This window comes from Salvelinus namaycush, chromosome 4 (assembly GCF_016432855.1).
Source record: "Salvelinus namaycush isolate Seneca chromosome 4, SaNama_1.0, whole genome shotgun sequence".
In the NCBI taxonomy this organism is placed as follows: domain Eukaryota; kingdom Metazoa; phylum Chordata; class Actinopteri; order Salmoniformes; family Salmonidae; genus Salvelinus; species Salvelinus namaycush.
In genome coordinates, this window is record NC_052310.1 from 21,770,015 (window position 1) to 21,840,215 (window position 70,201).

General features: G+C 42.0%; 2 protein-coding genes and 2 long non-coding RNA genes across 6 annotated transcripts; 3 read left to right on the forward strand and 1 right to left on the reverse strand.

Moving 5' to 3' along the window:
• The first annotated feature begins 2,675 nt into the window (after nucleotides 1-2,675).
• On the forward strand, nucleotides 2,676-13,466 carry LOC120046310 (progranulin-like). Of its 3 annotated transcripts, none has more exons than XM_038991434.1 (15): nucleotides 2,676-2,806; nucleotides 3,037-3,062; nucleotides 3,915-4,055; nucleotides 4,204-4,341; nucleotides 4,540-4,653; nucleotides 6,498-6,633; nucleotides 6,857-6,969; nucleotides 7,489-7,618; nucleotides 8,981-9,072; nucleotides 9,301-9,460; nucleotides 9,655-9,752; nucleotides 10,022-10,273; nucleotides 10,585-10,821; nucleotides 11,263-11,520; nucleotides 11,897-13,466. In XM_038991434.1, exons 1-15 carry the CDS (start codon nucleotides 2,761-2,763, stop codon nucleotides 12,044-12,046), a joined length of 2,091 nt encoding a protein of 696 aa, XP_038847362.1. In that variant the 5' UTR covers nucleotides 2,676-2,760; the 3' UTR covers nucleotides 12,047-13,466. The 3 variants fall into 3 exon arrangements, with proteins under 3 accessions (XP_038847362.1, XP_038847363.1, XP_038847364.1); XM_038991435.1 differs by having other exon boundaries at nucleotides 6,860-6,969; XM_038991436.1 differs by having other exon boundaries at nucleotides 2,689-2,806; nucleotides 3,003-3,062.
• A 9,440-nt stretch (nucleotides 13,467-22,906) lies between these two features.
• arf2b (ADP-ribosylation factor 2b) lies at nucleotides 22,907-27,793 on the forward strand. The gene is made up of 5 exons (XM_038991437.1): nucleotides 22,907-22,984; nucleotides 25,255-25,412; nucleotides 25,514-25,624; nucleotides 25,751-25,875; nucleotides 26,089-27,793. Exons 2-5 carry the CDS (start codon nucleotides 25,265-25,267, stop codon nucleotides 26,248-26,250), a joined length of 546 nt encoding a protein of 181 aa, XP_038847365.1. The 5' UTR covers nucleotides 22,907-22,984; nucleotides 25,255-25,264; the 3' UTR covers nucleotides 26,251-27,793.
• A 3,426-nt stretch (nucleotides 27,794-31,219) lies between these two features.
• Nucleotides 31,220-49,031, reverse strand: LOC120045523. Its single transcript, XR_005476714.1, has 7 exons — nucleotides 48,950-49,031; nucleotides 48,778-48,846; nucleotides 48,379-48,461; nucleotides 48,187-48,276; nucleotides 33,562-33,648; nucleotides 33,313-33,375; nucleotides 31,220-32,007 (listed from the first exon to the last, which is right to left on the reverse strand). It is a non-coding gene; the product is annotated as an uncharacterized LOC120045523 (long non-coding RNA).
• A 9,361-nt stretch (nucleotides 49,032-58,392) lies between these two features.
• LOC120045524 lies at nucleotides 58,393-59,238 on the forward strand. The gene is made up of 4 exons (XR_005476715.1): nucleotides 58,393-58,474; nucleotides 58,578-58,646; nucleotides 58,963-59,045; nucleotides 59,148-59,238. It is a non-coding gene; the product is annotated as an uncharacterized LOC120045524 (long non-coding RNA).
• Nucleotides 59,239-70,201: the final 10,963 nt, after the last annotated feature.

Here is a 70,201-nt window from a genome sequence, read left to right on the forward strand (position 1 = left end):
TCATTGTAATCAGAGGTCTGATATAAATACTATGCATGCCAGTCTCTCTTGGCTAAGAGTTGAGGAGAGACTAACTGCATCACTTCTTCTTTTTATAAGAAACATTCATGTGTTGAAAATCCCAAATTGTTTGCATAGTCAACTTACACACAGCTCTGACACACACACTTACCCCACCAGACATGGCACCAGGGTTCTTTTCACGGTCCCCAAATTCAAGAAAGCCTACAGTATTATATAGAGCCATTGTTGCATGGAACTCCGTTCCATCTCATATTGCTCAAATAAACAGCAAACCTATTTTCAAAAAACAGATAAAGCAACACCTCACGGCACAACACCTCTCCCCTAATTGACCTAGATAGTTTGTGTGCAGTGGTATAAAGTACTACTTAAGTCGTTTTTTGGGGTATCTGTACTTTAACTATTTATATTTTTCACAACGTTTACTTTAACTTCACTACATTGCACCTCGCACTCCTTGTAAACAACGTCATTTTTAGAAACTTTGGCAAAGGGTCACGTCTCTGTGCCGGCAGTTAGCTACTGTACCTAGCCAGCTAGCTATTGGCTAGACAGGTGGCTACAGGTGCGTTCACTCACCACCTGAATTCGTAACAAATTCTTGCAAACTCCGCCTGCCTCAACACACACACGTTACGCTCAGTGGTTTATTTTATTGAAATGCGAGCTGTTAGAAGCTTTTTAAAACTATTTTGGGTGTTCTCGATTCTCTTTCTGCCGGTAAGGGGGGAGGGCTTCGATAGCGGAGCGGAAACGGAAGTAACGAACCATACACCTAACCAGTGATTGGTCAGAAATCAGCTGTAGGCAAAGACTGTGCGCGTTCCAGGTCATTTTTTAATATGCAGATGACACAGCTGTTGTGGATTTGCTCCACCCAGACCAAGTCTCTCTTCAAGGTTTTGACAGAGAAATTGCAAAATTCGTCCAGTGGCGCGTAGATAACTTTCTTGAAATAAACGCCCAAGTCTCTCTTCAAGGTTTTGACAGAGAAATTGCAAAATTCGTCCAGTGGCGCGTAGATAACTTTCTTGAAATAAACGCCCAAGTCTCTCTTCAAGGTTTTGACAGAGAAATTGCAAAATTCGTCCAGTGGCGCGTAGATAACTTTCTTGAAATAAACGCCCGTCTCTCTTCAAGGTTTTGACAGAGAAATTGCAAAATTCGTCCAGTGGCGCGTAGATAACTTTCTTGAAATAAACGCTGACAAAACAAAAGAGATGGAAATTGATTTCAGAAGGAACAACACCACTAACCCATACGAAGATCAATAGGGAATCAGTCATTAGAGTGACCACATATAAGTAGCTGGGAATCTAAATAGACAATAAACTGAAATTCAATGACTGTGCCTTTGCAAAGATAAAGAAATTGCAACAGAGAATGTTTTTTTAATGTCGACCACCACATCTTACAAATGTTCTATAAATCTGTCCTGTAGAGTGTGCTGTCCTTTGGTCTGATTTGCGTGTTTGGAAACATGCGAGTGCAAGACCTAGTCAAGCTTCAGCACTTGATTAAGACGACTGGAAGGATAATTGGCATAGATCAAGAATCAGCCACCAACATGTACACAAAACTCATCCTCCTAAAACTTAAAAGCATTTTACAGGACAGTACTCATCCCCTGCACTCAAAATTCAGTCACAGCAGCAGCCGGACAAGGGGAAAGAGACTTTTTCAAAAGAAAATAAAAAACAGATAGATATGGGGACTCTTTTATTTCAACAGCCATTAGGCTGTATAATACATCGGATGTTGGTCCCTCGAGTATACACCATAATGCACGTTCACTTTAAGTGTATAGCTGTGGCACTTTGATTGGATTCTGTTGTGTAGTTTCTGTGTTTTCATGTTTTATGTGCTGTCTTTTTGAGCACATAACCCAATGAATTTCCCCCTGGTGGAATAATAAAATTGATCTGAATCTGTGGTTGCTGGCACGTATAGGGTTGAATCACCATTATTCCTTGACACACAGGCTTTGTTTAATGGCAGGTCATTGGTAAATAGAAAAGAGTAGAGGGCCAAGAGAGCTGTCCTGCGATACACCACATTTTACATGTTTAACATTAGAGAAGCTTCCATAAAATAAAACCTTCTGTTTTCTATTAGATAGATAGCTCTGAATCCACGATATGACAGAGGTTAAAAAGTCATAACACATTAAATCTGTAGAATGTCGGCCCAGTTCCATCTCGCTCCAAACTCTCCCACTGCCAGTCACTGGGCTTCCTCTCCTCACTATATTTGGTGGGGAATGGACATCCCAAACTGATGCTTCAGATTTATACATGTTGTGAAACGTGTCTCTTTGTTCTATCTGTGTTATTCCTGTACCAATCTGGTACGGTTTAATCAACGCTTGGTTAGTTACAGTATTGACAAATATATTTAACAATAATGTATTATATTGATGTAGTTCCTTACTGAGAAGTCAGTTCTACAGGTTCCCCAACTTTGAGAGAAAAATATGACAGTTAATGGGCGGTTCCGATGCTTAGACGTTGCTGACACCTAACAGATCTTACAACGCCTGGATAGGTATTTTAACTATCAGCTAACCACATCATATGTTGTAGCCATTTGTCAGTTGGTTGTTGCGTCGCCTCGCTCCCCAGTAGGGTGACTGATAACGATTTGGAACCAGGCCCATGGTCACACGGTGCGCGTATCTTGTTTTCAGAAAAAAGCCGAAGTCACCCTAGACCGCATAATACTCCAACGTCGCTTCGAATGAATGATAATTTAACAAGTTTGAACTTGTACATCGCACACGAAGGTAGATGACACATTTCATACATTTTGTCGGGCGTCACGCCTGACCAATTTAATTTTCTTAACTTGCTAGCTAATATGCTACTAGCCACTGCCAGCTATCTAACGTTCGCTAGCGACAACTGTCAGCTCTGTCATTCATTGTTGTTGTGATCGTCTGATAATGGCGTACTGTTACTCTTGTTTTCTTTCATCTTTAGAAGGCTAACTTATATGACGATATTCCCTCATAAGCCCTCTTCTCAGACTCTCTGGCAATGGTAAGAGATTCCCCTCCAACACTGTTGAGACTAAATTAAAAGCATTGTAGTAGTAGTATTAAAATCAAATGTTTTATTAGTCACATGCGCCGAATACAACTGGTGTAGACCTTACAGTGAAATGCTTACTTACGAGCCCCTAACCAACAATTAAGTTTAAATGAAAAATAAATAAATAAGAAGAAATAAAATTAACAAGTAATTAAATAGCAGCAGTAAAATAACAATAGCGAAACTATATACAGGGTGGGGTACCGTGCGGGGGGCACCGGTTAGTCGAGGTAATATGTCATATGTGTGATTGCTTGATTAAATGAGGTTACTGCAGGACATATTGACGGTCCAGCAGACCCCGCTTTGAACACCATAGTATTAAATAAGCATTGTAGCTTAGTTAGTTAGCAAGCTACAGTACTTATTTGGAATGAGTTGGACGTGCTAAAAGTCCATTCTGATAACATTTTAGCAATCATGTTTATCGAAATGGCTGACTAGGCTACATTGAGTGAGTGAAGTAGTCCATTTCAAGTTCATAAGTCCCCAGATGACATACTAGCTATTGCGGTTTTGTGTAGATAAAGACTTAAAGATTGTAGTTCAAATGTTCTAGTGTGATCCAGCACACACACATATTTGCCTGGAAAGGACATGAACCTCAGAGCAAATGTATGGAGTTAAGCACAGACTTCTGCATTCCTAATGTGGGTGAACCCAGTAGGCTTACAGCTGAAACATTGATCACCCTGTGTACAACGTTATTCACCACCACCCACCTATTGACATAGCATCATCAAACAAATGAAGAAATATGTCTCAAGCACACAGTCTTAGGTTTTCTTAATCTCTCCTCAGACTGTGCAGATAGGGGTGGCGTGTCTGGCTCTGCTAGGCCTGACCTCAGCCCTGATTTGTCCCGATGGTGGGATGTGTGCAGAGGGGAACACGTGCTGCAAGACGCCCAGCGGGGGATATGGCTGCTGTCCACTACCGAATGTAAGTGACTAGTCTCTGGTCTAAAGTTTGTGTATGTGATTGCTTGATTAAATGAGGTTACTGCAGGACATATTGATGGTCCAGCAGACCCCGCTTTGAATCGTACCCATAGTGTGAAACATGACGCTGTTTTGAATCCCGTCTCTAGGCTGAGTGCTGCTCGGACCACCTGCATTGCTGTTATGAGGGGACAGTGTGTGATTTAGTGCACTCCAAGTGCCTTAATAAAACCGTCTCTCTGCCGTGGGTCAGAAGAGTTCCTGCCAAACGCCTAATCGGCCCTCTGGTAAAGGGAATACAACGATATCCATATATCTGTGTATTTCTGTCTATTATAATCTATTGTGTCTGTTTTGTTTAATATAGATTAGATGTCTTCATTTTATCACGCCTATTCATTCATGGTAATTAACTTTGTTGCCTGAATAAATGTAACGCATGTTTCAAACTCATTCATTGATATGCGTTGCCTGTCACTCCTTAGATGCTGGAGGGAGTGAAGGCAGTCATTTGTCCCGACGGCGAGGCCGAGTGTCCAGACGACACTACCTGCTGTGAACTCCCAGGCGGTTCCTGGGGCTGCTGTCCCCTGGCCAAGGTACGTTACATACTTTTTCATAAGGCCTATTCCATATTTGGAAGTCCTCATTGGGTGACATTCCGAGAGTATAAAATTGCATTGATCAAAAATCTGTAGGTTAATAATACCATAGTGTTTTGCATATTTTAATGATGTGAAAATGAGGCCCCTTGCATTTAACTGCTGCCTCAGGACCATTCTTTCTTCCTGTGGTCGTACAATATTCACCTGGAACAACCACTGTAATGTGTTGAAACAATGTTTCAGTTGATTCTGCAACCGTCAACACTGCGCACTAAAATACCCGAGGGACCTTTATTGAAATAATTGATTCATCTGCACATTCTAAGTTCCTCTGGTCTTCTTGAGCATGATAATAAAATGGTAAGCTTGGCTTCAGCTATTAACAGAGTAAGCCTTTGTTTAGAAAGTGACTTGACCTGACTACTAGGCAGCAGATTAGACATAGTTAATGAAGCTAGTCCCAGTGACGGCTGGAGGGGTTTTTCACTAAGCAGAATGAAGGACCTGGCTAGAATACGTGAAAATTGAATATGTTTTTTAAAACTTTTTCTATAGTATTTGCAAAAGCGGGCACACTGACCCTTGCCTTGTGAAATAATCCCTTGGTCTCTGAATTTTGATGGTAAATATTTGATTGTAATGGTTAACACTCCAGAACGGGGGAAAAATGCTACTTCGGCCTAGAATATTAATACTTTGAAAACGTGCTTGTGCCAGTTGGCAAGTGTATTTGAGTTGACTTGGGTGTGCATATACACAGAGATGGGCAGTCGGCCTATTTCTTTTAGCTACATGTATTTGAAATATTTATTTTAATTAATTTTTAGTATTTAGTCATATGTATTTGAAAGTCTTGAAAAACAAATCACCATGGTATCTGGAACAAGATGCTTCAGAGAATGGTATTTTGTATTTCAAAATACTTTTCTACCATTTTATTTAGAATTTTTATATAGCGGTTCACAGTTTTGTGACCCTATGTCAACTCGCCCCCACGTTTCTGAGGCAGGGCGCCCTGGAATGGGTTCGCTCAGAGAGGGGCCCAAGCCCTGGATCACTTTTTGAGGATGTTCCAGTGTTTCAATACAATGGGTTTGATGTGACCGGCACATAGTCTGTACTCCATACCCAAATGTGGGGCTATTTTGTTCTTGTTTCAATTAGTGCCAGTGAATGGGCTTTGACTTTCAGTCTCTCTAGCACGGGTATTTGTCTGTTCAATGACACTCTTATCATACACGCGTTGCAGGAACCTGGTGCGCATATCATTAGCTTTGTGCTCGAAATCTATGTCTTTACTACAGTTATGTAGGAGTCTTAGGAATTGACCCACCGTTATGTTCCGCTTAAGGTGTACCGGATGGTTACTGGTTGCATGGTAAAGTGTATTCCTACTCTACCATCTCCCGCAAGCCGCAAACGCCAACTTGTTTTCTTTATTTTTGTGAATTGTAAGATCCAAGAAGTCTATTTTTTACTGACTTCTCTCTGCTGTAAATTTGAGATTGAGGTCAGATAAGTTAATATAAGAAATTAAGGAGAGCATCAGTACCGCTCCATACCAGTAGGATGTCGTCTATGTATCTTTTCCAAAGGGCGACGTTCTGAAAATATGGGTTAAGTTAAGGCCTCCTTCCAGTGTACCATAATACATTCGCATAGTGAATGCAGCTCACATTGTTGTACCCCGAATCTGTTGGTGGAAACTGCTTGCATATTGGAAGTAATTTGATGTGAGGGCAAGCTCTTCTTTTTGTCATTGATAAGCTCCTTTCCTTTGTTTGCTGAAGCGTGAATGCCCACCTGAACACATTCTAAACCTTGTCTTCTCTCTCAAGGCGGTGTGCTGTGAGGACAAGATGCACTGCTGTCCAGAGGGCACCAAATGTGACCTAGCCCACTCCAAGTGTGTGTCGCCCACCCTGGACACGTTCCCTATGAGGGAGAAAGTGCCTGCAAGGAAGAGGCAGACAGGTACTGAAGGGACAGACAGAAATAAACTGCAAGATTATCAGGAAGTTGTTGTTGAATTATGTTCCAGGGTTGTGTTCATTAGGGCACACAAAGGAAAACTTAAAAAATAAATTCCCTTTTTTGTTTCTTAATTGGAAAAGTCCACAGTCCCTTCCTTTTTCAGTCTGTTTTCTTCAATTTGGTGCCTAATGAACACAACACAGTTCTCTTCCTGGTGTCTCAGTAGCTGTGGTTGGACAAGCAGTGACCTGCCCAGGTGGTAAGAGCCTGTGCCCAGACGGAACCACATGTTGCCTGCTGGTCAGTGGAGACTTTGGCTGCTGCCCCTACCCTGAGGTGAGTGGAGCTGGGGCTGGTGCTGGGTCATTTAAGCAATAAGGCACGAGGAGGTGTGGTATATGGCTAATATACCACAGCTAAGGGTTGTTCTTAGCACGACGCAACGCTGAGTGCCTGGATACAGCCCTTAGCCGTGGTATATTGGCCAAATACCACAAACCCCCAAAGTGCTGTAATGCTAGTATAAACTGGTTACCAATGTAATCAGAGCAGTAAAAATAAATGTTTTGTCATACCCGTGGTATATGGTCTGATATAATTAAGGAGATTTCAGGGCTCAAACCACCTAGTTTTTAATACAGAGTAGATCCTGGGTCACACAATCTTAAGCCATTTTGTTCAGCTGTGTGTTGCACAATGTGTGTTACACACAGGCGGATGTGTAGTAACTGTCAGTCACATATGTCTTAGTCTAAGAAAAAGTGTTTCAATGTGAGGAAAGTGTAGCTAAAGGGAGATGTAGAGATTGAACATTTCAAAACTGATATACTGTCTTAAATCATGTGTTCTGTACAGGGTGTGTGCTGTACTGACAAACTCCACTGTTGCCCTGGCAACACAACCTGTGACCTGGAGCATGAGATGTGCACTTCCCCCAATACACGGACTCCATTGGCCAAGAAGATCCCTGCAATCCCCAACGATGGTGAGGCACCAACCACTTCTCACCCTAATCCCTGGCTACTGGGATGTTACTAATTGAGTTTGTAGTGTAAGCGTGTAACTTTCCAGTGGAATGAGGGGTTACAGTGCATTCTGAAAATATTCAGACCCCTTCACTTTTTCCACATTTTGTTACGTTACAGCATTCTAAAATTGATTAATTAAAATAAAAAAATCCTCGTCAATCTAATGAAAAAGCGAAAACAGGTTTTAAATTTTTTGGGGCAAATTTAATACAAATTACAAAAAGAAATACGTTATTTACATAATTATTCAGACCCTTTGTTATGAGACTCAAAATTGAGCTCAGGTGCATCCTGTTTCCATTGATCATCCTTGATGTTTCTACAACTTGATTGAAGTCCACCTGTGCTAAATTCAATTGATTGGACATGGTTTTGAAAGGCACACACCTGTCTGTATAAGGTCTCACTGTTGACAGTGCATGTCAGAGCAAAAACGAAGCCATGAGGGCGAAGGAATTGTCCGTAAAGCTCAGAGACGGGATTGTGTCGAGGCACAGATCTGGGGAAGGGTACCAAAACATTTATGCAGCGTTGATGGTCCCCAAGAACACCGTGGCATCATTTTTAAAAGGAAGAAGTTTGGAACCACCAAGACTCTTCCTAGAGCTGGCCGCCCGGCCAAACTGAGCAATCGGGAGAACGGCCTTGGTCTGGGAGGTGACCAAGAACCCGATAGTCACTCTGACAGAGCTTCAGAGTTCCTCTGTGGAGATGGGAGAACCTTCCAAAAGGACAGCCATCTCTGCAGCACTCCACCAATTAGCCTTTATGGTAGAGTGGCTGGACGGAAGCCACTCCTAAGTAAAAGGCACATGACAGCCCGCTTGGAGTTTGCCAAAAGGCATCTAAAGGACGCAGACCATGAGAAACAAGATTCTCTGGACTGATGAAACCAAGATTGAACTTGTTTGCCTGAAAGCCAAGCGTCACGTCTGGAGGAAACCTGGCACCATCCCTACGGTGAAGCATGGTGGTGGCAGCATCATGATGTGAGGATGTTTTTCAGCTTCAGGGACTGGGAGACTAGTCAGGATCGAGGGAAAGATGAACGGAGCAAAGTACAGCGATATCCTCACTGAAAACCTGCTCCAGAGCTCTCAGGACCTCAGACTGGGGCAAAGGTTCACCTTCCAACAGGACAATGATTTCTACAGGCTGTAACGTAACCCAATGTGGAAAAAGTGAAGGGGTCTGAATACTTTCTCGAATGCACTGTATGTGGTCCTTTTTGAATTCTGTCCTCTTGTAAGAAAATAATATCACAATTATTTTGAGTTTCTGTTATACAATATTTTTTTTAATGTGCATCTTTCTTTTAGTGGATTGCCCAGACAAGTTGTCATTGTGTCCTGACGACACCACTTGTTGCCTGAAGGGGAATGGGAGCTATGGCTGCTGTCCTATGCCCAGTGTGAGTACTATGCTCTGAGCCCAGTGACTCACCACCATAATCAGCTGCAAGGAAATGCGTCAGCTGTCGTAGAATTTAGCTGGATGAAGTAGGATTATTTTAGTTTAGCCAGATTGCTCTTTCTCTCTCTCTTTCTGTGTCTGTCCTGAATTTTTGTGTGACGGAGTACAAGTATGTATCAATTTAAGCAAATTTGATTCATCACGACCCCTCTGTTGCTCTCCGCAGGCTGTGTGCTGTTCAGATCACCTCCACTGCTGTCCAGAGGGCACTACCTGTGACCTGGGACAGGGCACCTGTGTGTCTAAACACGACCAAACCCCCATGGCTGTCAAAATCCCTGCCACATTGACCACTTCATCCCTACAGAGCAGAGGCCCGAGACAAAGTTAGACATCAAACATTAGCACATGATGTTAACATCAATTTGCAACCGATTATCCATGTCGGGCTATTCAAGATAGACGACTGCATAGTGACCAATGGAATGAAAGTTTATATTTGGGCAGATCTGTTGCTATTCTGCATCTCGCCAGAGGTGTCAAATCCATACTTTAACATGTGAAGGTCTGTGTCCTCCAGTCAATGCTGTGCCCTGCAACGACTCTGTGGCCTGTGCCGATGGGAGTACGTGCTGTAAATCACTAGATGGAGAATGGGTCTGCTGCCCCCTGCCCAAGGTACTGTGTGTGTATGTGTGTGTGAGAGAGTCAGTCAGTCAAAATTCCTATCACACTTGACAGTACAGCTCAGCCCTTGAGACTCACGTGATTATGAAATCTTGTGTAATTCCCTTTATTCATGTTGCCAAGTGTTGCCTTTTCTTTTACGGTCGGTGGGGTTAAATTTGTCTTGCAGCGTTAAAGATATGCAAACAGAAACACTATATAAACTGTGGACTCTTCTGCACCAGCGAACCCCACACTGATTCCTTTGAGCTCCCCCATAGGCTGTGTGTTGTGATGACCATCTCCACTGCTGCCCCCACGGGACCATCTGTAACCTGGCAGAGAGTACGTGTGATGACCCCTCCTCGGGCTCTGCCCTGGTTCCCATGCTGGACAAGGTGCCTGCCTTCAGCTACGTGTCGGAGGAGGAGCCGCTGCCCAACAGCAAATGTGACGAGTCCACATCGTGCCCGGGCCAATCCACGTGCTGCAAGACCACCACGGGAAACTGGGCCTGCTGCCCCCTGCCCAATGTACGGCCATTTCCACATATACCCCCATTGACTTGTTCCTTGCTAAGTTAAGGGTCTAACCTTTAGGCAACTTTACCTAAGGTTGAATCTGATTTGAATGATGTCGATGTTAAATTCTACTCTGGAAGTAACTAGACATGAAATTGAATTTCTCGACTAATTGAAAACCACAACTGTCCCTGTACATGAGTAGTCTTTTATTCCAGTCATCTCAGTCATAAGTCATTTAATTAAATTTGAGGCAAATAAGCATCACGTTTTAGCCTAACTTATCTCAGTAATAACAAGCCTGTGCGTTCTGTGTCCTTCAGGCGATGTGTTGCAACGACCACCTCCACTGCTGCCCCCACGGCACCGTGTGTAACCTGGAGGCCAGTACCTGTGATGATCCCTCAGGTTTCACCATGCCGTGGGTCGCCAAGGTGCCAGCCCTCCCCACCCAGACACCACTGGCCACTGAGAAGTGTGACGAACAGACCATGTGCCCCAGGGGCACCACCTGCTGCAGGCAGAACTCGGGACAGTCGGCATGCTGTCCTCTACCTCATGTGAGTTTAACTTTCTCCCATTCAATGACTCCCTTCATAGAGACTGAGATGAATTGAAGAGTTGTGTATAATTCTGGAGAAACATTGTTTTTCGACTTCAGGCCCAGGGTGTGTGTTACAGAAGCGTCCTAAGCTGACATATCTTATGTTTTCTCACTTTAAGACACTAGATATTGTAGATCAGGGCCAATATTCATTGTGTCTCAACATGCCTACTCTTTATGAATACCGGCGCAGATTTGTTGTGGTTACAAAACAAGGTGCTCTTAACTAGAAGTTCCGCATTGAAGCTGCCCACAGGAGAATGGGGCTGCTGTCCTCTGGTCAAGGTGCGTCTCCATTGACTTTCTGTGATAATGGGTTGGATTTATATAGTACACACACTTTGTCTAATTGGGACACTTTCCTTCTCTCTTTCTCTTTATTTCCCTCTATCCGCAGGCTGTTTGCTGTACAGACCACGAGCACTGCTGTCCACAGGGCTACAGCTGCAACATGCAGACTGGGACCTGTGAGAAACCAGTAGAGGGTGTTCTCCCCCATATGATTCCCCAGACAAAGGTGGCAGAGTCCCAGCAGAGAGCAGCGGAGACGGGGATAGATGTGAAGTGTGACGGTGCTGGAGAGTACAGCTGTCCCAAACTGCAGACATGCTGCAAGACCTCCCCCACAGAATGGTCCTGCTGCCCCGAACCAAAGGTAGCGACACGGCGTCTTTGAAAATTAACTTGACATATGTAACTTTGGATTTTGACCGTAAGTGCCATTCAAGTTTTTATACAACGTTCTGCCCATTTAGGCGGTAACATGCCCGTCAATTCTAGTGAATAGGCCGCGCATACGTTCCAATATGTGGGCGGTAAATGCATAAAAAAACAACATGCTTACATGCCCCTGTCACTTCCATTGATTGTTAGCTTGTTGTGGCTAAAGTTTGCTGACGTTTGTGGAGGTTGTTTAAAGAACCTAACCATGGATTACAGTTTCTCCTGACCCATAGACTACTTTCAGGGTGAGGAACCATCTAACATCAAGTTGAAAAATCTACTCCTTTAAACTTGCTTTCTCTTCACAGGCAGTATGCTGCGCAGACGCCAAGCACTGCTGCCCCATGGGATACACATGTCACCTAGGGCAGGGAGGCTGCTCCCAGCAGGCTGAGTTGACCTGGGATATTTTCTTCACTCACAACAAAAAGAGAGACTTTGTTCCTTTTGGACTCTGAGCCAATCAGAATGCATTGATCTGGTCTCTGTGCCAATCAGGAGCAGCACTGATCTGATGTTCCTCCCTCCAGCACACTTACTAACCTACAGAACATGCCATAAGAGGAACACGACCTTATGGACAAGGGACTGAAGATTTAGTATTTTTCTATCCATTTTTCCCCCCTTTTTTTTCTCGTGATTTTATTTGGTTTTCAATTGGGGTAGAACCAGGAAGTAGAAATGTTTGAAAATTCAGCATCTCTACCCAACGTCCATCCAGAAGTGTTTTAAGATTTTTATGCAGCTAGCTTCTCCGTTTATCCTTAATGTCTTTTAGATTTACGTTTAGTTACTACTGCCCCATATCATGCCATTTTCTCTATGCAAATGAGAAACATGAATGTATTATAGCCTCTTGTTGGAACTATCACTCTAAGCCTGCTTTGAGACGTATCAAAAATTTATTTGTATACCAAACTCTTAAGAACACAGCTACATAGTATAAGAAAGCTGATTTTCATGTTTTGTTGATGCAGGGCACAACCTAGCATTAGTAAGTGACTGTTAGTTTATCGCCTGGAAGTACTTATATAGCCATTGATCAGCCGACAGTGTTAATGTAATTGAAAATTTTTCTCGATTTTATGTATGTTTTGGCTGCTGGTTCTTTACTTTCTGTGAAGTGAGGATCGAGATGGATGGTCCAACCTCTGACCGTTTTCTGAATGCTGTCACTCAAACCCGTCAAGTCATAGACATTTTCTTAAATGTGTAATTTCCATTTATCTATATACATCTTTATAATCATATAGTTGGAATACATTACAATCATTTGCATACAATGTATTTAAAGCAAAACGTTTTTAATCAGTCATTTTATCTTGATGTCATAATACTTATTGTTGATCACTATTGTGATCAATACAAATGATCATAAATAACTTTATTTAAACAGGGTTGTGCCCATAGAGATCTTATTAAACGATTCTAATTCCTAATTCTATGGTTGGGCCTTTTTTGATTTTCAGTATAGGAATTACTGGTAAACCCCAGTTAAATTATTTCCTCATGAAATTTGTGGTGCTTTTACAAAAGTGACAGACTTCCCTATTTCATAGTACGTCTAGTTCATAGGAATTATGTATGATTGTTTTGCACAATGTTAGTTGATATCAAAATGTACACAAATCTACACCAAACACTCTGTTATTTCTTTTAATAAAAAAAATTAATTCCTTTTAAAAGATTTTATCTCATTGAAGAGTGTCCCTGATAAGTGTATGCAAACTGAGGTGAAATATATTTTAAAAATATATTTCATCGTTTATGTTTGAAAAACAACCATTTTGGGTGTATTTGTGGCATTGTAGGGCGGCGCACATTTGGCACAGCGTCGTCCGGGTTTGGCCGTCATTATAAATAAAAATGTGTTCTTAACTGACGTGCCTAGTTTTATTTTTTTATTATTGTGATTTTGTACTATATATAACTCCATTGGGGACTAGTCCTTTTCCAGTCATTCATGTGTGAATGGATTATCTGACATACTTTACATTTGTGTGCTTGAATTTAGACATAAGTCATATTTCCTGAGCTGTACTGTAGGACAATTGCATTTTAGTCCTTTAGCAGATGCTTTTATCCAGAGCGACTTACAGGAGCAATTAGGGTTAAGTGCCTTGCTCAAGGGCACATTAAAGATTTTTCACCTAGTCAGCTCAGGGATTTTAAACATCGACCTTTCGCTACTGGCCCAGCGCACTTAACCGCTAGGCTACCTGACGCCCCAATAATAAGCAATGTATGAGTCATATTTTTGCCTGAACCTTTGAGTGTATGGTTCATAGAGATTCCCAAGGAAAGGACACCTCACTTCCTATGCACTTCTCCCCTCTCCCTTTACACAGAGGTCTGTATATAATGACAAGATGCTCATGTCTCCGCTCTAACAATGGGAATCGTCCCGAAGGCGGAAAGGCAGGTGACAAGCTTAGGTCCAAAATAAGCCCATAGAAACGCATTATGTTTATTTGCTTTCCCCCTTATCCTTTTTCCCCTTAGAAGTTGTTATGACGACCAATGAAAACAAGAGTTGTGAGTAGCAAGCAGAGGCATGAAGAGAGTAACAGAAGCCTTGACCCTGCCCTGGCATATCACAGCTGGTGAGATGTGTCCCAGTTACCAGTAGACACAGCCAGGCTTGGCTCTGGTGCTCTCTGCTGGCAGCTAAGAGCCATGGACTAATCAGCCTCAGTGGAGGGCACGGGTAGAGAGAACGAGGTTTAACTCCAATGAGGCACGTCCGCACTAATGCTCTGGCCCATGGCCCCTTTGGCTTTTTACAACCCTTTGTTGTATTTGCCCAATGGACACGATTGTAAAAGGGCCACAAGTCCAAGGTTTCCAGTCATTTCAATTCATGATTGAAGAATACGGTTCATACATTTTGTACCGTATTTAGATAAACTACAACTGTACCACTTTGTCATGAATGGTTAGAAACAGAATTGAATTTGAGCACCACTCTGAGACGGAGGTCTGATAATGGAACTTTTCCAAGTCTATGTATAGATAGATCCCAGGGCACTCGACCAGTACACGGATGAAACTCGCTGACCTGCCTATGTGTACTCCTGCTAAGTGCCTCACCATTGGTTTGTCCCTTTGCCATTCAGATGTTTCCAGGGAAAATGTCTCATGGGTAGTATGTGTTTTTTGCTGACACCCCCTCCTCTGGCATGTTGCTAATTCCCATGGGAATGTTCAAATTCTGCCGATCTGAATTTGGGACAGGGCAGCACACAGGTGTTGAATGGGAAGTATTACTGAACCGGTGCCAACTACCAGACTTGTATGAAAAATTTGACTTGACTTTAACCAGTGTCACTTTGATTAAATATGTTACTAAATTGCACATTTTTTTGTCAATCTGTCTCAATACTGATTTTCTACCTTCATTGAGTTACACTTCTTTGCACTTGTGGTTCTTCCCTTTATTTTGTTGCTTATTTATCGACGTTATATCCATGTTATACCTATGTATTTGATTCTCTAGGACTGCCATAGCTATTAATACAAACTTGAACGTATGTTTGAAGGTGATTGTACAAAAGAATGAGATGAGGACAGAGATTGGGAGCACAGTTTCATGAGGGGAGGCGGATGTATGTATGTGTTTGTTTATTTAATTAACAATGACTACATCGTTAGTCAAAAGACACATTGAAAGGGAAAAAAATGGATAGACTCAAGACAGTACCCGAGTCTAGATACAGTAACAGTAATGTGTGCCGGGGGTGAAAGTTGTCTCATAACTCTCACATATGGCCCACCAATCAGCACGGCCTGTCAGCAGAAAGCCGGTGGGTTACACTTGGAGACAGCACATACAGACATACACAGACACCCACACACATTGACAACAGAAGCAAGTAGCTTAGTCCAACTGGCTGAAGTACTCTGTCTCTACTACTACTAATACAAAGATAACTTCTCACAGAAAAGGAGCAACTGTTTCGCCTTTACGGTATGTTGGATTACTACCTATTGATGTTTTATTGTCATTCAAACCAATGTATTATCTTGGTATTAATGTTTTATTTCTACTAGGACTAGGAAGGGGATGTGAGTGTAGGTGAAGGCAGACAATGAAGATAACAGGAAGTAATGGGAAAGATGGGCCATTATTTTCCCTTAGGTGAACAGAAAACTTAGATATAAAGGTTCTCATACAGTAAGATTTGAGGGTTGAGGGTGTTAGTTGAATGCCAACTTAACGGGGAATGGGAACTTTACAGTGGTGCATGTTCAAGAATCAGGATTGCGATCTAAAATTCCTACAACTTTGCAGTGGAACCACACACACACATAACAATGAACAAAGATGTAATGAAGAACTTTTAGAAATACTACTTATTATTGTTTCCCAAAACATGGACTAAGAAACATAGGAAACACTTGAACTAAGTTAAGTTAGTGGATAAGTTAGTGCAAGTTGCAAATGCAGTTATGAGAGGACAAGGACAAACCTGTGTAGCATTGTCTGTGTGTAAGTTGACAAAGGATTGTTTTGATCCCCGGCCTTCCCTGTCAATATGGTGGGCGCTAAGAAAGAGAGACTTTGACAGCTGAGCAGCCCAGTGGAAGGCATGCAACTAGTTCAGAGCATGCTGAAACTCTGCGTGCTATTTATACATGTTCGCCTGGATCACTAGCCATCTCAGTTCATTCACACCGACCATAACAAATGCCATCACATTAAAATACCTGCCAAATGCATAGCTAACGTCAGCATATCCGCACAGTGAATAAGCCTTTTGAGTTATGTACATTTTCCCTCCCTTAGGGGTCAAGAACTATCTTATGACATGTTGAGAATTATTTTGCCGTCTATTAATAGACAATTTGGTTAATTTACATAATGCTTCTTGTTCGGTGTTCGGTATCCCTTTACATTTCCTAGAGCTCTTCAAATAAAATTCTACTACTAACTACCACATAGCCTTAGCTCTTGAGCATCAGTGCTTATTGCCACAAAGATCTCCTTGAAGAAGACCTTGAGGAGAGGGTTTGTCACCATTCTCACTATTCCCGAAAGTAAACTTACCCCATTTCTCTCCAGTAGCATGTTAGCACTCATTTGACTTTTTATTTATCATGTCTTTGATTTGATCTCAGTTTCTCTAAGGGTGCCAAGTGCAAGAGGAATGGCCATACCCAGGATGTTCAACTCAAACACGCCATTCATTGATGTGAAGGGGGCGTCACTGCTGTTCTCTTTGGGGAAGGAAAACATCATGGAGGGTGAAGAGAACAAGGACCCGTTGGTGCCGACCGTCCTTCCTACCCTGAGCCTGGTGATGGAGCAGGGCACTGCCAAGCAGGTGGGCACAGGGGGGCATGATGACAGGGACCAAGTCCCATGTGTCTCCATCATCGCCCAGGCAGAGGGTAAGCCAGTAACTAATGGAGAACTCTTCTTTTACAAAGTGCATAGTAGTTACACAGTGACACTTTTTTCGTAAACATTTTGGATGAATGAGCCAATTGTAAGCTGGGGATGATTTGGTCACCATGATGGTATGAAGGCCATATTTTGAATTTAGCCAGGACACTGGGGTTAACACCCCTACTCTTACAATAAGTGCCATGGGATATGTTAGTGACCACAGAGAGTCAGCACCCGTTTAACGTCGCATCCAAAAGAGGGCACCCTACACAGGGCAAAGTCCCCAATCACTGCCCTGGGGCATTGGGATATTATTTTTAGACCAGAGGAAAGAGTGCCTCCTACTGGCCCTCCAACACCACTTCCATCAGCATCTGGTCTCCACTCCAGGGACCAACCCTGCTTAGCTCCTGAGGCATGCCAGCAGTGGGATGTAGGGTTGTATGCTGCTAAATGGCTAAGTAGCACTGAAATAGTTTTGCATCTGCATGCAGCCAGGAGGAGGGATAGGGGTTACATTCTAGGGGTTACATTGTTCCCTCTCTTCTGGCCTCATTTGCCCTTTTTTTTTAGGGCAGAAAGGAGGGAATAACAAGCCCATGTCGAGTCAATCACCACCTTCCGGAGACACCTGAAACCCCACCTCTTTAAGGAATACCTAGGATAGGATAAAGTAATCCTTCTGAACCCCCCCCCCCCCCCCCCCCCCCTTAAAAGATTTAGATGCACTATTGTAAAGTGGCTGTTCCACTGGATGTCATAAGGTGAATGCACCAATTTGTAAGTCGCTCTGGATAAGAGCGTCTGCTAAATGACTTAAATGTTAAATGTAATTTAGTGAGCCATCTTTGATCCAGAGTAAATATGTGTGTCCCAGGTGAAGGCTCCCAAGAGTTCAGCCCTACGAGCACAGAATGTGTCTACTCCAGATCTCATCTGCTCAAAAGCCACAGGTACTTACCAGAGCATGACCATCTTTAATCTCAAATTTTAAATTGAATTGGGACTAGAAAACTGTACTGCAGTTAGATGGAGTTTGCACTGTATCCTTAACAAGGCACAATAAATTGTTCGTAATAAAGTTAGTACATTTTAGGCTCATTACAATTAGCTGTTCATTTCCCCCAAAATATTATTCAGGGGTTACATGCCCCCAGACGCCCCTAGCAGTCTCGTCAACTCACTCAATGTCACTTAATTTGCAGGTCCATAGCCAAGAAAGCTACAACCGAGAGTGATACTGACGAAGAGAACTATGTGGGTACTACCCGCACAGTCCCACACCACCACATTCGAAGGAAGCTTCGGCAAAAGCCTCAGGAAGGAAGACAGAGGGAGGAAGGACAAGAGCCACCAGTCATCCAAGGTTTATGGGTGCAGGAGATCGACTGGTCTAAATCAACCAACAAGGACATGACCTGGGCCTCAGAGGTAAACCAACTTCCTGTGGACCTCCCCAAACACACAGACTCTATCTGGGTACCTCATAGCCGCGGAGGCTGCATTTTGGAGGGTTTGTTTGAACTTGTATCCCACTGCAGCTTGGAAGGTGTGTCAAAATGTGCAGATGGCCTGTCAGACACATACGAACTCATAGGTGTGTCCGACTTTTCTAGTGAAATAGGAGTGTCTGAGTCTCTATCCAGTCTGAAGAGTATATCTGATTCTGAATCCATTCGTACTCGTGAGAGCGAGTCAGACGCCTCTTCTAGTTTTGGGGATGGGGGTCTGTCGGACTCAGTCTGCAGCCTGGTGGACGTGTCGGACTGTCTCTCCAGTGTGATGTGCGTGTCGGACAACATCCTGGCGCCAGAGAGTGTGTCCGACTCTAACTCGTCTTGCAGTCTGATGGGCGTGTCTGACTCGGACTCCACCTGTAGCCGAGGATGGGAATCCGGATCCTCCTCCAGTGTGGAGAGTACGTCCAACTCCTTTTGCAGTCTGGTGGGTGTGTCTAACATCCCAGGGGATGTGTCTGGATTGTTGTGTAGCGTCGGGGGAGTGTCTAGCTCTGAGACAATGTTGGAGGAACTACGCAGCAGAGTTACCCAGAAGCATCAGCGATTCGTCTCACCTTTTTTCAAAGCACTGGTCAAAGATGTCTCGGATGAGATGAAAGCGGCCACCGCACAGATCAACGAAGGCCTCATATTCCACAAGGTAGGAATCCTGTTAATTTATTTCCTCATCAATATTCAGTATCCTTGTTTTATAAAGAATGCTTGAATAACCAGAATGTGCATGTATGTGTACTGTGTATCTTTCAGCAACTCCAGCCCAATAAGTGTGAATACAGGGAGGGAAAGGAATACCACATTCTATACCACATTCAGAATGGATCGTATGGTGATGTGTTCAGTGTTCAGGACAGAAGTACCGGGTTCGAGTGTGCTGCCAAAAAAGTATGTCCCAAATACAACAGAGTTGTCTTATGATCCTATACATTATAAACAGCAGTTTCAAAGTTGAATTCCCTCTGTAGAACAATAGACCCAAACATTTCACTTCATGCAAGCGCCTAGTAAACCTGGTCCATAATAAAATAATTTGTTTTACTCATTCCAGATCCCACTGAGTCATTTCAACTGTGAGGAGGTGAGCACGTGGAGTGCTTTGAACTCCCCTGGCGTTGTGAAGCTCTTTGGGGCTGTGAGGGAGGGTCCATACGTCACACTCTTCATGGACCTGAAGACAAGTTGTTTGGCCCAGCTACTGAGGGAGAGGGGAAGTTTACCAGAGGAACTGGCCTTGCGCTACCTCTGTCAGCTCCTGGGAGCATTGGAACACCTGCATCACAGACATGTCCTGCATCTGGATGTTAAAGGCATGTTAACAACCCCTTTTGCCCTAGACACGTGTAAGATCTGAAAGAATAGCATAGGTACATTTGAGTGTAGTTTACTAGAGTGATACTTTGTAAAGCAAAGTTATTTGTGGTTGTTGCACTCCCTCTAGTGTCAGAAGATAAGAAAGCACATCCTGTAGTTTCAGGATGCACAGTACTGTTATGTCTGGCAGAAAGCAGTTCCCTATACGTCTCTAACTCCTTATTCCTCAGATAGCCTTCTAATTGTACATTTTGTTTACCCTTTTCTTATTTTCTTGTTGCAGCTGACAATGTGTTGCTGTCTGAGGATGGGAGGGACACGTTCCTCTGTGACTTTGGTCTCTCTGTGACGTTGGACCCAAATGGACAGAGCACCAAAGCCTTTAGACGTCAGTGTACATGTGTGAATACAATGAAAACTCTTTGAGTTAGTATTCAATGGGATAAACAAAAACAAAACGATGCCCACACAACTATTTCCTAACATTTCAGAATCTGGGTGGCCCGCTGGCACAGAGACCCACATGGCGCCCGAGGTGGCACGAGGGGACCTCCGCTGTGCCAAGGCAGACGTGTGGAGTAGCTGCTGTATGCTACTGCACATGCTCAACGGATGCCACCCCTGGATCCGCTACTACAACCACCCGCTGTGCTTCAAGGTAAAAAACAACCTGTGTTATCCAGCATCAGTCCTTGCTGCAAAAAAAACAACCCATGTTATCCAGGATCAGAGAAAAGTCCTTGCTGCAAACATATAATTTAAAATATTTCCTTTCACTGGTCAGATTGTCAATGAGCCACCACCTCTGAGGGAGGTGCCCCCCAGCTGTAACCCCTACACTGCCGAGGTCTTGAGAGCTGGACTACAGAAGGACCCCGCCAGTAGAGCCTCGGCCACAGCGCTAAGGCAGATGACCACCAAGGCCCTGAGAGCAGGTAATCTATCTATGATTTGACAAACTTGAATTAGCTATTTACAAGTGTGTATCTATGGCCGGAATTCAATCATTGTGATTGTTGTGAAGATGTTCCCTCAGTACATGGGTGTTTGTGTGTGAGATGGAGCGAGTGTATGTTTTAGAATAATGAGAGCGCCCCTTTTTTCTCTTCAGTGGGAGGACTTTGTCACAGTTCTGGTCAAGGTGATTGTCAGAAACTGGTGAACAGCAAGGCTGGGAATCATAACAGACCCTACATTCCCTCTGCCCCTGCAAAGCCAGCAGCCACACAGTCAGCACCCAAAATGCATTGGGTGAGCTCATGGAGAGCGTTGGCCGCTGGCGCGGACAGTAGTGATTCTGAGGAGGGCGGATCGAAATTGGAGAGAGATTCTGAATCAGTGACATATTCTCTGGAGGATAGGGACTGGGAATCTTATCAAAATTCCTTGGAGGAGAGCCATGTGCTGGAAGATTGGGAATCTGAGACAGATTCCGAAGTGGATATTTACTTGGGGGAGGATGGAGATCTGGAGAGGAAAAGTGACTGGGAATATGAAGGCGATTGGGAGGAAGAGGAGTCTTCCACAGAACTTTACCAAGCTCTCCACACCTACTTCCCCGTCCTGCGGAAAGGCCAGCCGGAGATTGACCAATCCTGGGGGTCAGAGCCTGAATTGGAATACTTAAGAGATGGTGAGTTAAGCGGCTACTGCTGCACAGACAGTCAGGCTTTATGCACATCTAAAAAGATGCAGTGCGGTGTATATTCTTGAGACAGGAAAGTAAGGCGATTTGTCTTTCTCCAGGTGTTACCGAGGGCATTTTGGCACAGACCCCCTCCCCTGAGCCAAGGGACCACCCTCCCTCCTGTATGAGCAGCACTGGTTCATCCCAGAAGGATGATACAGACAAAGATTCTGATTGCTCGTCTGATGACCTCAGCTCTGGAGTCTTCTCCTACAACAGCCAGACAGATGGACAGAGCTTCAACTTGGAATGGTTGGTGGTATCCACCAACCAGCCACCATCTTACTGCTTTGAAGGTGAGAAAATGCTCTGGGTAGACTTGCCTGTAAGCATTAGGGAAGGGTATAATTGTTGATAAACTCACTGTTCTCTGTGCATTGCTGGTCTAGGCGTTGAGATATGGATTGAAAACATTGGCGGTGAGTGTTTGAGGATCCGTGAACGGCATCAGGTCAAAGTGGGTCATGTTGCCATAGGGATAAGCGAGCAGGTAAGAGATCACTGTAGATCTGAGTAAGGTTGAACATATCATTAGCCTGTCTAATTGATGTACAGATAACATGAGAGTGTGCTGTGTCTCATTTAGATCACAGTGAAGGCCTTCAGTCTGGAGACTCTGGACAGGAAGCCCGTGTCCTTCCAACAGGAAATCCAGGAGTCAGGCTTGTGGCTTTGCTGTATTCCTTCCCCAGACTGTTGTCCACGATGGAGCTGGAGGATCAAAGAGGGAAAGCTTGAGATTCGGGAATGAGACAACTTTGAAGGTGTATACATGCCGCTATTTTCTAAATTGAGACTCATGCACAACAGTTTCACATTGTGATGATTTTTCTCTCTCTGTAATTATTCGCCTATAGGTTATAACCTATAGGTTATTAGCCTGTAGGTTTCTAGCTACTCATTAGAATAGATGGGTGTGTCTCTCAACAATTCTACCTTTTATCAGTGTGATGATGCATAGGCCTACAATTTATGTTTGTTTTTTTAAACAATCCACCATGTTGAGAATAAATGAATCACGTGAACAAGTCGACCAACATCTGGTTTATTGAGTTGGAGTAGTTCTGAAAAGCTTGTGTTAAAACAAAATTCAATCAACAAGCTCTGTGGGCTTGGGATAGAAGATACCCTGATCACCTCACTGAAGAGTCAGTGCACAATGAGTTGAATCACAGAATATTCTGCTACTGACTGCATTGATCCGAATCTATTATCTGCCAATTGCATTGATAACTTGCGTTGCATTAATAATGTGATTCAAAAGTAATTGGCTAAAATGTGTACGTTCACTTCCTCGTTGTCTAAAATCATATCGGCCACGTGATTGGATGAAATTGTATTACAGGCGGGGTCTTTAAATACAATAGGTGATATGATTGGATAAGATTAACAGTGGGAAGTGCCTGTCCACACACCGGTGTCTACTGAGTTGCGTAAACGCCATTTTGGAGTGACTGAAAGAGAAGCAAGATCGAGAAGCAGTCTTTCTAAGGTGAATATATCATACATCACGTATGTTTAACATATTATAATGTATGTTCGAGTGAACTAGAATCTGACAAAAACGCTCAGTTTTCCCGTTGTCTGTTCTTCAAATGACGTCACAATTTCCTCTACATCTGACGTTGCGGCATATATATGGCTAGCTAGTGATGCTAAGTTAGCGAACACAGTCTCTTCCTTCAGGCTGACTAGTTTTGTCATAAGATGAGTAGCAAATGCGTGTAAAACGATATGTTCGGTAAACGTTTTAAATGCCTGAGATCCCCAGTTTGTTCGTTAACTTAACTAGCTAGTTAATAAGATAGCATGATGCTAAGCATCCGCCCAAGCTAGTTAGCTAACTAGTTAGAGCTTTTTCTTTTAGCTTTAATGTTATATAATTACCTAGTTAACGTTAGTTTAAAGAATGTTGTCGGCCCTCAAGTTCACTATCCACCGGGTACGCCTGTTGCCAATTAAAATCGGATATTTATTTTGTTCGTGAAATTGTATGATAGTTTCTAGATCCTGATGGGAAATATGCAGGCTTGCTTAGTTAGCCTTGCCTCGGTTAAGAAAGGCCTAGCTAACTGGAACGTAGATTCATTCACAATTGCACAGTGTTTAGAAGTTAGGACTTAGGAGCAAGCACCAAATTGGCTAAATAAATACTATATTATGTTAATGATTTGTCACAGAACACCAGCTACCGAAATCATAAACATGACAGGCTAAAAGCAGCTAGCTGTGGCTTGTCAGCTGACGTCAGGATCGCATTCGTTGTCATTTAAGTCGTTTCTGACGTGTTAAAGGAACGGAATGCATTCACAGCCATACAACTAGCTAACTATAGCAGTATGCTGACGTTGGGTTTGGGGAATATATTGGTGGCTTGGAGTTAATTCCTGCAAACGTATGTCCCCTTGAATGTACATACTAACAGGGTTCGTACGGCCCGGAAAAGTTTTGGATGATTAAATCCGGAAGTTCAGGAAAAGTAATGGAAATTCATTTGAATTTCTGTTAACGTAATTTATTTAGGCACAGTTAAACGTCAACATATCAGCCAGGATCGGAATGACAGTTTTAGCACGTCTGTGTTTGCGTAACCTGCAATTGTGCGAGACGAGTGGGCCATTACTCAAAGGAGAGAGACAGTCGGACATTCCAGCAGCAGGTAGGCCCATATATAGCCTATAAAATATGATAGAGAACAGACTAACTAGGTAGTCCGTTCAAAATGTATATATTGTACCCTGTAGTTAACTGTTGCTTTTATTAGCATGTGGTGTGGCGCAGCGGTCTTAAGGCACTGCATCTCAGTGCTAGAGGTGTCACTACAGACCCTGGTTCAATTACAGGCCGTATCACAACCGGTCGTGATTGGGAGTCCCATAGGGCGGCGCACAATTGACCCAGCGTCGTACAGGTTAGCGTTCGGCGAGGTAGTCCGTCATTGTAAATAATAATTTGTTAGCTCGTTTACCTAGTTAAATAAATAAAAAGGTTTGTTTTCATTATGTCATGTCCCCCAAACACCGACACTCGCTAAACTTTGCCATTTTATTAGTTGAGATTCGGTTCAATCGTGATGAATCGAATATGAATCAAAATAATTATTTGAATCGTGGATTGCAAAATAGACTAAGATAAATGACTAAACTAAAATGTACATTTCCTGAAGAAAGTTTGTGGGCATGCTTCAGCTGAATACAAATATTTGTAGCTTACAATAGCCATTTGATCTTTGATATATTAAATTAATGAATTATTTACAAAGGCATTTGGTTGTAATGTCGCAATATATTTTACGTCGAGGATGGGCAACCATCCTCCAGGAGAGCGAATGGGTGCGCAGGCTTTTATTCCAGTCCCCCTCTAACAAACCACATTTTTAGGAATTAGCTGCTCAACTGGACCTTGATTAACTGTCTGTGTTTTGAGCAGAGCTGTAATCAAAAGCCTGCACACCCAGTAGGTCTCCAGACTGAAGGTTGACCATGTGATTTATACAGTTGCCTAACAGGTATTCTACTTGGTGGGGTTTAAGTGTCTTGCACAAAGACAGGAGATGATACGTGGTATCAGAGAGCAGCCTCCCAGTGTCAATACCACAAACACTTTTTTATACTTACGTAGACGCCACTTACGTTTGTTTGGTCATGGAAATTTGGTGAAAAGTCATGAAATTCAATTTGTCAAAATGTGTATGAACCCCATAGAAATCTAAATGTGTACCGTTACTGATTTTTCTTCACCTTGCATTCCTCTTTCTCTCAGATAAGTGACCATGGGGAATATGTTTGGAAGCCTGTTCAAGGGCCTATTTGGCAAGAAGGAGATGAGGATTCTCATGGTTGGACTCGATGCGGCTGGGAAAACGACTATCCTGTACAAACTCAAACTAGGAGAGATTGTTACCACCATTCCAACAATTGGTAAGGACACTTTTCCTTGAATGCATTAGCCTATCACAATTTTCTTCTTCCAAATTAGGCTACTTATGGAATATGTGCCTCATTCTGTGTCCTTTGTCCAGGTTTTAATGTAGAAACGGTAGAATACAAGAACATCAGCTTCACGGTGTGGGACGTTGGCGGTCAAGACAAAATCAGGCCGCTGTGGCGCCACTACTTCCAGAACACTCAAGGTAAGATTCAAAGGAGCTTTGAGGATCGTTGGCAATGGTGGTCCATAGATGGTGCCATCGTTACAAGAATCAGAGTTGCTTATCGGATAACCAGTGTCATATTGTCATCTATGTACTTCTTTGCAGGGCTTATCTTTGTGGTGGACAGCAACGACCGGGAGCGAGTGAACGAGGCGAGGGAGGAGTTGCAGAGAATGCTCGCGGAGGACGAGCTGAGAGATGCTGTGCTGCTCGTTTTTGCAAACAAACAGGTGCGCATGGGTACTCATCTGAATTCTGACTGCCTTGACTCCTTGTAGTGCTCTTTTATCCTGCTAAAAATTGTGAGTGGACCATACTCATTGACCATGCATACTTAATAATTTTTTGAATTGCCAACTCCTTGCACTATCACTGGGCTTGAGTAAGATATTGCACAGTGTGATAGACAGAGGATGAATAATTTGAACATGGTTGTTTCTTAGGACCTTCCCAATGCAATGAATGCTGCAGAGATCACAGACAAGCTGGGGCTCCACGCCCTCCGCCAGCGCAGCTGGTACATCCAGGCCACTTGTGCTACCAGCGGGGACGGCCTCTACGAGGGCCTTGACTGGCTCTCCAACCAGCTCAAGAACCAGAAATGATCCATTCCACCATTTTAGTTTTCCCTCTGTCTAACACGATGGCAGCACCGGTTCCAAGCCCCTTGCCCCCTGAAACTCCTCCCTCCCAGTCTTTCTCCAAAAACCTCATCCTCCACCTCTTTTTCTGTATCGAACCTTACTCCTGGGGCTGTAACCTGTGCTGCTTGTGTGTGTACTGTGTGTTTAGTCAGGTGAGTGCGTGCGTTGTGTGGGTGTGAAGTGTCTAGCTGGGATTAGGAGTAACCCCGGCGTGCCTTTAACACACCTGCTGTGGAAATAGTGGTCTGGCTCCTCGAGCGCCATCCCACCCAGCCCCACTCTGTCATGCACAATCCCCTCCTCCCCACGCCACGCATGGTTTTCACAAGGCAAATAAAGAGCAATGGTGTAAACGGTCCTCCTCTCTCTCCTTGGTAGATATATAACTTTATTTGTACTACCAGTGTTGAGATTGTAAAATAGGATGTGCATTTTGAAACCTTACCTAGCCCCACCTGTGATAAAACTGCATTGTAACCTGTATCAGGTTGAAGTAAATGGAAAAAGATCTCGTTCCACCGTTGGACATTCTTTGCGTTATTTGAAAACCATGCTTTTTCTTCTTTTTGTAAAATTATATTACCAACACCTTTAATGGTTTTCCAGCGAACACTACCTTTTCCCTGCGAGAAAGAGATAAACCATGAAAGACAACCTAATAACCATAAGGAAATATTCAAATGTTAAAATGAGCTTTTGAATTTAAAAACTAATGTTACATGAATTCCTCTTGGTCATTTTTCGAATTGTGAAAACTTGACATTTTGACTGAATGAATTGAAAGCAAATGTTGTCCTAATGGTAAAAGTTGTTCCTTCGTTTTCATCTTATGTCACTTATTTATTCAACTGGGCATTTCAATACATGGTTGATTTGATGTGCTGCATTGGGCTGGTCTACGGTGGACATTCAGAAGCGTCAAACTTTATTCCTAGAAATGTTACATGTCTGTTTTCTCTAGTTCTAGCATTTATCTTTGTACAACTGCTAAACCAAATGCAATTGAGCAGTATGACAAATCTTGTATATTAAATGTAGTGTCCCCTCAAGGGTGCCAACACTCTACATTTTTGTTTTCTACCTGGAAATGTTCACAATATTATTCTTGTCTCAGAGGTTGGCAGGACCTCAGCATGCTGTACCCCAGCTGCTTGCTAATTTCCTGGATGTGATGAAGGAAAAGCACCAAATAATACGAATGCTCTTAACTGTAACGCTATGGCTAATGAAGTAAATAAGCCTAGGTCAAGGCTATGAGCGCCAACATTGGCTACATTTAGCAACTTTGTACTACATACATGAGTTACCAACACAAGCTATTGGTACTAGTACCTTTTATTGTCAGATCTGTAAGGACTACAGGGGGCATGGGCTGGAGGGGGCTACCTGGTCATAGGGATGTTATGCTGACACGTCTGTTAAGAATGATTGGATATCTGTACGTTTTTCCCGCTACTTTTTCTGTGGGGTTTTCCTGAACATATTAAACGATTTGATCCTAAAATCTGGTGTTGCCACTGAGATCTGTGTGAACAAACGGGTATAATTTAGCCGTTCAGGAACATTTATGGATAGCATGACAGTTTGTGCATGAGAAGCTATTGTCGTGCCATTCCATTTAGAGTAAGTGATCATACTACACTGAACAAAAATATAAATGCAACTATTTCAACGATTCTACGGAGTTACAGTTCATATAAGGAAAGCAGTCAATTGAAATGCATTCATTAGGCCCTCATCTATGAATTTTGCATAATTGGGAATACAGATATGCATCTCTTGGTCACAGATACCTTTTAAAAAAAGGTAGGAGCGTGGATCAGAAAACCAGTTAGTATCTGGTGTGGCCATGTGTAACGGATGTGAAATGGCTAGCTAGTTAGCGGGTACGCGCTAGTAGCATTTCAATCAGTTACGTCACTTGCTCTGAAACCTAGAAGTAGGGTTGCACCTTGCTCTGCAAGAGCCGCGGTTTTTGTGGAGCGATGGGTAACGACGCTTCGTGGGCGACCGTTGCTGATGTGTGCAGAGGGTCCCTGGTTCGCGCCCGTGTCGGGGCGAGGGGACGGTTTAAAGTTATACTGTTACATTGATGCTGTTGACCCGGATCACTGGTTGCTGCGGAAAAGGAGGAGGTTGAAAGGGGGGTGAGTGTAACGGATGTGAAATGGCTAGTTAGTTAGCGGGTACGCGCTAGTAGCATTTCAATCAGTTACGTCACTTGCTCTGAAACCTAGAAGTAGGGTTGCACCTTGCTCTGCAAGGGCCGCGGCTTTTGTGGAGCGATGGGTAACGATGCTTCGTGGGTGTCAGTTGTTGATGTGTGCAGAAGGTCCCTGGTTCGCGCCCGTGTCGGGGCGAGGGGACGTACTAAAGTTATACTGTAAAATTGATGCTGTTGACCCGGATCACTGGTTGCTGCGGAAAAGGAGGAGGTTGAAAGGGGGGTGAGTGTAACGGATGTGAAATGGCTAGCTAGTTAGCGGGTACGCGCTAGTAGCATTTCAATCAGTTACGTCACTTGCTCTGAAACCTAGAAGTAGGGTTGCACCTTGCTCTGCAAGGGCCGCGGCTTTTGTGGAGCGATGGGTAACGACGCTTCGTGGGTGTCAGTTGTTGATGTGTGCAGAGGGTCCCTGGTTCGCGCCCGGGTCGGGGCGAGGGGACGGTACTAAAGTTATACTGTTACACATGACACATCTCAGAGTTGATCAGGCTGTTGATTGCAGCCTGTTGTACACCTCGATCCAGAGCATCCCAAGCATACTCCATGGGTAACATGTCTAGTGAGTATGCGGGCCGTGGAAGAACTGGGACATTTACAGCTTACAGGAATTTTGTACAAATCCTTGCGACATGGGGCCATGTATTATGCTGAAACATGAGGTGATGGCGGCAGATGAATGATGCGATAATGGGCCTCAGGATCTCGTCACGGTATCTCTGCATTCAAATTGCGATAGATAAATTGCAATTGTGTTCGTTGTCCTTAGCTTATGCCTGCCCATCCCATAACCCCACCGCCACCATGGGGCATTCTTTTCACAACGTTGACATCAGCAAACCGCTCGCTCACACAACGCCATGTACACTGCCATCTGCCCGGTACAGCTGAAACCCGGAGCTTGCCTGAGACGGTTTCTGACGGTTTGTGTAGAATTTCCTTAGCTGTCCGGGTGGCTGGTCTCAGACGATCCTGCAGGTGAAGAAGCTAGATGTTGAGGTCTTGGGCTGGCGTGGTTACACGTGGTCTGCGGTTGTGAGCCCGGTTGAAGGTACTGGCGAACTCTCTAAAATGACGTTGGAGGTGGCTTATGGTAGAGAAATGAACATTCAATTATCTGGCAACAGCTCTGGTGGACATTCCTGCAGTCAGCATGACAAATGCACGCTCCCTCAACACGTGAGACGTGGCATTGTGTTGTGTGACAAAACGGCACATTTTTGTGGCCTTTTATTGTCCCCAGCACAAGGTGCACCTGTGAAATGATCATGCTGTTTAATCAGCTTCTTGATATGCCACACCTGTTAGGTGGGTGGATTATCTTGACAAAGGAGAAATGATCACTAATGGGGATGTCAACAAATTTGTGCACTGGGTCTTCGGAGTGCACAATTTAAGAATCATTGTGGCATTTCAAAATACACCAGAAAGCATGATGGAGTATTTACTACGTGCACATGATAAAAGAAAGGAACGAGGTGGGTCGCTAACTGTGTCATTGTATCAAAGTATTTCTAAACTAAAAATCAGGTTTGGTTTCAATACTTAAAGAATGGCAGGTCCAGGTAGTCAGAAAAACAGATGGGTGTTGATTAAATTGTGATTGCAGTTTTTTTAATCCTTTAAGCGCTGAGTGGTTTTTAGCGGAGTGGTTGGAAAGGATGTGGAGCCGCTCCATGAGCAATGACCGCTCAGCTCCGCTCACATACTCTGCTACTGACCTTCAAAACTAATACATCTATATTAATACAGACAGTGATGGATGGTGTCACAATGTTATGGAGTTTGTCTGTGCTACTGTACCCCAAGTAAAGATACTGTAGATATTGGAGAAAAAATAAGTGTTTTTATGTGTATCAAAATGTGTGTTGCACTCTTATATGTTGTGAGTGAGTGTTGTCATGCCACGGAGCATATATGGCATTGTGACAGTCTGTTGCCTAGCATTAAATGCACACAAGCATACTCATAGGCCTTTGCCAATCAAATTAACCCCTGCCAGTCACACAGTCAATAACATTATTAATCCATAATATCCCCCCTGGAGAAACCACGTTTCCCATCCAGTTTTTATGCGAGTCAAGTCATTCCACCTATACAAATAAAAAAATCAGGACAAGTGTGTTGGTAACACGAAAGTGTCGGCACAATTTTATAAAAGTCGACAGACAATCTGTTCGTTCGACATGGTGGAGTACTTTTTGTGTCGGTAAAATTAATTATGCGACAAATTGAGGTGGAAAAGATTACTTGCGCAATTGTTGATATATAACCATCATTTCGAGGTAAATTTGCAGTCACACAATGCTATGTTGTGTGGTCCTCCCACTGCGACTTGGAAAAGCATGCACGGTTTAGGCTACGCAATCTCGAAAGTGCACAGTGATGAGCTTGATGCGCCTTTCCAATAAAATCGAGGGTCTTAATTTGTATGCTTGGGACATGATGATCCGTGTTTAGCTGCCAATTAACAAATAAAAATGATATTGCGCCTATCCATCTAATTTTATAACCACAATTGTCCAGTGTCCACTTTATCAGATAAATGTTGTCTAGAGACCATACGCGAAAATCTGATTGGGCAAATTTGCCATTTATCGCAAAAGTTTTTTTTATTCGACACATGAAAACAAAACCACAAAATTGTTTGTGCCAAACGTAATCACGCACAGCCTTTTATCAGCAACAAAGTCAGTCTGATGGAAACACAATTCCAATTATTTAGCAGATTTTATAACATTTGCATGAAAGTCTTTCCAAATTGGATGGTAATTTAGCTATTGTTATCAATATGACACCCAATCAAATGAATTCAGAACAATATCCCTGAAGACTGCACAGCCAATCACATTATAATAACAATATCATGGAGGCTTGACTGAATAGAGCCCTTGAATTTAAACGTGTGTCACTTTTTAGAGGTGAAAGAGAGCCGATTGGGGATTGAGAGAAGCTGCATATCTCTGGAAAGGGATTGGGCATAGAGGAACAAAGGAGGACAGTTCCAAGCTTTTCATTCTGGAAATTTTGCTAAACAAAATAACAGAAAATGGAACAAGTGAGTCGCAAATGAGGCCTGGATACAATGTATAAAAATATCAAAGGAAAACGTTATTTTTTTTCTCACACAATATAACCAATAAATTACACAATACATTTCCATTAAAATAGTTTCTCTTTTTAGGATAAAGTCTATTTATGAAGGCTACAAAAACATGTGACATGACTCAATATCAGAACATGACTCAGTGACTGCTGAGCCGGTGGCAAGTGTAAAACGTGTGTCAATTGCTATTGAGTCATGGCCTTTGTGTAAATCATGTCAGCTACCTGCTTCTGTGGATGATGAGGGGCTGGGAGCGGCGAACGGGGGGTGCTGGCCACAAGAGGTGCCAAGGTGAGCGTGGAGCTACCCAGCAGATCATCCTCCCCACCAGAGTTCTCTTGTCTGTCGAAGACCTCCGTCCTTTGCCCTTGGTCCTCCATTAAATGACCTGGCTCAGTAAAATAATGAAGGAAAGAAATAGTCTTAGTAATCACATGCAGTATTTTAAATACATAAGGAGTTCAGTCAGATTTGTGACTAAAAATAGAATTTTACGTCAGCGTTACAGCCAATGGGCCATGTGCCTAAAAAACAAGGAAACAAGTATTTCCATAGTACATGGCACATTTCACAACGTGTATTATTGATGTCCTAACACTTTCTTGTTTGGTTTCGGTGTCATGACACAGTACCGGTCACAGAACCAACCGCTGGGAATGGAAACATCACACCTGCTACCAACTCCATGGAATCCTCAACCACAATGCTGGTACAACAAGCACCCCCAGAAATGTGCAATCATTCATAAAAGGGCTCTCTCAGTCATAGTACTCTATTGTGTTCCAACCAATTGACAAGCTATATCCTTTGCTTAGTGTTGCTATGCAGGATATATGGCTTGCAATGATCAGAAGAATGCTGGCAGGCTGCAAGCATTTCGAAAAAGACAAATTGCCTGGATCAGGCAGGCAGACTAGACAAGGAGGCAGAGTTATGGGGTTCCCATTAAGTGGATACAAAGAGCCATTGTATGGACAATATCTCCCATGTGTATCTGTTGGAAAAGCATTCCCATGTGAAGCAGGTTGAGATAATGCTAAGAGTGTGCAAAGCTGAAGAATTTAAAATATAAAATGCATTTTGATTTGTTTAGCACTTTTTGGGTTACTACATGATTTCATGTGTGTTATTTCATAGTTTGTCTTCACTATTATTCTACAATGTAGAAAATAGTAAAAATAAAGTGAATGAGTAGGTGTGTCCAAACTTTGACTTGTACTGCACATATATATATATATTTTATTCAAAATTTTCAGGGGGTGCTGCAGCACCCTCAGCACCCCTACTTCCTGCAGCTATGCACCTCGCCCCACTCCGCTCCAGCAAGTTTTTGAAAACAGCACAGAAATGACCTTTGATCTCCATAGATATTGTCTGTTTAGATTGCCCTTTGCCTACTGCAAACATCAGGGAATTTATTTTCAACCTTTCACTGAACTATTTTTGCTGACCGGGTGAATTTAGCGGATATTGATATATTGCTCTGAAAGTATTTGCAAACTTCCCCCACGAGGCTCCAAGCATTTATCCATTACTTGGCCTGTTGTTGTCCCTTACGGAACGAGTCTGTGTTTTTTTTTGCTGATTAACAGGTGAAGTTTTCAATCAGGTTTTGGAGTAGGCTGAGGAGATAGGCTGAGACATTGTGTCGGGGGTGTCACAATTCATCAATCGGCCTTAATTTAGCCTGTACCTGGATCTCCTCTTCGGCCTTGGGAGCCCAGGCTAGGCCGTGTTCCAGTCCCATCAGACCTGTCTGGAAGGAGGTAGGTGGAGGGACAGAGGAAGGTAGAGAGATTGGGAATAAGAGGGGGAAAGAGAGAGTGAACCAGACCAGATCAAGGGGAGGGTAAAGTGTCAAGGGAGATAAATAAATTATTATTTTGTCTGTCACTATAAAATCTGTTAACTGACTCTTGGCAGCAGATACCCAGGCTCTCACCCTGGCAGTATCTTCTCTCGTCAATTGTTGACCTTGTCTCGAGTTGAGTTCTACATCCCTCATGGTCCTTGTTCCGCACCAACTGGCCTGCGTTATCAAAAACTGAAATTAGACTGTTGCCCTTTGCCTTCCTCCTCAGGAACATTCATATTCAACAATAATATATTTGAACAGAATGTCAACTTTCTGCACTTCCCCTTTTCTCACTCAGTAACTTTACATATCACTCAGTAACTTTACACATACCAAGATTCTCTTGACCCTTCCTTGACCCCTAACATATACATTCCTTATGCATTTAAAGTAATCAATAAGCTCTATTATGGTAACAATAAGTATATTTCAAGCTAGTAATATACTCTGCTACTCAATGTAGTAATGTACTCTGCTACTCAATGTAGTAATGTACTGTGTTACTCAATGTAGAAATGTACTGTGTTACTCAATGTAGTAATGTACTCTGCTACTCAATGTAGTAAGGTATTCTGCTACTCAATGTAGTATGGTACACTGCTACTCAATGTAGTAATGTACTCTGCTACTCAATGTAGTAATGTACTGTGTTACTCAATGTAGTAATGTACTGTGCTACTCAATGTAGTAATCTACTCTGCTACTCAATGTAGTAATCTACTCTGCTACTCAATGTAGTAAGGTACTGTGTTACTCAATGTAGTAAGGTACTGTGTTACTCAATGTAGTAATCTACTCGGCTACTCAATGTAGTAATCTACTCGGCTACTCAATGTAGTAATCTACTCTGCTACTCAATGTAGTAATGTACTCTGCTACTCAATGTAGTAATCTACTCTGCTACTCAATGTAGTAATGTACTCTGCTACTCAATGTAGTAATCTACTGTGCTACTCAATGTAGTAATCTACTGTGCTACTCAATGGAGTAATGTACTGTGTTACTCAATGTAGTAATGTACTGTGCTACTCAATGGAGTAATGTACTGTGTTACTCAATGTAGTAATATACTCTGCTACTCAATGTAGTAATGTACTCTGCTACTCAATGTAGTAATGTACTCTGCTACTCAATGTAGTAAGGTACTCTGCTACTCAATGTAGTAAGGTACTGTGCTACTCAATGTAGTAATGTACTGTGTTACTCAATGTAGTAAGGTACTCTGCTACTCAATGTAGTATGGTACTGTGCTACTCAATGTAGTAATGTACTCTGCTACTCAATGTAGTATGGTACTGTGCTACTCAATGTAGTATGGTACACTGCTACTCAATGTAGTAATCTACTGTGCTACTCAATGTAGTAATGTACTCTGCTACTCAATGTAGTAATGTACTGTGTTACTCAATGTAGTAATGTACTCTGCTACTCCATGTAGTAATGTACTCTGCTACTCCATGTAGTAATGTACTCTGCTACTCCATGTAGTAATGTACTCTGCTACTCCATGTAGTAATCTACTGTGCTGCTCAATGTAGTAATCTACTCTGCTACTCAATGTAGTAAGGTACTCTGCTACTCAATGTAGTAATGTACTGTGTTACTCAATGTAGTAATGTACTCTGCTACTCCATGTAGTAATGTACTCTGCTACTCCATGTAGTAATGTACTCTGCTACTCAATGTAGTAATCTACTCTGCTACTCAATGTAGTAATCTACTCTGCTACTCAATGTAGTAATGTGCTGTGCTGCTCAATGTAGTAATCTACTGTGCTACTCAATGTAGTAATGTACTCTGCTACTCAATGTAGTAATCTACTCTGCTACTCAATGTAGTAATGTACTGTGCTACTCAATGTAGTAATCTACTCTGCTACTCAATGTAGTAATGTACTGTGCTGCTCAATGTAGTAATCTACTCTGCTACTCAATGTAGTAATCTACTCTGCTACTCAATGTAGTAAGGTACTCTGCTACTCAATGTAGTAATGTACTGTGTTACTCAATGTAGTAATGTACTCTGCTACTCCATGTGGTAATGTACTCTGCTACTCCATGTAGTAATGTACTCTGCTATTCAATGTAGTAAGGTATTCTGCTACTCAATGTAGTAATATACTCTGCTACTCAATGCAGTAATGTACTCTGCTACTCAATGTAGTAATGTACTCTGCTACTCCATGTAATATCTCTCTCCGTCTGGTTCTCTGTCTAGCTGATCAAGGTGTTTGGTGAGTACGGTCACAGTCATTCCCTGTGGGTGTCACCCAGGGACACCGCCTGGGATGTGTGCCATATGTTGGTGCAGACGGCCCACTGCAGTGAACAGGAGGACTGGGCTCTGATCGAGCAACATCTAGCCCTGGGCTTGAGTATGAACACACACACGTCACACACACTCCGAACCAAACACACACAGATGCCAACGTGCACGTTTGCACGCATACATGCACATACACATACACGCACGTACGCACGCATGCGCACACACACACACACACACACACACACACACACACACACACACACACACACACACACACACACACACACACACACACACACACACACACACACACACACACACACACACACACACACACACACACTGTCTGTTACGCACACACACTGTCCAAACATTGCCCAGCAGATGCCAGTCATAAAGAAAGTCTAGATGAGATGAGAAGAAATTGGATTATGGTGTCCATATAAGGACAGCCTCAGACTCATAAGGAGTTGCTGTCAGACTCACTCTGCTTGAGAAAGCCTGCATAGCCAGTAGCTTTCCAGGAAAAGGGTTGGCCACCCCTGTCCTACACTATGTGAAGTATTTCTCTGGGTTTTTTCCCCAAGAGTGAGTTCTGGAGGACCACTAGGTGGTGTTGGAGGTGCGGGCTGCCTGGCCCCCAAAAGACACTGTACAACAGTGAAAGACTCACAAGGCTCCTGTCTCTTGTCATTGTGTGCTTGTAAACAAACACACATGACTGGGGAATACCGGTAAGCTTCATCATAAAAAATTATGTGACAGATAAAATGAAGAATGTAATCTTCTTTATCTGTTGAGGTATTGCACAAGTTGACTGCAGGTGCAGTATTTACTTAAAAAGTAGCTACAAATATTCAAATGTCTTAAAAAACAATCCCGTGGCTATTTCCAAATACCCCGATATACGGTATAACGCCCAAGCCTAACATATACCCACCCACACACGCATGCACATACAATCACATTGTATTTTCTGATCTGTTTCTCTGTTTATTGGCATGGTGTGACATGTCTTTGCATGTACATGCAGTAAGCAAAATAAACATTTGTCAGGTTTTTAAAAAATTGCTTTGATTTGCCTGATGGCTTGCCTCAACCCCTTGAAACCCTCCATTTTGGCCCTATAGAGACCTTGTGTTATCTAAATAACCCTTTGGTTTACAGCTGTTGATTCACTGTAGCTTCCTCTTCCTGTTAAAGCCATTTTCCCCCCGAGCACATGATCTCAGACAGTGCTGATGACACCAAGGGAATGACCTCAGCAGAGCTCATCCAGGGAAACGGCCTACTGCCCTGGTATAGCTTCTCCTTTACAGTGTATTCTAGGTTTCACTCTAGATGAGAATAAACCATTACCACTGTGGGTAGCTGAGCGTTGGACCAGTAACTGAAAGCGGGTTAGAATCCCCTAGCCAACGAGGTGAAAAATCTGTTGATGTGCTCTTGAGAAAGTCACTTTACCCTAATTGCTCCTGTAAGTCGATCTTGATAAGAGTGTTTGCTAAATGACTACAATGCACAATTTGCTAAATGACTTCGACAGAAAGTCCCATTGAAAGTAATTGACAAGCAATTTAATGCACATTGATTTAGTTATTTTCATATCAAATCAATGGTATGTAGATATTTATAGTATATTGTGTCGATATGCTCCATCGACGGATAGCCTTGTCTTACTTAGGATGGGCGCAGTTAATCAAATATCCAAACTGATGTTAATATTTTTTATTTTTTATTTTTTTCAAATAATTGTTTTGATTATTGTTATTATGAACAAAACAAATACCAAAACAGAAATATACAAACAAGAGTACATAAACCTAACAGACAGGGGTATTACATATCGAGATCAATTTTAATTTGGTCAAAAAGTTTTATGGTGCGTATTGCTTTTTTGCTTTTACATTTACTGATAACTTTTCTGATAATATTTCAATTCTATCTTAAATAATGTAAAGAGAGGTTTGTTCTTTTCCCACTTCATTTTATGGATAAATAATCTTCCATGAAAGATAAACAAATGAACAATGAAAGTTAAATCAGGGTCCATATCATTTGGATCAAAATAAAACGTAATATCAGAGGCTTTCAAATGAACATTTTAACAATGGTTTCTTTTCAAATAGTCTTCTAACTCACTCCAAAATCTTCTGACATAAGAACAGTCTCAAAATATATGGTCAAGAGTTTCAGAGTCACAACCACAAAATACACATTTGTTATCAATAGCTATTAGGAATCTGTGTATAATAAAGGTCTTTAGAGGGTAGATTCTATGAATGAGTTTGTATGATAATTCTTTCACCTTATTAGGTATACAATATTTGCCAGATAACAATGAGACTTTGTTCCAGTTCACTTGTCCTAGGGCCGCATTCCAGTACATTTTAGCAGAGGGAATAGTAACATCTTAACATAGTTTTCTTATATGCATGTTATTGCATTTATAGTTTAAAATGTAAATTCCTTCTAGCTGTATTGAGGCTACAAAATCCTCAACAGTTGCACTTGGAGTAGTGTTATATTCTCCTAAAAGAAGAATAGCACCTTTAGGGACAGCTCTAACAACTATTTGAAACTCCTCAGGATTGAATGTAACATTGTGTAACGGTCGTCTTTCGGTGAGAGAGTGGACCAAGGCGCAGCGGGTGATGAATACATAATGATTTATTTGACAAGACGAACACTGACACGAAATACACTTGATAATTACAAAATAACAAACGCAGGTAGACAGACCTGAACTAACGAACTTACATAAACACGAAGAACGCATGAACAGGAACAGACTACATAAAACGAACGAACAAACCGAAACAGTCCCGTGTGGTGCACGTACACAGACATGGAAGACAACCACCCACAACAAACAATGTGAAACAACCTACCTTAATATGGCTCTCAATCAGAGGAAACGCCAAACACCTGCCTCTAATTGAGAGCCATACCAGGCAACCCATAAACCCAACATAGAAAACACATAACATAGACTACCCACCCAAACTCACGCCCTGACCAATTAAACACATACCAAACAACAGAAAACAGGTCAGGAACGTGACACATTGTGTGTTCTCATGAATTCTGAATAATCATATAGTTGTCTATCATTATTCAATAATTGTTTAACCCAGATAATGCTGTTGTCAAACCAGTTCTGGAAAAACAAAGACTTGTTTTTGTATTTTATGTACTATTTATTCCAGATTTTATATCTATTTGGGGGGAAATTATGCTTGTACATGAGGTTCCAAGTTAGACGTACTTAGTTAGTTAGTTAGCAAGCTTAATAGGGATCTTACCCACATCAAAGTTGTATTTGAGTAAGAATTCTAGACCACCAATCTGTTGGAATATTAAATTAGGGATTATATTCCAAAAGCAATCCCTATTTATTAAATAGTTTTGCATCCATTTGATTTCAAAGATTATATTAGAGGTATTAAAATCCGGAGCATTCAACCCTCCCTCACTTTGGGTGCTATTACAGCTTTTCTTAAATAATGAGGTTTATTTCTCCATATGAAGTTAAATAATTTAGTATCAACCATTTTAGTTACTGACAGAGGAACATCCAAGGCAAGGGAGGTATAAACTAATCTGGACAGAGCTTCAGATTTTGACAAAAGTACACGTCCAGATAAAGAAAGATCTCTTTTCCAATTTTCTCTACAATAGGAGAGAAAATTGATCTTTGCTAACTTTAATACCAATATATGTGATCACATCCTTTACAGGGATATTACATACTGAGTTTAAGTCACATCTTTTCAACACAAATAATTCACATTTCCTAATATTAAAAGATAAATCAGACACATGTGAGAAGGCATTAATACACTCAATAGCATTCCTGACTTCATTATGATCTTTAAAAAAAAGTGTGGTGTCGTCAGCCAATTGTGAACATTTGATCTCTTTATCTTGTATCTGAATACCCCTAAAGCTATCCTTATTGATATGAAGTGCCATAAATCCTCTTAAGGATCCGCCCTTTTTTTTTTTAATTTTCGCCTACAATTACATACCCAAATCTAACTGCCTGTAGCTCAGGCCCTGAAGCAAGGATATGCATATTCTTGGTAACATTTGAAAAGAAACACTTTGAAGTTTGTGGAAATGTGAAAGGAATGTAGGAGAATATAACACAATAGATCTGGTAAAAGATAATACAAAGAAATAAACAAACGTTATTTTGTATCATCTTTGAAATGCAAGAGAAAGGCCATAATGTATTATTCCAGCACAGGTGCAATTTAGATTTTGGCCACTAGATGGCAGTAGTGCATTTTCAAAGTGTTGGACTGATCCAATGAACCATTGCATTTCTGTTCAAGATTTTGTATCAAGACTTCCCAAATGTGCCTAATTTGTTTATTAATATCTTTTCATGTTCAAAATTGTGCACTCTCCTTAAACAATATCATGGTATTATTTCACTACTGTAAATTGGACAGTGCAGTTAGATTAACAAGAATTTAAGCTTTCTGCCAATATCAGATATGTCTATGTCCTGGGAAATTTTCTTGTGACTTACAACCTCATACTAATCGCATTAGCCTTCTTCCCTCAGTAAGAGCATTGAAGATGGGTCGTGGCTGGGTCTTCCAGCATGACAACGACCCGAAACACACAGCCAGGGCAACTAAGCAGTGGCTCCGTAAGAAGCATCTCAAGGTCCTGGAGTGGCCTAGCCAGTCTCCAGACCTGAACCCAATAGAACATCTCTGGAGGGAGCTGAAAGTCCGTATTGCCCAGCGACAGCCCCGAAACCTGAAGGATCTGGAGAAGGTCTGTATGGAGGAGTGGGCCAAAATCCCTGCTGCAGTGTGTGCAAACCTGGTCAAGAACTACAGGAAACGTATGATCTCTAATTGCAAACAAAGGTTTCTGTACCAAATATTAAGTTCTGCTTTTCTGATGTATCAAATACTTATGTCATGCAATAAAATGCAAATTAATTACTTAAAAATCATACAATGTGATTTTCTGGATGTTTGTTTTAGATTCCGTCTCTCACAGTTGAAGTGTACCTATGATAAAAATTACAGACCTCTACATGCTTTGTAAGTAGAAAAACCTGCAAAATCGGCAGTGTATCAAATACTTGTTCTCCCCACTGTATATACTTACCATGGTACTACAGTCAGCTGCACTTCATATGTAGCCGAGCAGATGAAGTGGGATATTTCTAATCAATGAAAAATGGAATTAAAATGATGGAATTATGTTACTTTAATGAGAAGGAGTAGGCTACAATGATCAACCAAGGTAGGCTGTTGTTTAATTTGAATGGAGTTGTTGTAGAAAAGAAGGGGGATACCACAATCTACACCCAGAAAGTGCCACGTCATGACAATGGCTATATACAGGAAGTACCAGTACCAAGTCGATGTGCAGGGGTACGGAAGAATAACATGGCTATATACAGGGAGTACCAGTACCAAGTCGATGTGCAGGGGTACGGAAGAATAACATGGCTATATACAGGGAGTACCAGTACCAAGTCGATATGCAGGGGTACGGAAGAATAACATGGCTATATACAGGGAGTACCAGTACCAAGTCGATGTGCAGGGGTACGGAAGAATAACATGGCTATATACAGGGAGTACCAGTACCAAGTCGATGTGCAGGGGTACGGAAGAATAACATGGCTATATACAGGGAGTACCAGTACCAAGTCGATGTGAAGGGGTACGGGGTAATAACATGGCTATATACAGGGAGTACCAGTACCAAGTCGATGTGCAGGGGTACGGAAGAATAACATGGCTATATACAGGGAGTACCAGTACCAAGTCGATGTGAAGGGGTACGGGGTAATAACATGGCTATATACAGGAAGTACCAGTACCAAGTCGATGTGCAGGGGTACGGGGTAATAACATGGCTATATACAGGAAGTACCAGTACCAAGTCGATGTGCAGGGGTACGGGGTAATAACATGGCTATTGTCGTGGTAATTTTCTGTATTACTCAATAAAGAGAGAGAGAGAGAGCCAACCACACACAAGTCAGAGTTAAATTATATATTCCATCTTTAATATATATATACAAGCTTCACCAAAGCCCTTTAATGACTCTCAGATCAATTCAGTGTCTATAAATGAATTCTCTGAGAGTCCTTATGAAACAATTCTTAGTTTCATTTATAACCAAGATACACCCCTCTCAACTTACAAAGAATCCTTTACCCGAAAGAGGAGTATCCTATCGCTAGACAGCATCAGCTATAAATCATCGTTCAGTTTGATCTCCCAAGACAAGGTTTAAATCTCATGCTTGATACTTCCCTGTCTACCAAAACATTACCTCATCCAATGGCATATATCAATAGTCATTTCTAGATACTCCCAAACCTGGACAAACTCAAAATCAGACAGTGAGCCCCTTAGGTCAAATACTAGGTCAAGATAAGGGCAACCTCAGAGGGGACATACAATGGTTCCAAACACAGCCAAACTCCTTCCCCCTATGAGAAAAGTAGGGAGTGACTGGCGTACAGACATTGTATGAGATAACTTACTGGTTCCCCAATTAATAACTCCATCCCATGGTTTAGGAATAGTTACAAACAACGTTCCCATAAGAAACCAACATTCCACTCTGTCCTCCTCCCCTTCTAATATTCTACTTAGCACCACATGGTTTAACAGATACATTGACTTATTAAGACAAGCCTGACCTCTCCCCTCTCTGGCCCCAAGTTACCAATCCCTAGCTCAGAAGATTCTAATGACAAGTATCTCACAAGCATATGATGAAAATAACATCTTATCTATCTGTTACTTAGCTAAATCTGATTCTGCCACGACACTATATACAGGAAGTACCAGTACCAAGTCGATGTGCAGGGGTACGGGGTAATAACATGGCTATATACAGGAAGTACCAGTACCAAGTCGATGTGCAGGGGTACGGGGTAATAACATGGCTATATACAGGAAGTACCAGTACCAAGTCGATGTGCAGGGGTACGGGGTAATAACATGGCTATATACAGGAAGTACCAGTACCAAGTCGATGTGCAGGGGTACGGGGTAATAACATGGCTATATACAGGAAGTACCAGTACCAAGTCGATGTGCAGGGGAACGGGGTAATAACATTGCTATATACAGGGAGTACCAGTACCAAGTCGATGTGCAGGGGTACGGAAGAATAACATGGCTATATACAGGGAGTACCCGTGCGGAGTCGATGTGCAGGGGTACGGAGGAATAACATTGCTATATACAGGGAGTACCAGTGCGGAGTCGATGTGCAGGGGTACGGAAGAATAACATGGCTATATACAGGGAGTACCAGTACCAAGTCGATGTGCAGGGGTACGGGGTAATAAAATGGCTATATACAGGATGTACCAGTACCAAGTCGATGTGCAGGGGTACGGGGTAATAAAATGGCTATATACAGGAAGTACCAGTACCAAGTCGATGTGCAGGGGAACGGGGTAATAACATTGCTATATACAGGGAGTACCAGTACCAAGTCGATGTGCAGGGGAACGAGGTAATAACATGGCTATATACAGGAAGTACCAGTACCAAGTTGATGTGAAGGGGAACGAGGTAATAACATGGCTATATACAGGAAGTACCAGTACCAAGTTGATGTGAAGGGGAATGGGAGAATTGAGCTATCTATGTACGTATAAGTAGGGGTAAAGTGACTAGATAACAGGATAGATAATAGACCGTATCAGCATCATATGTGGTGATGGTGAAAGTGTGTGTGAGTGAGCGTGCGTAGCGTCAGTATGCATGTGTGCTGTGTGTTGTGTGTGTGTGTGTGTGTGTGTGTGTTCGTGTGCAAGTGTGTGTGCGTGTGTGGGTAGAGGCCAGTGTATGTGCATAGAGTCAGTGCAAGAGAGTTATTGCAAAGAAGGGTCAAGGCAGGTAGTCCGGGTAGCCATTTGATGATATATTTAGCAGTCTTATGGCTTGGGGGTAGAAGCTGTTCAGGGTCCTGTTGGTTCCAGACTTGGTGCACTGGTACCGCTTACCGTGCGGTAGCAGAGAGAACAGTCTATGGCTTGGGTGGCTGGAATCTCTGACAATTTTTTGGGCCTTCCTCTGACACCACCTTGTATAGAGGTCCTGGATTGCAGGGAGTTCTGCCCCAGTGATGTACTGGGCCATACTCACCCCCCCTCTGTAGCGCCTTGTGGTCGCGTGCCTTGCAGTTGCCGTACCAAGCGGTGATGCAGCCAGTCAAGATGCTCTCAACGATGCAGCTGTAGAACTTTTTGGGGGTCTGATGGCCCATGCCAAATCTTTTCAGCCCACTGAAGGGGAAGAGGCGCTGTCGCACCCTCTTTACAACTCTTTTCAACTGTGTGGGTGTGTGTGGACCATGTTAATTCCTTAGTGATGTAGACGCTAAGGACCTTGATGATCTCGACCCACTCCACTACAGCCCCATCGATGTGGATGGGTTGTGCTCGCCCCTTCGTTTCCTGTAGTCCACAATCAGCTCCTTTGTCTTGCTGACGTCTAGAGAGAGGTTGTTGTCCTGGCACCACACTGCCAGGTCTCTGACCTCCTCTCTATATTAAAAAATATGCTACCTCATCGTCATCAGTGATCAGTCCTACCACTGTTATGTCATCAGCAAACTTGATGATGGTGTTGGAGTCGTGCCTGGCCGTGCAGGCATGAGTGAACAGGGAGTACAGGAGGGGACTGAGCACGCACCCCTGAGGGGCCCCCGTGTTGAGGATCAGTGTGGCGGATGTATTGTTACCTACCCTTACCACCTGGGGGCGGCCCGTTAGGAAGTCCAGGATCCAGTTGCAGAGGGAGGTGTTTAGTCCCAGGGTCCTTAGCTTAGTGATGAGCTTTGAGGGCACTATGGTGTTGAATGCTGAGCTGTAGTCAATGAATAGCGTTCTCACATAGGTGTTCCTTTTGTCCAGGTGTGAAAGGGCAGTGTGGAGTGCAATAGAGATTGCATCATCTGTTGATCTGTTGGTGTGATATGCAAATTTGAGTGGGTCTAGAGTTTCTGGGATAATGGTGTTGATGTGACCCATGACCAGCCTTTCAAAGCATTTCATGGCTACAGACGTGAGTGCTACGGGTCGGTAGTCATTTAGGCAGGTTACCTTAGTATTCTTGGGCACAGGGACTATGGTGGTCTGCTTGAAACATGTTGGTATTACAGACTCAGACAGGGAGAGATTGAAAATGTCAGTGAAGACACTTGCCTTGTGAATGTTGACCTGTTTAAAGGTCTTACTCACATCGGCATCCGGAACAGCTGATGATCTCATGCATGTTTCAGTGTTACTTTCCTCAAAGCGAGCATAGAAGTTATTTAGCTCGTCTGGTAGGCCCGTGTCCCTGGGCAGCTCTCGGCTGTGCTTCGCTTTGTAGTCTGTAATAGTTTGCAAGCCCTGCCACATCCGACGAGCGTCGGAGCCGGTGTAGTATGATTCGATCTTAGTCCTGTATTGACGCTTTTCCTGTTTGATGGTTCGTCGGAGGGCATAGTGGGATTTCTTGTAAGCTTCCGGGTTAGAGTCCCGCTTCTTGAAAGCGGCAGCTCTACCCTTTAGCTCAATGCGAATGTTGCCTGGAATCCATGGCTCGTTTCAAACTCGTTTCTCTGTGTAGTGTGAGGAGGGCGGTAGGAAGTACTACACCATGGACGATGGCCTCACCCTCTTCGTTGACCTTCTGCAGCTGGGGGAGTTCCACCAGATCAACAAATGCATCCTCCCCATCTGCCTCAAACACCCCTGTGTCTGTGTCACCCTCTGACCACTGGGCTAGGGACACCCCATATGACCACTGGGCTAGGGACACCCCATATGACCACTGGGCTAGGGACACCCCATATTACCACTGGGCTAGGGACACACCATATAACCACTGGACTAGGGACAACCCATCTGACCACTGGGCTAGGGACACCCCATATGACCACTGGGCTAGGGACACCCCATATGACCACTGGGCTAGGGACACCCCATATGACCACTGGGCTAGGGACACCCTATATGACCATTGGGCTAGAGACACGCCATATGACCACTGAGCTAGGGACACACCATATGACCACTGGGTCACTGTCACCCCATACTGTATGACCACTGGGCCACCAGAGCCATACAGTAGACTATGAGCTTTGCGTTAATCCTGCATTAGGCTATTGGTGTGAACACATAATGATGCCTGTGGAGCTCAGATTGTGATTAAATCAATGATCCATGCAGTAACTAGTGTGATGGGGGCTAGACATGGGTGGTCTCGGCTATACACCCCTAGCAGTAGCTTTTATATGATTTATTTTTAAGTGGACCTAACTAATTTGTCGTTTCAGATACCCCCCCCCCCTCCCCTCCCGTTTTGTGTTTTAATTAATTGCTTGCAATCCCTGTGAGGCTAAGTTTAATTAGGCATTGTGCACCGACTTTAGCTGGCACAGCTTTAAGGTCTTTAGAAGGAGCACCGTCATTCGTGCTGTGATTCTGTGCTTTACCGAACGAATTTGACTTGCTTAAGGGCTTGTTCACTCCCTTGTGAAGCAATATCACTGTGGATAGCTGGCTGGATTGCCACAACTGAGCAGATTCTTCCATTTAGAAAGTAACATTGTCATACATACATCCTTAGGGGCTCGGTGATTTGCAGATGAAATTGATGCACATCAAGAAGCTTTCAATGTGTGGGGATGTACATTGTACAAGTTCTTGAGTACACCACTAGAGAGCCCTCTTCATACACGGGATAGCAGAGCCGAAGATGTGAGAGTTGATTTGTCATTGAGGAATGGATCAGGGCTTTACCCAGCAGGGCACAATGTTTAGAAGGTTGCAGTTGGAAATCAACTGTATGTTATTCACGTCAGGAATTATCAAGCCTGTTCTGCGCAATAAATACATTTCTATCCGTAATGTTCTGTAAAATTGCACCATCTTGAATAAGCCCAGGTTTGGGCTCCCGAGTGGCGCAGCGGTCTAAGGCACTGCATCTCAGTGCTAGAGGTGTCACTACAGACCCTGGTTCGATTCCAGGCTGTATCACAACCGGCTGTGATTGGGAGTCCCATAGGGCGGCGCACAATTGGTCCCGTGTCGTCCAGGTTAGGGTTTGGCCAGGGTAAGCCGTCATTGTAAATAAGAATTTGTTCTTAACTGACTTCCCTAGTTAAATAAAGGTTAAATAAAAAATATAAAACATTTGTGAAATACTGTAACTACTCTGAATGCCTTTTGAATTATTTACAATTACGTAAATATATGTATTCTCAATTACTGTTTTATGATTCACTGTGTATTTCACTGTGTATGAGAGAGATTAAAGTAGATGTCACGCGTCAAAATTTTGATTGATGACCCTATGTGACCGCTATGTGAACCCTATGTCCTGATGACGTGTGCATGTCCCAAGGGCTGCCGGTCAGGCCAGCCTGGTGGTTAGGTGGGGGCTGGGTGGGTGAGTAAGGGTCCAGTTGTCAGGTCAACCGGTAATGATTTATGACCCAAGCCTGATTTATGACCCTATGTAATGATTTATGACCCTATGTCATGTAGAAGGGTGCATGCACATATTTGGGCTTCAGGTCAGGACATCCTGATGGTTAGGGGGGCTTTTTGGGTAAGTAAGTGACCAGGTGTCAGGTCAACCTGTTCCTGGATGTCTAGTGTTGGGGGTTGTTAATGAACATTTCAAAGAGGCTGGCTTTGCAGAAGCCTTATAAAGCCCCAGAACAATGTATGTTTAAGACTGTACAAGATAAACCCCATGAATATTAAACAAAAATGACACATATGCCAATTTATGGTATGTTATGCTCGGCTTGTCATGAACCCAGTGACCAAAGCATTGAGGAAGTTCTGTGTGAAGCTCCAGAATGTTTTAAAGGATTTTTGGGTACGAGTGAGGGCCACATGTCTTACATATTCCAGCCGGAGGATTCTACGGTAAAGATCTTCAACGCCAGTGGCCCCAAACCCGTTTATCAGGCAAAACCTGGGAGTTTTTCTCCTGCTCTGGGTATGAGAGAATGGCTAAAGATCAGGCTTGCGCTCTGTAAAATTGAACAGGTCCTGAGTGGTACACCTGTGCCCGGCTATGCGTTGGAAGAACAGGTCTTCGGGGGCAGGGATCTCAAGGCTCTAAGAATTGCTTCAATGGACTATAGCCCTGACAACAAAGTGACAATTTTAGCCTGTGAAGTTTATGATGCGGGTAATGCTACAAAGTCTGTCAATTCTCCAGTAGCTTCCAGAGCATGCAAAGATGTAAACTTTTTTATTCCTGTGTTTAGTTTTAAATGGGTGGATTATCCAATTTTCATAACACTTATGAATAAGCTGGACATTCTCTTCAAAAATCGCGAACAGTTAAGGCGCTGGCCTCGGCTGTCCTTGAGACATAGCCAGGACCAAAAGGCCCGACGTAGGATCTACCCCTGGAGTGAAAACTTACCAAGTGTTGATGAACCTTGCAAGAGATCCCGGCATTTTGATGACCAACTGGACACTGACAATGGGGGGTGGTTGCATCAGATCCCTGGATCTGTAAGAAAGGCCTCGTAAAATACCTTAATAATGTAAGGCTATAAAATGTATGTACTAAATATTTTGAATGAAATAAATGGTTTTAAAAGCAGAATCTCACCATGTCATGAACTCGTTAGTTTGTTCACTCTTAGCGCAGTCTGTCCCTCAGGGAAAAACATTTCTAGGTGGGCTTAAACAAATCTACAGTGAAACAAAAGTGTACATTTTACACATATGTTTATTGACTTTTAAAAAGAACACAGTAACATGACAGATATAGTGGAGATGCATGCTACACAAATCTGCTCGTGGATATTCAATGTACAACAATAGTCTTAGGTAACAAGCAATACGTGTTAAATATGAGCCACAGTCAATCATGACAGCCTCTTTAGGAAAGGCCTTTACTTATGACTTAAACAGATTATTTTTATACCCATCTTATTCATTAAAGCTGGGGGCATACCCCAGGATTTACATGCCGGACGGATTAGCTACCCATGTAGGGAAAACTTACGGAGCTTTGAGGGAGTGTGCAAGCGTCTTAGCGATCGGATAATGGTCAGGGCTAACCAGACCTCTGGATCTGTAAGAAAGGCATCGTAAAAGACCTTAATAATGTAAGGCTATAAACTGTATGTACTAAATATTTTGAATGAAATAAAATGGTTTTAAAAGCAGAATCTCACCATGTCAGGAACTCTTTAGTTTGTTCACTCTTAGCGCAGTCTGTCCCTGAGAAAAGAAAAAAAACTTGCGGAATGCGCGCGCGTGTGTGTGCGTGCGTGTGCTGTAGTGGATGTGTGTGTGTGTTTCAAAAAACAGAGAAAAAGGGGTGGGGTGTGTGTTCAAAAAGGCCCATGCATCTGCGCTCAAGGCTCTCTCTCTCTCTCTCTCTCTCTCTCTCTCTCAGTAAATGTTTTATCAACAGTTATAGAAATATTAAACAAGCCTTAGTTCAAAACATAATTTAGGTTTTAGGGTCTAATGTAGCAAGCAATACGTGTCAAATAGGGGCCACAGTCAATCATGACAGCCTCTTTATGAAAGGCCTTTACTTATGACATAAACAGAATAATTTTCTACACAGCTTATTCATTAATGCTGTGGGATAAATCAGGTGTTTCTAGGTGGGCTTAAACAAATCTACAGTGAAACAAAAGTGTACATTTTACACATATGTTTATTGACTTTTAAAAAGACCACAGTAACATGACAGATATAGTGGAGATGCATGCTACACAAATCTGCTAGTGGATATTCAATGTACAACAGGGGTCTTCTGTAACAAGCAATACGTGTTAAATATGGGGCCACAGTCAATCATGATAGCCTCTTTATGAAAGGCCTTTACTTATGACTTAAACAGATTATTTTTCTACCCATCTTATTCATTAAAGCTGTGGGCATAACCCAGGATTTACATGCCGGACGGATTATCTACCCATGGAGGGAAAACTTACGGAGCTTTGAGGGAGTGTGCAAGCGTCTTAGCGATCGGATAATGGTCAGGGCTAACCAGACCTCTGGATCTGTAAGAAAGGCATCGTAAAAGACCTTAATTATGAACGGTTATAAACTGTATGTACTAAATATTTTGAATTAAATAAATGGTTTTAAAAGCAGAATCTCACCTTCTAACGATAGGAATAAGTCCTTTCCTTCTATCACCAAGCATGCCCCTGAAAATGCCCATGCATCTGCGCTCAAGGCTCTCTCGCTCTCTCTCTCTCTCTCTCTCTATGCAGGGGGTCGTTTGAAACCAAGGTTTACACTATCCGGCAAAACAGATGCCTACCCCCCCCCCCCCCCCCCCCCCCAACAAAAATATTGTGTCTTACGCCTCCTAAACACAAAGGCCTTTCAAAAACTAATTGTTAGGTGGGCTAAAAAGTCATTCAGCCCAGCGATGTCGAGACCTCCCCACCCCAGCATCTAGATGCTAGCCCCCCGGAGATTTTAGAATATCAAAAGGTACCTAATGTTTAGACACCCCCAATACCATGTGTTTGAACCAAATACCATGTGTTTGAACCAAATACCTTAGGCTTCAAAGATAGCTGGGGTCTAGTCCTAAAAAAATAAAAAAATAAAAAACGACACCCCACGGCTCTGTAAACTCATTCCGTACTATCACGACTTTTGAGCCAAGATGGATCTTTCGGAAGGTGAGTTCGTGAAATAAATATATATATTTAGATTATATATTATATATTATATTTATATTTGTATATCAGATTTAGGATGCGGGGACTTGTTTGAACATTGTGAATGTTATAGTAATATTAAACAGGAGTTATAGGGGTTTTAACCGATGACAACAATGATTATTTTATTTAAGTCAAATGCACATATTCATGTAATTTAAAACGTTCGCAGGATAAGCAACATTAAGCCAACGGCATCCCGGGGATAAAGGATATGGAACCGCCTTCGTTAGAAAGGAATTCCGAAGAGCAACGGATGGACACAGAATTTTACGAGATATCTATATGTCAACTGTATGTATTTTTTATGATAAAATGTACACCCGAAATCGAAAATCATACAACCCTGGAGGACATGATCGAAACGGAAGGGGTACCCCCGGAACATGAAGAGTAAAACATTGAATTCGGAAGATTTCCCCGCTTCAAATGACATTTCGGAGGTCTCTGATTTGCGGTTGTTTGTGATGGGCAGAAAACAGGTTAAGGAAAACTCCGAGGCTGAAACAACATTCAGTCATGCTATTCTAAAACAGGAAGACAACGATTTTTACAGATATTCAGAAACAGAGGGACAATAATTATCATTATAATTTGTTTTTTAAATATATTTTTTAGGCCATATGTTAAATGGACGTATTCGTATAAGTTAAAATGTATCTATTTCGTATAAATACATGTTAACATTATCTAACGTATGTATGATACCCCGAGGCTACAGGGCATAATGGATTTGGAACCGACAGATTTAGATGGGGATTCTCAGAGGCAAACTGCGTCAGGTCCTTTACGTGGCCCATTCACTAATACACTATTTTCGGCGTAAGTCCCCCTCCCCCCGACTAAGGAAGAGCAGATGAAACAGAGACAATTCTGCGGGCTTGTACTGAATGAAGGCCTTAACCGAACTCCAAACACAAGCCAGCAGCCCAGGACAGATAAAACGATAGTCGGTGAATCTTTCCTTCCTCATGGGACTTTTTTTTGAAGGGGATGTGAATATTAGAGGTGATGTTTGTATATATATTATCTAAGAATGATTGGTATTAATTCTAGGCATTTACATGTATGTTTTTAAAAATGAAGGCTATTTATACAATGAAACATTGTTTTTATTCATACTGTTTGTAAACAATAGCTTCTGCCCCCTTAGGGTCTACTTGAACCGCTTATTAAATCAGACCTCTCAGACCAGAAAGATTGATTAGAAACCATGGCCGACTATATTCAATCTGTGATTAGAAATGATAATTAGAAGCTATGACAAAACTATGATCAAACTAGGATAATAAACTATGAACAACTATGAAGACAGGGCTGTATGTGTGTGAATGATGAGCTATTATTTAAGTGTGTAATATTACTCTCTCTCTCTCTCTGTCAGGCCATGAAAAAGACAAGAGATAGGACATTGACTCCTGAGTGTTGATAGGTCTTAGATTTTTATAGACAGGGTATCTGTAAAACACAATGTGACAACTATTGAAGATGCAAAAAGGGGTTTTCAGTAATATATTTGGTTGACAGATTTGTATTAATATAAAAAGTAATATAAAAATGATTAGAATCTTTAGTATTATTATGTTACATGTGAGACATACCCAGAAATGTAAGCGTAGACAACTTACAAGAATGTGTTTACCAGGCCGTGATGAAAACATTTTAAAGGAGCTTTAATTCAAACATGCAAAGATATATATTTGATACAATTACCAACGTTAAAAACATTTGTTACAATATCCCAAATAATGTTTCTCGAACTAACACACTGTAGAGTTTCCTATTTACTAAAGAACAATAACTAAGACAAAACACAAAAAGTTGTAATACAATCAGTATACATGTCATTATATATGGAAAACAGGTACATTTTGAAAGATTATGCTGTTGATGTGATTTTTTAAAATTCATTTCTTAATTTAGGATAATACGGTTTATTTTATACTTTACTTAAATTGTATTATTTATATTGCCTCATACCAGGCTAATACACTACCAAGCCATGCAAACAGCTAGGGACTTAACCCAGAACAGTTGTGGGTCTTTTTTTTTGGAACAATAAATGATCACGAATACCAATAGGCGTGATTTGATCCTCAAACCTATCAAGACATCCTATAATGCACAGACATATGCAAAACCATAAAACTCTGACAAGAAAACAATGCAAAATCTTAACATGACTACATGCACTGCCATTATTTTTTTTTTTAGTTACCATCCACCAATGGTTGAATTTGGTACTTTTTTCTATGTAGATGCACCGAGCCTCCAAGTGGATGGAGACATACAACAGGCTAAATTAAAATGACCCAGTATGTGAAAAGCTGGGGGTCAAAGGTATTTTTTATGTTTGGTTTTGGTTACAACCAACAGGGCTTCCTAACATTCGACATAACTAGGAAGCCTTATGCGGGAGATTAGAACTCAAAAGTAATAGGGGGTAAGAAAGATCATAAAGGTAATTTCATATTTCGGTTTAGGGGGTTAATAACTTTAGGGAAAACAATATTCACACTATGTGTATTATAAACATGTTAGAGAGCCATCACATCATGATGTAACAGGGCTGAGTGGCGATTCAAAGTACAACAGGAGGCTTCTGTAAACTGCAATACGTGTTAAATATGTTCTACATACAGCCAAGACTGAGTGGTTTCACAAACTCTCTTTAAAGGTTTTGTAAGAAAGTAGTAACAGGCCTCATTCAACAGTCTAGAGATTAACCTAGAGACACCAAAAACATCAACGTTTAGAGCAGCTTGGAGATTATTCCCCACATGTAAGGGGGGCAAAGAGTTGATTTACCTAACCCTGTACAAACCAAAGGAATTTCCAGAGTTAGCAAACCCTGACACTGGGTATGATAACTCTGACTCGTATGTCTAATGATTATTGTAGATGTTTACACCTGAGGGAGTTTACAGTAGGTCAATTAGATGTATAAATGCAAAGAGAGCAACAAATTGACCTACGTGACCTCAAAGGACAGCCTACTTTATAATAGAGAATGCATGGATGTGTACTGAACATGTACCCCTTATAAAACATAGCGATCTACGGTCAAATGCATCTAAAGTTTTTAATGAAGTGGCCGCTGCATTTAATTTAGATTACATGTTGTTTTCACGAGTATACGAAAATAATTCTAATGATTGAAGTGTATGTACCTAATATGTTGTACTAGTATATACGTTAAGCTGACTTAATAAAATAAAAAAAATATTTATGTGTTAGTTAATTAAGAAGCTGAATATAAAAAATAATATAAAGATGCTGCTTCTTACATAGAAATGGGTCAGGCCTCTTGCTCAATAGCACAAAGCAGATCATTCAATCAATGGTCTTACTGGTTCTAGACTATGTTGAAGTAATCTAAATTAAATGCAGCGGCCACTTCATTAAAAACTTTAGATGCATTTGACCGTAGATCGCTATGTTTTATAAGGGGTACATGTTCAGTACACATCCATGCATTCTCTATTATAAAGTAGGCTGTCCTTTGAGGTCACGTAGGTCAATTTGTTGCTCTCTTTGCATTTATACATCTAATTGACCTACTGTAAACTCCCTCAGGTGTAAACATCTACAATAATCATTAGACATACGAGTCAGAGTTATCATACCCAGTGTCAGGGTTTGCTAACTCTGGAAATTCCTTTGGTTTGTACAGGGTTAGGTAAATCAACTCTTTGCCCCCCTTACATGTGGGGAATAATCTCCAAGCTGCTCTAAACGTTGATGTTTTTGGTGTCTCTAGGTTAATCTCTAGACTGTTGAATGAGGCCTGTTACTACTTTCTTACAAAACCTTTAAAGAGAGTTTGTGAAACCACTCAGTCTTGGCTGTATGTAGAACATATTTAACACGTATTGCAGTTTACAGAAGCCTCCTGTTGTACTTTGAATCGCCACTCAGCCCTGTTACATCATGATGTGATGGCTCTCTAACATGTTTATAATACACATAGTGTGAATATTGTTTTCCCTAAAGTTATTAACCCCCTAAACCGAAATATGAAATTACCTTTATGATCTTTCTTACCCCCTATTACTTTTGAGTTCTAATCTCCCGCATAAGGCTTCCTAGTTATGTCGAATGTTAGGAAGCCCTGTTGGTTGTAACCAAAACCAAACATAAAAAATACCTTTGACCCCCAGCTTTTCACATACTGGGTCATTTTAATTTAGCCTGTTGTATGTCTCCATCCACTTGGAGGCTCGGTGCATCTACATAGAAAAAAGTACCAAATTCAACCATTGGTGGATGGTAACTAAAAAAAAAAATAATGGCAGTGCATGTAGTCATGTTAAGATTTTGCATTGTTTTCTTGTCAGAGTTTTATGGTTTTGCATATGTCTGTGCATTATAGGATGTCTTGATAGGTTTGAGGATCAAATCACGCCTATTGGTATTCGTGATCATTTATTGTTCCAAAAAAAAAGACCCACAACTGTTCTGGGTTAAGTCCCTAGCTGTTTGCATGGCTTGGTAGTGTATTAGCCTGGTATGAGGCAATATAAATAATACAATTTAAGTAAAGTATAAAATAAACCGTATTATCCTAAATTAAGAAATGAATTTTAAAAAATCACATCAACAGCATAATCTTTCAAAATGTACCTGTTTTCCATATATAATGACATGTATACTGATTGTATTACAACTTTTTGTGTTTTGTCTTAGTTATTGTTCTTTAGTAAATAGGAAACTCTACAGTGTGTTAGTTCGAGAAACATTATTTGGGATATTGTAACAAATGTTTTTAACGTTGGTAATTGTATCAAATATATATCTTTGCATGTTTGAATTAAAGCTCCTTTAAAATGTTTTCATCACGGCCTGGTAAACACATTCTTGTAAGTTGTCTACGCTTACATTTCTGGGTATGTCTCACATGTAACATAATAATACTAAAGATTCTAATCATTTTTATATTACTTTTTATATTAATACAAATCTGTCAACCAAATATATTTCTGAAAACCCCTTTTTGCATCTTCAATAGTTGTCACATTGTGTTTTACAGATACCCTGTCTATAAAAATCTAAGACCTATCAACACTCAGGAGTCAATGTCCTATCTCTTGTCTTTTTCATGGCCTGACAGAGAGAGAGAGAGAGTAATATTACACACTTAAATAATAGCTCATCATTCACACACATACAGCCCTGTCTTCATAGTTGTTCATAGTTTATTATCCTAGTTTGATCATAGTTTTGTCATAGCTTCTAATTATCATTTCTAATCACAGATTGAATATAGTCGGCCATGGTTTCTAATCAATCTTTCTGGTCTGAGAGGTCTGATTTAATAAGCGGTTCAAGTAGACCCTAAGGGGGCAGAAGCTATTGTTTACAAACAGTATGAATAAAAACAATGTTTCATTGTATAAATAGCCTTCATTTTTAAAAACATACATGTAAATGCCTAGAATTAATACCAATCATTCTTAGATAATATATATACAAACATCACCTCTAATATTCACATCCCCTTCAAAAAAAAGTCCCATGAGGAAGGAAAGATTCACCGACTATCGTTTTATCTGTCCTGGGCTGCTGGCTTGTGTTTGGAGTTCGGTTAAGGCCTTCATTCAGTACAAGCCCGCAGAATTGTCTCTGTTTCATCTGCTCTTCCTTAGTCGGGGGGAGGGGGACTTACGCCGAAAATAGTGTATTAGTGAATGGGCCACGTAAAGGACCTGACGCAGTTTGCCTCTGAGAATCCCCATCTAAATCTGTCGGTTCCAAATCCATTATGCCCTGTAGCCTCGGGGTATCATACATACGTTAGATAATGTTAACATGTATTTATACGAAATAGATACATTTTAACTTATACGAATACGTCCATTTAACATATGGCCTAAAAAATATATTTAAAAAACAAATTATAATGATAATTATTGTCCCTCTGTTTCTGAATATCTGTAAAAATCGTTGTCTTCCTGTTTTAGAATAGCATGACTGAATGTTGTTTCAGCCTCGGAGTTTTCCTTAACCTGTTTTCTGCCCATCACAAACAACCGCAAATCAGAGACCTCCGAAATGTCATTTGAAGCGGGGAAATCTTCCGAATTCAATGTTTTACTCTTCATGTTCCGGGGGTACCCCTTCCGTTTCGATCATGTCCTCCAGGGTTGTATGATTTTCGATTTCGGGTGTACATTTTATCATAAAAAATACATACAGTTGACATATAGATATCTCGTAAAATTCTGTGTCCATCCGTTGCTCTTCGGAATTCCTTTCTAACGAAGGCGGTTCCATATCCTTTATCCCCGGGATGCCGTTGGCTTAATGTTGCTTATCCTGCGAACGTTTTAAATTACATGAATATGTGCATTTGACTTAAATAAAATAATCATTGTTGTCATCGGTTAAAACCCCTATAACTCCTGTTTAATATTACTATAACATTCACAATGTTCAAACAAGTCCCCGCATCCTAAATCTGATATACAAATATAAATATAATATATAATATATATAATCTAAATATATATATTTATTTCACGAACTCACCTTCCGAAAGATCCATCTTGGCTCAAAAGTCGTGATAGTACGGAATGAGTTTACAGAGCCGTGGGGTGTCGTTTTTTATTTTTTTATTTTTTTAGGACTAGACCCCAGCTATCTTTGAAGCCTAAGGTATTTGGTTCAAACACATGGTATTTGGTTCAAACACATGGTATTGGGGGTGTCTAAACATTAGGTACCTTTTGATATTCTAAAATCTCCGGGGGGCTAGCATCTAGATGCTGGGGTGGGGAGGTCTCGACATCGCTGGGCTGAATGACTTTTTAGCCCACCTAACAATTAGTTTTTGAAAGGCCTTTGTGTTTAGGAGGCGTAAGACACAATATTTTTGTTGGGGGGGGGGGGGGGGGGGGGGGGGTAGGCATCTGTTTTGCCGGATAGTGTAAACCTTGGTTTCAAACGACCCCCTGCATAGAGAGAGAGAGAGAGAGAGAGCGAGAGAGCCTTGAGCGCAGATGCATGGGCATTTTCAGGGGCATGCTTGGTGATAGAAGGAAAGGACTTATTCCTATCGTTAGAAGGTGAGATTCTGCTTTTAAAACCATTTATTTAATTCAAAATATTTAGTACATACAGTTTATAACCGTTCATAATTAAGGTCTTTTACGATGCCTTTCTTACAGATCCAGAGGTCTGGTTAGCCCTGACCATTATCCGATCGCTAAGACGCTTGCACACTCCCTCAAAGCTCCGTAAGTTTTCCCTCCATGGGTAGATAATCCGTCCGGCATGTAAATCCTGGGTTATGCCCACAGCTTTAATGAATAAGATGGGTAGAAAAATAATCTGTTTAAGTCATAAGTAAAGGCCTTTCATAAAGAGGCTATCATGATTGACTGTGTCCCCATATTTAACACGTATTGCTTGTTACAGAAGACCCCTGTTGTACATTGAATATCCACTAGCAGATTTGTGTAGCATGCATCTCCACTATATCTGTCATGTTACTGTGGTCTTTTTAAAAGTCAATAAACATATGTGTAAAATGTACACTTTTGTTTCACTGTAGATTTGTTTAAGCCCACCTAGAAACACCTGATTTATCCTACAGCATTAATGAATAAGATGTGTAGAAAATGAATCTGTTTAAGTCATAAGTAAAGGCCTTTCATAAAGAGGCTGTCATGATTGACTGTGGCCCCTATTTGACACGTATTGCTTGCTACATTAGACCCTAAAACCTAAATTATGTTTTGAACTAAGGCTTGTTTAATATTTCTATAACTGTTGATAAAACATTTACTGAGAGAGAGAGAGAGAGAGAGAGAGAGAGAGCCTTGAGCGCAGATGCATGGGCCTTTTTGAACACACACCCCACCCCTTTTTCTCTGTTTTTTGAAACACACACACACATCCACTACAGCACACGCACGCACACACACGCGCGCGCATTCCGCAAGTTTTTTTTCTTTTCTCAGGGACAGACTGCGCTAAGAGTGAACAAACTAAAGAGTTCCTGACATGGTGAGATTCTGCTTTTAAAACCATTTTATTTCATTCAAAATATTTAGTACATACAGTTTATAGCCTTACATTATTAAGGTCTTTTACGATGCCTTTCTTACAGATCCAGAGGTCTGGTTAGCCCTGACCATTATCCGATCGCTAAGACGCTTGCACACTCCCTCAAAGCTCCGTAAGTTTTCCCTACATGGGTAGCTAATCCGTCCGGCATGTAAATCCTGGGGTATGCCCCCAGCTTTAATGAATAAGATGGGTATAAAAATAATCTGTTTAAGTCATAAGTAAAGGCCTTTCCTAAAGAGGCTGTCATGATTGACTGTGGCTCATATTTAACACGTATTGCTTGTTACCTAAGACTATTGTTGTACATTGAATATCCACGAGCAGATTTGTGTAGCATGCATCTCCACTATATCTGTCATGTTACTGTGTTCTTTTTAAAAGTCAATAAACATATGTGTAAAATGTACACTTTTGTTTCACTGTAGATTTGTTTAAGCCCACCTAGAAATGTTTTTCCCTGAGGGACAGACTGCGCTAAGAGTGAACAAACTAACGAGTTCATGACATGGTGAGATTCTGCTTTTAAAACCATTTATTTCATTCAAAATATCTAGTACATACATTTTATAGCCTTACATTATTAAGGTATTTTACGAGGCCTTTCTTACAGATCCAGGGATCTGATGCAACCACCCCCCATTGTCAGTGTCCAGTTGGTCATCAAAATGCCGGGATCTCTTGCAAGGTTCATCAACACTTGGTAAGTTTTCACTCCAGGGGTAGATCCTACGTCGGGCCTTTTGGTCCTGGCTATGTCTCAAGGACAGCCGAGGCCAGCGCCTTAACTGTTCGCGATTTTTGAAGAGAATGTCCAGCTTATTCATAAGTGTTATGAAAATTGGATAATCCACCCATTTAAAACTAAACACAGGAATAAAAAAGTTTACATCTTTGCATGCTCTGGAAGCTACTGGAGAATTGACAGACTTTGTAGCATTACCCGCATCATAAACTTCACAGGCTAAAATTGTCACTTTGTTGTCAGGGCTATAGTCCATTGAAGCAATTCTTAGAGCCTTGAGATCCCTGCCCCCGAAGACCTGTTCTTCCAACGCATAGCCGGGCACAGGTGTACCACTCAGGACCTGTTCAATTTTACAGAGCGCAAGCCTGATCTTTAGCCATTCTCTCATACCCAGAGCAGGAGAAAAACTCCCAGGTTTTGCCTGATAAACGGGTTTGGGGCCACTGGCGTTGAAGATCTTTACCGTAGAATCCTCCGGCTGGAATATGTAAGACATGTGGCCCTCACTCGTACCCAAAAATCCTTTAAAACATTCTGGAGCTTCACACAGAACTTCCTCAATGCTTTGGTCACTGGGTTCATGACAAGCCGAGCATAACATACCATAAATTGGCATATGTGTCATTTTTGTTTAATATTCATGGGGTTTATCTTGTACAGTCTTAAACATACATTGTTCTGGGGCTTTATAAGGCTTCTGCAAAGCCAGCCTCTTTGAAATGTTCATTAACAACCCCCAACACTAGACATCCAGGAACAGGTTGACCTGACACCTGGTCACTTACTTACCCAAAAAGCCCCCCTAACCATCAGGATGTCCTGACCTGAAGCCCAAATATGTGCATGCACCCTTCTACATGACATAGGGTCATAAATCATTACATAGGGTCATAAATCAGGCTTGGGTCATAAATCATTACCGGTTGACCTGACAACTGGACCCTTACTCACCCACCCAGCCCCCACCTAACCACCAGGCTGGCCTGACCGGCAGCCCTTGGGACATGCACACGTCATCAGGACATAGGGTTCACATAGCGGTCACATAGGTTCACATAGGGTCATCAATCAAAATTTTGACGCGTGACATCTACTTTAATCTCTCTCTTGTATGGTTTTCATACTTGGACACAATACTAAGTGCCATAAATCCATATAACACTTAGCACACTTAAATGCATATTTTTTGCACAATGTTGGTTGAGGGAGATCTATTTTGACATCTTGCTTTTTGTAGTTACCTGAAAAAGAGACCTATGCGGGCTCTTCATTCCTACCCTGCATGTTCATAGTGAGTACTTACATGTATGAGATTTCTATCAATGACATCTAAGGCTTTTATCGGAATAAGTGGTTCTAGATATGCAACGTATTATACATCTCAATTTGTTCAACGCACAAGGCCAGTTTCATGTTGTTTTCATTTAATTAAATTGTACTGTGTGATATACAATATGGCAAATGTCCATATCTCTTTCATAACTGCTAGATAAATCATGTATTTACTATATGATTTCTGAAATTGGATCTAATTTGCATTTTCGTACTGTAATCATGGCCATGACCAGATAGAGTTGTCTTATCACTATGGCTACGGTATCTGCGTATAAATAAATATCTCCCCAACATAAAAACAACAAGAATGGACCTCTATGTTACTGATGAATATCCTACCTATGTACCATTTGACAGTAGAGTGTTAGTTTTGGGTAGGCTATAAAGCTTAAGACTTGATTTCTCTGGTGGTCTACAGAACGGTGTAAGTGTATGTGTGTGTGTGTGTTTGTGTGTATGGTTAAATAGCTTCGCTAAACCTTCAGATCCATTTGCCAGCCCTGCAGGGGTTGCCACGGCAACAGGTTTCCCCCCATAGTAGGCCTTTAGATGGGCAGGTAAATTGAGAGCTTTAAAGAAGCTGAGGGATCAAATGAGCCTGATAGGCTAGATTCTAATGAATGGCATACAATTAGAAAAATTTGGCAGATATGTTAGAGACCAAGAGAGACATGGACTAAGACTGCAACAGTGTCAACAGGGTTAAATATCCTAAACATGTCATAGCGTAAATATTAACTATGGATGACAGGTTGTCATCGTACAAGATCATGTGTCGTCTAATAACCTACATGGGAGGTAAGAAATACATTAATCTATTCACCAATCAAAATATATTAATATACTATCTAACTTGTTATTTCTCATCTCTCTCTCTCTCTCTTACTCTCTCTTTCATTCTCTCTCTGTGTGGTGGTTGTCGCTGGGTCAGTCTAATGAATGTAATGTTACTGAATCTTTCTGAAGCGTTTCCTGGAACCAGATTCATTATTCAGTTGCTGCGCCTAGACGGTGAGAGAGGAACTGCACTTGCTGTCAAAGGGCAGCAATGAATCTGTCACTATACAGTCTCCTCTCTCCCTCCCTCTCTCTCTCCCTTCTCCTCTCACAGTCACCCTTCTCTCCCTCCCCCTCTCTTTACCTCTCTCCCTCCTCTCTTTCTCTCCGCCTCTCTCTCCCTTCTCTCTCTCCCTCCTCTCTCTCTCTCCCTCCTGTCTCTCCCTCCTCTCTCTCTCTCCCTCCTCTCTCCCTCCTCCCTCTCTCTCCCTCCTCTCGCTCTCTCCCTCCGATCTCTCCCTCCTCTCCCTCTCTCCCTCCTCTCTCTCTCCCTCCTCTCTCTCTCCCTCCTCTCCCTCTCTCCCTCCTCTCTCTCCCTCCTCTCCCTTTTCTTCCTTCTCCACTTTCCCATTTTTCCTTCTGTTCTCCGTCTGCTCTGCCCCTCCTCTTTGCAGATGTCATCCACCTCTCACTCTGTGAGTAACTCTAGTACTCCATGTCTCCCTTTCTTAATTATACTCTGAAGGAATTCAAGAGTTTTGAACTGCATAGAATTCAGTGGAAACTAAGATGAAGCTTGCAGTAGTTTCCCATCTTGACCTATCTGTTCCTTCTCTCAATAGAAAGCAAGGTGGGCTGAGAAAGAGGATATCCTAGTGAATACAGTACCTCGCTCAAGGGCAAATTGAAGGCCTCACTCCAACCTGGCACAGTGAGTGTCACTCACCCACTTACTACACTCAGGGCCATCTTTAATATATCACCATGTTTTATTAACCAGTCAGCAAACAAACGGCCTGTGGCACATTATGACCACACACACACATGGGCTATACATTACACAAACATGTTATCTCTTACACGACACACACCCAGGCATAAACCTAGGCACAGACACAGCATATAATTCTTACAAAGCCATATGCAATAGTATCTGTTCAACAAACTAAATTGGACTTTATGGTCAATAGACAGTAGTCTTCATGTTGTGTGCATTATTTTGTGTCACACAGCATATGATGTAGCCCAGGCCTGACCCTGAAAACACACTGCTACCATCTCATTAATTCATGGCCTTCCACACTGGATTGAATTACAGCCTACGGTAACCCAGGATTTACTTAGACCATGTCTGTCCTGTGTCCTCTAACACACATGCACACACACACATGACACACACACACACTGCTCATAGATCAACTGGTTTCACTTCGTATCATAGTTCACGCATACAAAATACTAGACACTAACGCATCCATGGGACTCTCTTTAGTGCTCTTGTCGAGACACATCTTTGTTAGTTTCCATTATTTATATCTACCATCAGTAAGTTTGGTTTAAAGTGTCAAAGACACTAGAAAAAGTACAAGACAATGCCACACACTGTCCCAAATGTCACACCTGCAACCAATGGTTAACATAGTATGAGTTGACAAACATATAGTTGGGATTTTATCATTGGTTCAAAAACATTTCTCATAGATAAAGGTTGCGTTCCCCTGCTCAGACGCTGCATGCTTTAACCAATGGTCGCGTGCCACGTCATTGACTGTGTCATCGACTGACAGATTACATATGATGTGTCTAGCTCTAGCTGATATGTAAAATAACTACCCAGGCGTTGTAAGATCTGGCATGCGTCAGCAACGCCTGAGCAGAGGAACGCGTCCAAAGACATGATTCCTCTACAAGTCATACATCCTGAATAGTATCCAATGAAATAACATGCCTAGATTAAATGTAGCATCCATGGTCATTTGGATCAGAGATCAAAGCCACATAATTTTTTTGGGGACACTGTGCCTTTAAGAGGAGTGTGTCGGGGGAGGGGTTTACATTAATAAAACATTAGTTTATTCAGTGGACATGCAAAGACATGGGTAAAGGCTCTCCTGCACTGTAGCATGCTGGATTTCACATACACAGACAGACAGACAGACAGACAGACAGACAGACAGACAGACAGACAGACAGACAGACAAACAGACAGACAGACAGACAGACAGACAGACAGACAGACAGACAGACAGACAGACAGACAGACAGACAGACAGACAGACAGACAGACAGACAGACAGACAGACAGACAGACAGACAGACAGACAGACAGACAGACAGACAGACAGACAGACCCCTGCCAACCCACCACAGAACAGACATACTCACACCAACCCTAAAACACTCTCCCCCGCGCAGTGTGGTTGTACCAGAAAAACTGGACGGAGACAAAAACATGGATGCAGAGAAAACAGAAGAATGAAGAGAGAAGCAGAAGAAGAAAGAAGGAAAAGAAAGTCGACTTAATGGAAGAATATATACTATGAGGAGAACAGAAAATAGAGTGAAAGGATACAAAGAAGGAGAGCTGAGATCCAGTACTAACACAGTACAGGACGGTGTAGAAGTGTGACTGTCGTGGTGCAGAATGGGAAATTCTTCATCCCCAGGCATGTCAACTCTATCTCCGTGCATACTGTAGTTACTGCAGGTATTTTTATTTTTACTTGAGTGCCTTTCTCTCAAATGCTGCGGCTGGAAGTTCTCTTTGATCTTTTGACCTGGGGGATGGATGCTGATTTGGGAATGTATTTTTGGGTATTTTCATGTTCTCGTTGATATGCCAATGTTTCATTGACTGGTTTGAATGAAGTCTTATCAGTGAGTATGTTTTCTCGCCTCCATATGATGGTTATTGATAAATGTCTAAATGCACAATATTGACATGCTGTATTTGAAATATTGTTGCATGTGTGTTGCAGGTAGAATGTCAGGGGCTTGGACTTTCCGCTGTGTTCCTTAAAAATGTTTATTGATATAGTATTATAGTGGTTTGAAGGGGCATTTTACAGGCAAATTGGGACTAAAATATGTTAATGATATTAATGTGATGAGAGACATATAAATATATATATACTGTGTAGAGAGAGAGAGCGAGAGCGATCTGAAGAGGATATGGGATGCACATGCTATGCACATGCTATGCACATGCTATGCTCCATGATATTATCCCCACTGACATTCGATTGTTATTACTGAACTAGATTGTTATTACTGTACATCAAGGTAGCCCTCACTTTATATACAATTTGATATTGATATATAAACTGGAGGCTGGCCTGAGGTACATTTAAGAGTATACACAGTTGACGTCTGAAGTTTACATACACTTAGCTTGGAGTCATTAAAACTAGTTTTTCAACCACTCCACAAATTTCTTGTTAACAAACTACAGTTTTGGCAAGTCGGTTAGGACATCTACTTTGTGCATGACACAAGTAATTTTTCCAACAAATGTTTACAGACAGATTATTTCACTTATAATTCACTGTATCACAATTCCGGTGGGTCAGAAGTTTACATGCACTAAGTTGACTGTGCCTTTAAACAGCTTGGAAAATTCCAGAAAATTATGGCATGGCTTTAGAAGCTTCTGATTGGCTAATTGACATCATTTGAGTCAATTGGAGCTGTACCTGTGGATGTATTTCAAGGCCTACCTTCAAACTCAGTGCTTCTTTGCTTGACATCATGGGAAAATCAAAAGAAATCAGCCAAGACCTCAGAAAACAAAATTGTAGACCTCCACAAGTCTGGTTCATCCTTGGGAGCAATTTCCAAACAATAGTACCATGGGACCACACAGCTGTCATACCGCTCAGGAAGGAGACTTGTTCTGTCTCCTAGAGATGAACGTACTTTGTTTTGAAAAGTGCAAATCAATCCCAGAACAACAACAAAGGACCTTGTGAAGATGCTGGATGAAACAGGTACAAAAGTATTTATATCCACAGTAAAACGAGTCATATATCAACATCACCTGAAAGGCCACTCAGCAAGGAAGAAGCCACTGCTCCAAAACTGCCATAAAAATGCCAGACTACGGTTTGCAACTGCACATGGGGACAAAGATCATACTTTTTGGAGAAATGTCCTCTGGTCTGATGAAACAAAAATGAACTGTTTGGCCATAATGACCATCATTATGTTTGGAGGAAAAATGGGGAGGCTTGCAAGCCGAAGAACACCATCCCAACCGTGAAGCATGGGAGTGGCAGCATCATGTTGTGGCGGTGCTTTGCTGCAGGAGGGACTAGTGCACGTCACAAAATAGATGGAATCATGAGGTAGGAAAATTATGTGGATTCATTGAAGCAACATCTCAAGACATCAGTCAGGAAGTTAAAGCTTGGTCGCAAATGTGTCTTCCTAATGGACAATGACCCCAAGCATACTTCCAAAGTTGTGGCAAAATGGCTTAAGGACAACAAAGTCAAGGTATTGGAGTGGCCATCACAAAGCCCTGACCTCAATCCAATAGAAAATGTGTGGGCAGAACTGAAAAAGCGTGTGCGAGCAAGGAGGCCTACAAACCTGACTCAGTTACACCAGCTCTGTCAGGAGGAATGGGCCAAAATTCACCCAACTTATTGTGGGAAGCTTATGGAAGGCTACCCGAAACGTTTGACCCAAGTTAAACAATTTAAAGGCAATGCTACCAAATACTAATTGAGTGTATGTAAACTTCCCCACTGGGAATGTGATGAAAGAAATAAAAGCTGAAATAAATCATTCTCTCTACTATTATTCTGCCATTTCACATTCTTAAAATAAAGTGGTGATTGTAACTGACCTAAAACAGGGATGGGATTATTGGATTAAATGTCAGGAATTGTGAAAAACTGATTTTAAATCTATTTGGCTAAGGTGTATGTAAACTTCCAACTTCAACTGTATACGGGCAGTAGTGTATTAGGATTGACATTTTCTGTGCATAAAAATGCATCGCTCCGCACTGTGAGAACAAAAAAATTCCAACGCAGGGAATAAATTCTGAGTTGATATTTTTACTGAATGAACACATTGCCTTGTGTTGTGCCATGAATGGCTGTCATGCGTCGTATGTTTGTATTTAGAGACTTTCTTTGAGCTCTGCAGAGTGAAGGAGGTTTTCTCAGCACTGTGCGTTTTTCTCAGACTTGCCTTAAAAGCCTGAAATCTTCCTGTGTAGCGACTGAATGAGTTAAGCTCACTCTTCTCAGTGACACGTGAAAAAGCCTTGGGGGGGGAAAATACAAACATCAGATACATAGAATGTATGAGTGACTGACTGAGGAAGAAAAGGGATACAGGAAAGAGTCTGTCACACGGAAATAGCAGTCTTTGGAAACGGGGAAACGGAGCTGAACTAAACGGTGGTTTTCAGTCGTCATTTGATCTAGCGTGTTGACAGTGGGCGAGACGGCAGGGGCAAGGAGACACACAGAGATGCAGAGAGCACTGGGAAAGGCATAGAGGCATAAACCTGAAAGAGCTTATTTAAACCAAGTACACAGCAGGTGAGATGACTTTGAGTACTCATTAGGCCAGTCAACTGTAGGAGAGATGAGATTGAATTATAGGCTAGAAAGCCAGTTACTCCTAGTGACCAGGTTTCAAGTAAGATATACTGTAGCCATCAAGTGAGATATAGGGTTCTTTACAATCAGGAGGGACATTTTGACTGGTAAAAAAGGTTCTTAGCTGAACGCCTGGGGACACGACAGTAAAGAATTCCCATACTGATTTCCCCCAAATCCATTCCCAAGGTGTAAGCTATAGGGTCAAAAGCTATATGGCCGAAGCTCCAATAATATAAGTCCACTGGAAGGTTAAGCCTATCGCCTATATAGTTCCAGTTCCTTTCTGTACACAGCCATGACATACGGGGCAAGGGGTTATTTTCACACTGGGTGTTCTTAAAGGAGGAAATTGAGCCATGGCTGGTGTTCAGAAATAGGCATCTGTCTTCAGGGTTCCCTCTCCTGCATTTTGTATGTGACAGATGTGGCATTTCCCCACGTTTGTTTGCTCAGCTGCGAGCTTGATGATTTAACTCTGTCTTGAATGAAATCAAACAAACAGAGACTAAAGCCTGATTACTAAATTACATTGTGCGGATGAGTAACTGCTAATTTCTTCATTATACACTCTGTCCCGCTGAAATCCTGATATCTGACGGTGAAATGAAATGTTTTGTCCTGCGCCACAAGCAGGCGTAGCATGTATCATTTCAATTCCTTATCTTTTCATGTCTTTAGGCATTGCTTCATTATTGGGTGGCATGGCAGTTAAGCGCATTGGGCCAGTAACTGAAAGGTCGCTGGTTTGAATCCCCAAGCCGACTAGGTAAAAAAAATATGTCAATATGCCCTTGAGCAAGGCACTTAACCCTATTTGCGCCTGTAAGTCGCTCTGAGTAAAAGCGTCTGCTAAATGACTCAAATATAATGGACCAAAACGGATTGACAATGGCAATCTCCCATCAGGAATCTCTCCATGAGGTCAAAAAAACCAAGCTGAAGGTACAGTAGTAGAGAAAGGAAGAGCAAGGGAGTGAGAGAGAGAGCAAGAAAGTGATTGTTGATTAGATTGTGCTGACTTGGGTTTTCACACACACACACACACACACACACACACACACACACACACACACACACACACACACACACACACACACACACACACACACACACACACACACACACACACACACACACACACTGCAGGAGCTCATTCTTCACCCTTCCCATCCACAACAGTCCCACAGCCTCCGGTATGATTTTATTGGGAAGACAAGTGTGCAGTCCTTCCATATTTCTGCTGCTCCAGACTGAATCCCACTAAGTCTACACTAATCATCCTAGTTGGGCTGCTCCTTACTGCTCCTTACATCAATGGTAATCTGGTTTTAGCACAATAGGGGATGTCATTACTGCCCACACTTTCTCCTTAAAGCAGAACGTGGGGCCAAATACAGCAGAGCAGCGTTATCTATGGTCTCTATCTACCTTGCTAATGATCTAGTCTGTGAAAATGATGTAGCCTTTGATTGGCATGGTGCTAATGCCTTCTGCCAGTTTGATTACGTTTTAACTGCAGGCTCTATCACTCCCCCACAATCATGATGAACCACACATTGGATGTGCTGGTGGTGTATTATCAGCTATTCAAAATAATAATCCTCCCAACCACAATAGTGGGTGAGCAAATACCGTTATTGAATTTATTAGCGTTATATTTGAGTCGCAACCGAGACGAACACAATATTCACAGTAAACCAACATCCCCCAAAATATCTTCTCATCAACAGTGTGTGAATAGGAAGTAAACATCACTTTCGCAAATATAAACTTACAAACTCTACAGCAATGAATCGAATATCTAAACATCCCCAATTAAACGGACGTGTTCGCATCACCTTGGAGTGGATCAGTGGATGTGTAAACAACAACATGCATGTGTAAATCCCACAGTAGAGTGGGTGTCTAATCGCGTACACCAGATACACAAGACGTTGCAGCACCGACAGCGAGGCGGCCACCGAGTCGCATTGAAAACCAAAAAGAAAAGTGAGAGAGGGAATGATGGATATCGTCGTAGTCATTAATAGAGACAGGAAAAGACAGCTCGCCTCATCCTGTGTTATCAGGCGAAAGGTGGCAGCATGGGAGGATCATTGTGCTGGAGGCTCATGTGTGAGTCTGAGATACAGTGAGAGAAGAGAGAGAGAGAGAAAAGGGAGACTGGCTCATTTGCTGCTTGTCTCTGAAGACAGTGAAAGGATTATACTCTCAGACACACACACACACACACACACACACACACACACACACACACACACACACACACACACACACACACACACACACACACACACACACACACACACACACACACACACACACACACACACACACACACACACACACACACACAGTCTCAGCAGCACAGTCAGAAACCCTGCCCGCCTCCAATCTCCGGCACTGCACTGTGCACTCCTCCTTCGCTCTTCACTGGCACTCGATACACACACTTACACACACACACCTCACACACACTGGGACACACACTCCACTACCATGTAGAGCCTCTGCAAAGGACACACCGGCACAGGACCAGCCAGGTACGATCCATCCATCCCTGCTGTGCTATAATTGACACATTCTGCATCAGTGGACTGGATGTGTGGTGCTGGAATGAGCCAGGCAGTCAGCTCGGCTGCGGAGCAGACCTTCTTGCAAAGCTGCATGCACCAAGATTATCTGGCTTTTGCATAACCAAGGGGAGCGAGAGGGGCTGGATGCTCAGAGTGTAGTGAAGCCCAAATCCTCTGCTCTGCCGCCCAGGGAGAGAAGAATGCGGCTGCAAGGCACATCAACCTTAAAGGGGAATGGAAACACTTTAGTAACTTCCCTTTTAACCTGGATTGACCTTGAGTAGTTAACGGACTATTAAAAACCATATTGAGCACTAGCCAAAGTCTCGCCTTCTTAAATGGCACAGTTAGCCTTCTGCCAGTCCATTTCTCACGTGACTGGGGCAACCATGAATATGGATGAGGTTGTAAGCTATCAGACATGTCAGGGCAAAATGCAAATAGTATAGGATATATTCATCTTGTGCAATTAGCTCATATTTTGTTGTGATGTCAGAGGATTTGAAAGGGACAATTAGGATGAGCGTGTTGGATGATGGCGTGCACCCCTCTGGGTTTTGACACTGATTACCTATGATAACATCTTTGTTTTTTAGTTTAGAGTACGTCAGAG

Excerpts from the sequence above, each read along its gene's own strand:
- LOC120046310 (XM_038991434.1), top strand. The coding sequence starts at position 2,761 with ATGAATGATAATTTAACAAGTTTGAACTTGTACATCGCACACGAAG. Across the intron at positions 4,342-4,539 it reads AACGCCTAATCGGCCCTCTG|ATGCTGGAGGGAGTGAAGGC; the intron begins GTAAAGGGAATA and ends GTCACTCCTTAG. Across the intron at positions 4,654-6,497 it reads GCTGCTGTCCCCTGGCCAAG|GCGGTGTGCTGTGAGGACAA; the intron begins GTACGTTACATA and ends TTCTCTCTCAAG.
- arf2b (XM_038991437.1), top strand. The coding sequence starts at position 25,265 with ATGGGGAATATGTTTGGAAGCCTGTTCAAGGGCCTATTTGGCAAGAAG. Across the intron at positions 25,413-25,513 it reads TACCACCATTCCAACAATTG|GTTTTAATGTAGAAACGGTA; the intron begins GTAAGGACACTT and ends TCCTTTGTCCAG. Across the intron at positions 25,876-26,088 it reads TCGTTTTTGCAAACAAACAG|GACCTTCCCAATGCAATGAA; the intron begins GTGCGCATGGGT and ends GTTGTTTCTTAG.